The sequence below is a fragment of the Euleptes europaea genome, chromosome 3 (assembly GCF_029931775.1).
Source record: "Euleptes europaea isolate rEulEur1 chromosome 3, rEulEur1.hap1, whole genome shotgun sequence".
NCBI lineage: Eukaryota > Metazoa > Chordata > Lepidosauria > Squamata > Sphaerodactylidae > Euleptes > Euleptes europaea.
The window spans coordinates 10,021,409-10,091,931 of NC_079314.1; the positions used below are offsets into that span (position 1 = coordinate 10,021,409).

The 70,523-nt window shown below is 48.6% G+C and overlaps 2 protein-coding genes across 4 annotated transcripts; one reads left to right on the top strand and one right to left on the bottom strand.

Moving 5' to 3' along the window:
* Window positions 1-5,227: 5,227 nt before the first annotated feature.
* On the bottom strand, window positions 5,228-19,009 carry LOC130474270 (cytochrome P450 2G1-like). Of its 3 annotated transcripts, none has more exons than XM_056845814.1 (9): window positions 18,860-19,009; window positions 16,925-17,132; window positions 15,781-15,930; window positions 14,579-14,739; window positions 13,006-13,182; window positions 11,538-11,679; window positions 8,405-8,592; window positions 7,020-7,161; window positions 5,228-5,409 (listed from the first exon to the last, which is right to left on the bottom strand). In XM_056845814.1, the coding sequence occupies exons 1-9, from the start codon at window positions 19,007-19,009 to the stop codon at window positions 5,228-5,230; spliced, it is 1,500 nt and encodes a 499-aa protein (XP_056701792.1). The 3 variants fall into 3 exon arrangements, with proteins under 3 accessions (XP_056701792.1, XP_056701793.1, XP_056701794.1); XM_056845815.1 differs by having other exon boundaries at window positions 16,925-17,087; window positions 18,830-19,009; XM_056845816.1 differs by lacking the exon at window positions 16,925-17,132 and having other exon boundaries at window positions 15,781-15,932; window positions 18,822-19,009.
* Window positions 19,010-30,842: 11,833 nt separating this feature from the next.
* Window positions 30,843-47,787, top strand: LOC130474277 (cytochrome P450 2G1-like). The gene is made up of 9 exons (XM_056845823.1): window positions 30,843-31,028; window positions 33,793-33,955; window positions 34,041-34,190; window positions 40,045-40,205; window positions 40,838-41,014; window positions 42,051-42,192; window positions 43,288-43,475; window positions 45,843-45,984; window positions 47,606-47,787. Exons 1-9 carry the CDS (start codon window positions 30,858-30,860, stop codon window positions 47,785-47,787), a joined length of 1,476 nt encoding a protein of 491 aa, XP_056701801.1. The 5' UTR covers window positions 30,843-30,857.
* Window positions 47,788-70,523: the final 22,736 nt, after the last annotated feature.

Sequence of the window (70,523 nt, forward strand, 5' to 3'; positions counted from 1 at the left end):
GAAGAGAATTGAGTTTTTCACCATGAGGCATAGCTGAACTTATGGCAAAGTGAACCTAGGTTAGATGACCCATGACTCCCAATCAGAGTTGTTACCTGGGAGAAGTCTCTGGATGGTTTAAACTGGTGTAGGTCAGAACAAGATTCTCAGGAGCAAGGAGTGAGATCATTCCCCCCTACCATCTTCCCACAGATGAGTCGAATAGCCCAATTAAGCTGGTATGCAGCACTGCCCTTGAACGCACATAACTTGCTGGGGTAGCGAGCTGCAGGTGTTGCTTGTCAGCTATGAGCTCTGCCAGGCCTCTTGTGAACTACAAAGCAAATTCTATGCATACAAAATGGAGAATATACTGATGTCAAGCTAAAGTCAAGAACAAAATGGTTCTCCTGTCTTCACACCATGGCATCTGATCTCTGCCGCCTGCAGATCAGTTGTAATAGTGGGAGATCTCCAGCCACCACCTAGAGGTTGGAAAGGAAACCGTACTCAACTCTATATGCAAAAATATCAAAAGTGTATTACAATACAGTGAATATGACAGTGGAGTACAATTGAATTTCAATGGCTTCTCTGTGCAATCTGACAAAATAGTTGGTAGAATGGTCCAGTATTTCAGTGTCCTGGAATAAGACCCTGTGTCCTGTTTGGGTCAGTCCATGTTCAGCCACTGCTGATTTCTCAGGTTGGCCAAGTCTGCAGTATCTTACCTGAGAAATCAGCAGTGGCTGAACATGGACTGACCCAAACAGGACACAGGGTCTTATTCCAAGACACTGAAATAGTGGACCATTCTACCAACTATTTTGTCAGATTGCACAGAGAAGCCATTGAAATTCATAAACATCAGCACAACTTTAACAGAAAAGAAGAGAGTTTAAGAATGAATAAGGCTTGGCTTCCTGTCCTGAAAACCTCCAGACTAACAAAGTCTACAGTCTACAATACCCATGAGGATTAGCTTTGGATTCCACATGTTAACAGGATACAGTGGTTCCACATTAACATACCACACCCTCATTAGCACATTATCTTGATACTTACAGGACAATGATTAGCACATTACCTTTAATACTTTGCAGGACAATGACTCAGCTCAAACCCAACCTCCTTCTGACTATATATTACTCTTCGTACACACTTGACACTGAGAGACACTGTCCTTCAGTGTTACACAGCTGCTGGCGAAACGTCAGGAAAGAAAATACCAAGATCACGGTCACACAGCCCGGATAACCTACAAGAACCGATGAACTCTGACCCTGAAAGCCTTCGACAACAATTGTGTAGTTCATATAAGCTTATAATTATGTATCTTCAGGCTGAAGAAGCATTATATGCGAAAAACGTTTCTAAAAATTCTGGAAGGCGTTTTCCATCTTTAACTACCTTCAACAAGGAATCAAGATATCACTTGATCTTTGGAAAATTTAGCATCAAGATACATGCAAGTTACAATAGACTATAAATGAGATTTTATATCCTCTAGAAGTCATTTGGACTCAATTGATGAACTTCATGTCTTAAGTTTATGTTTATTTTTGTTTTGGTTGTTTATAAGCTTTTGTTTGCACTCCACTGTCATAGTCACTGTATTGTAATACACTTTTGATATTTTTGCATGTAGAGTTGAGTACTGTTTCCTTTCCAACTTATTACCGTACAGTACAGGTGATTTTTTGTATTAGACCACCTAGAGGCTGGCACCCCTATCAATCAAGGAAGCCAGGGCCCTCAGTTTGCATGACCTGAGCAAGGCTGTTAATGAGAGGATGTTTTGGAGGTCATTGATTCATAAGTCAGAAGCGACATGATGGCACATAACGCATGTGAACAGACCCTCCGTTCTTGTCCCCCCCAATTTCCCAAGGTGTAAAATCAGGCTCTTTGGGAAGACCAGGCCTATCAGATGAGGGGGCAGGTCTACTCGTGGCCTTTGGCAAAGCCAAGCATAACACAGATCCCAGTTTTAAAACCGGGGGGTGGGGAAGCAAAGAGCCCATCCTCTTCCTCTGCGCCCCATTCGACTCCAGGCTGCTCCAGGGATTGCAGCGCCTTAGCAAAGCATAGGGTTACCAGGTCCCTCTTCGCCACCAGCGGGAGCTTTTTGGGGTGGAGTCTGAGGAGGGTGGGGTTTGGGGAGGGGAGGGACTTGAATGCCATAGAGTCCAATTGCCAAAGTGGCCCTTTTCACCAGGGGAACTGATCCCTATCATCTGGAGATCAGTTGTAATAGCAGGAGATCCCCAGCTAGTACCTGGAGGTTGGCAACCCTAGCAAAGCATAAGGCGGGGGGCGGCGGGGGGAAAGGGGCACATCAGGCATTCTAAACCGTTAACCAGCCCCCAAAACTCTTCTCCCCCTGTGAGTGTTGAGGACACACCCTAAGCCACCCACCAGAAGTCTCATGTGCACCTCTGCTCTTCCACCTGCAGGACCTTCCAATTTCTTGTCTCTCCCCGTCCCCTTTCAAGGAATTTATGTTAACAGTGGCCATGGTAGGCTAAACATACCCAGCTCCTTCAACCTTTCCTCATAGGACTTGGTCTCCAGACCCCTCACCATCTTCATTGCCATCCTCTGGACACGTTCCAGTTTGTCTACATCTTTTTAAAATTGCGTTGCCCAGAACTGAACACAATACCCTACGTGAGGTCTAACCAGAGCAGAGTAAAGCGATACCATCATTTCACATGATCTGGACACTATACTTCTGTTGATAACAGCCAAAAATCACATTTGCCTTTCAGCTACCGCATCACACTGCTGACTCATGTTCAGATTTTGGTCTACTAAGACCCCAATATCCTTTTCGCACATTCTACTGCCTAGACAAATCTCCCCCATCCTATAATTATGCATTTGATTTTTCCTACCTAAATGCAGAACTTTACATTTATCTCTGTTGAAATTCATTTTATTAATTGTAGCCCAGTTTTCCAGCCTGTCAAGACCATCCTGTATCCTGGCTCTGTCTTGTACCATATTTGCTGCCCCTCCCAATTTAGTATCATTTGCAAATTTAATAAGCATCCCCTCTATTCCTTCCTCCATCAATCCCTTTTCCCCACCCGCTCCAGGATGCAGAGTACACGCCGCCTCCTTGCTTGCAAAGCTCTCCACTGTGAAATAGACCCTCCTGTCTGTGCCTTCTCTCCCCCAGCCCCACCATCCCGAGCCACACCAAGGTCTCTCCTGCCCTCGCCTCAAATGCTCCCCCAGTTTTAGCAAAAAGGCAGGAGCATGGATGGAGCGACAGAGACCACCTGTATTCTAACCACAAACTTCCCAATCGAGTGCCTGCATAAGACATAAGCAGGAAATATTACTTTGCAAATTAAAACCCCCCCCCATCTTGATGAGGCCTGAGCATGCTCTTGGAGGCCAGAATAATGAGGGCAGGTAGGGTTGCAAACCGCCAGGTACTAGCTGGAGATCTCCAGCTATTACAACTGATCTCCAGCTGACAGAGATCAGTTCACCTGGAGAAAATGGCTGCTTTGGCAATTGGACTCTATGGCATTGAAGTCCCTCCCCAAACCATGCCCTCCTCAGGCTCCGCCCCCAAAAACTCCCACCGGTTGTGAAGAGGCAACCCTAAGGGCAGGTGTGATAGAGGTGTAAAATCTTAATATGTATGGCTTTTATTAGGTATTACAATAATTATGAGTAGTGTAAACACATAGACTAGAATCTATTAAGCTTAAGTAAGAATCACATTTTAAAAGGCACGTAGGCTGACAAACTTGGTCTGTAGGAAGAAAAAGATTGTTATTGAACTGAAATATGCTTGGAAGGTAACATTTGGAGGAAGGTGTGTGCAATCTATAATTGGTTATACAGGCCAGAAGAGATCAGTCTTTCCTAACACATAAAAAAGTATATTTTAAACCCAAGGACAAACAGATAAAGCAGGAATTTTGTTTTGCTAGGATTACAGACGCCAGAACCCAAAGGGAGGGGGTATGGACATCATGGGGCATATACAATCTACGTAAAAATGAAACTTGAGAAGACAAAGAGCTCGGAAGTGTATAAAAACTGAGATGGGAGGTGTGACATTTTGGGAAGAGTTAATTTTTATTTTTATTTTTGTCAAGAGACAGAACTCTTCCTGTCGGCAAAATAAATTACCTCTTGCTTCTAAAATAAGAACCTGAGTCGTCTCTATTCCTGGTAAATCTGGCCAGTGAACAGGGGATTGGCAATTGCATCTAACAGGTGGGCCTCAGTTAAAGTGGGGGAAAGAAGTAAAGCAGAAGGGGGTGGGAAATTAGCCTGTTCAGGACCCAGGGAAGATTTCCACAGTGACTTATCCTCCTCCCTTGACTCCTCAGGGATCCCCAGCTTGTAATCAATGAATAATAATGATGTTCCCTTTGAAACCAATGGAAGGGGATACCGATGTTGTGACTTCGCTTTCAGGTAGGCCCTTGGCTGTGATGAGCGTTGTCTGGATCATGCCCTGACCATAGGCAGGAGCAAACAACAGTAGAGCAAAAAGTAATTTATTTATTTTCTTAATTCATTTATCATTAATTAATTAATTAATTAATTATTAACCACCTTTTCTTGTGGTTCAAGTCGATCGATGATCAGTAGATTCAGGACAGACAAACAGAAATACTTCTTTACACACTGAGTGACTAAAAAGTGGGATTCCCTGCCAGAAGGTGTAGTGATGGCCACAGGCATAGACGGCTTTAAAAGGGGATTAGACAGATTCATGGAGGAGAGGTCCGTCAGTGGCTACTAGCCATGAGGACCAAAGGAAACCTCCACATTCAGAGGCAGTCAACCTCTGAATCCCAGGGCCAGGAAGCAACGTTGGGGAAGGCCTTGGCATCCTGTTGTTGGTTCTCCAGTGGAACTGGTTGGCCACAGTGTGAGACAGGATGCTGGACTGGATGGATCCTCACTGGTCTGATCCAGCAGGGCTCTTCTGATGTTCTTATGACTTAACACATCGCACTGCAGGGTCAGATAGATTAGCCATCGGGTCTTCCATCTTAGAGACTTGCATTGCCATCTTAGAGACTTGCATTGCCTTAAATATATACGCCACTAATAACATTCCATTTATCGCTAGCTAATTCAGCCACTGGATCTCTGACACCTGGCAGGTTCTCCCAACACTCTCCCCACCAATATCTAGTGCTTCCCAGAAGTACCAATCAGTTTTGACCTTTCTTTCCCTCGGCCCCCTCCCTCCTTGCCCAGTCCGTCCTCAGCGTGGAAGGGCACAGAGCTGGTAGGTGGGTGGAATGTTTGCGAATCCGCTCACGGGCGGAGTGAGGTCGAGGTCCTTGGGGTCTACAGGAGATGTGAGGGTGAAATTTTGCAGCAGAGATGTCAGGAAGATGAAGAGCTCCATGCGGGCCAGGCCGGCCCCGGCACAGATCCGTTTCCCTGCAGAGAGAGGGAAAAGTAAGGAAGTTAACATGGTGGCAACAGCGGGCACCCGTCCACACTGCATTAGATTACACAAAATTAACCAGGGAGAAGACGAAGAAGAGTTGGTTTTTATATGCCGACTTTCTCTACCTTTTTTTTAAAGGAGAATCAAACTGGCTTACAATCACTTTTCCTTCCCCTCCCACAATAAACACCCTGTGAGGTAGGTGGGGCTGAGAGAGCTCTAAGAGAGCTGTGACTAGCCCAAGGTCACCCAGCTGGCTTCATGTAGAGGAGTGGGGAAACAAACCCAGTTCACCAGGTTAGTATCCGCCACTCATGTGGAGGAGTGGGGAATCAAACCAGGTTCTCCAGATCAGAGTCCACCGCTCTTTACCGCTACACCACACTGGCTCTCACAGAATTAATCCCCTGCTGTTCACCAACATTTGGCTAGACAGAGCTGCAGGATCATGGCCACATTCCTCTCTTGGCGAGACCGTCACTTCCGGGGGGAGGAATGCAAAATCAACCAACAGAAACATTCAAAAGCTTCTGGCCATGCCCATGTCTTCACATGTATTATGCCTATGAACTGTCAGCATAGGAAGCCTATAAAGTGGACCGAGAACAGCAATTTTTAAATTCAAATGCTTTTTGCTAATAATGAACACCTGCCCAAACTGATCACTTTCTAAAGTTCTGTCTCACCCACCCCCACCCCCAAGTCTCCTGAGATGTTTCCAATAATTGTAGCCAGGGGGAGACTGTTTCAGGATCCTTTAAGCTTAAAGTGGGATGGGTGGGGGTGGGGTGGGGACCCTCCACTTGGAAAATTCGCCCTGAGCCACAGAGAGTCTTGGGTGGGCAGAGATGGGCAGAGTAGGTGGGTGGAGTTTGGAGCACCGAGTCTCATGCCAGTGGCCACGGATATTTTTAGAATCAGAAGTGTTCCTATTCCAAAAACAACCTCTTGCTACTTATACAGAAATGTGTCAGATTTAAAAGCCTGGTATGGGGTGACTCAGTGCTCCCATCCTGTCAGGACCTCCACTAGCACCACTCTGGATACAGCCCTGCTGAGGCCTCACGCTTTTTTGGCAGGAGGAGGTTAGGTAAAAAATCAATGGGTAATGCTGTTCCCATCATGCCAGCAAAAGCTTCCCTTTGATGTTCTGCTGCTCGTGAGCAACTGAAGGCACACAAGCTGCACCCAGAAAAAAAAAGCAAACCTACACATAACAAGGTTTCCTTGGATTTCCGATCAACAAAGACTGGCATAGTTTGAAAATTTTCCCCAAGACTTTAAATTCCTTCTCTTGCTCTTGTAATCCCTCAAATGGCCACGAGAGGGCATCAGGCTCTTCCTTCTGCAAGGGCCAGGCTGGAAGCTCACAGCCCGTGCACAGTCCAGACCCAGACAGGGAAGGGAGGGGAGCACACAGGAGAAAAGTGCCAATCTACACGTCATAGGAGGATCTCTCTCTCTCTCTCTCTCTCTCTCTCTCTGTGTGTGTGTGTGTGTGTGTGTGTGTGTGTGTGTGTTGGGGGGTAGCACTTCTACCCCACCAGAGCAATTTCTATATGCCACTGTAGGGCTTCCTTCCCTGTGCTGATTTGGGTACCTGCGGAGAAGGGCATGAAGGCATCGTTCTTCTTGAAGCTCCCTTCTTTGTCCAAGAAATGACCCGGGTTGAATTTCTCTGGGTCACTGAAGCTATCGGGGTCTCTCAGCACAGAGGTCAGCAAGGGGAAGACCTCTGTTCCCTGCACATTTTGGGGGAGGGGGGGAGAAGAGGGTACACAGATGGTCAGAACATGTATGCCCACCCAAGAGAGGCTTCGCAGAATCAAAAATGAGCCAGAAGACCTGCGTCTAGTAGTTTTGCATTGGCGCTGGAGACCATGTGGGGAGCCTTCACGATTTTAGGCCCAGGACAAGTTGCCCCTGACTGACCCCACCCCTCCCTCTTCAGGGCCTGAGAAAAGGCTAAAGATGACTAGCAGGGGACGAAGAAGAAAAAGAAGAGTTGGTTTTTATATGCCAACTTTCTCTACCACTTAAGGGAGAATCAAACTGGCTTCCAATCACCTTCCCCTCCCCACAACAGACACCCTGTGAAATAGGTGGGGCTGAGAGAGCTCTAAGAGAGCTGTGACTAGCCCAAGGTCACCCAGCTGGCTTCATGTGTAGGAGTGGGGAAACCAACCCAGTTCACCAGATTAGAAGAAGAAGAAGAGTTGGTTTTTATATGCCGACTTTCTCTACCACTTAAGGGAGACTCAAACCGGCTTACAATCACCTTCCCTTCCCCTCCCCACAACAGACACCCTGTGAGGTAGGTGAAGCTGAGAGAATGTGACTTGCTCAAGGCCACCCAGCTGGCTTCGTGCGTAGGAGTGGGGAAACAAATCCAGTTCACCAGATTAGAGTTCACCACTTCAAACCACTGCTTTTAACCACTACACCACGCTAGTACGTGAGGGAGGTTCCCAAAATTATGCCTGCGGTGGAGAAAAGGGAGGGAGAGAAACTGCCTGGAATACCAGAACCCGGGGGCACCCAGTGAGATTGATGGGCGGCAGATTCGGGATGGACGAAAGACTGTGCTGCTTTACTCAGCAAGCCATCCAGCTGTGGGATTTGCTGCCAGGGGATGTAGCTAGTGGCCTCTGACACATAAAGGGGACCAGACAAGAGTCACAAAAGAGCGGCCCGTCAGCAGCTACTAGCCATAGTGACTAAAGGGAACCTCCACATCCAGAGGCAGTCAACCTCTGAACACTAATGCTAGGGGGCAACACCAAAGGAAGGCCTCTATGGCCTGTTTCTTGGTCCTGCGGGGCAACTGGTTGGGCCCTGACTGCCACGGGATGCGGGACTGGATGGAGCCCCATGGTGGGTCTGATTCAGCAGGGCTGTTTGGCCGTTCTTCTTTGCTGACCTGGGTGCTCCATGGACCATTTAGTGCTGAGAAACCAGCAACCTTCTCAAGTCTGCCTGCCTCACCTTGGGCAAGGTGTAGCCCCTGAATTTGGTTGCCTTGGTCAGGGCATGAGGGAGGTTCATAGGAATGACGTCGCTAAACCGCTGGATCTCGTGGATCACGGCATCTGTGTATGGCATCTGAGCCCGGTCCGCCACAGCTGGTGCGCGGCTCCTCCCGATCATGTCATCAATTTCTTGGAACACTTTAGCTGTAGAGATAACCAGAGGACACAGTTGGGTACATCTATACTAGGAGTGGAGGAGAATGTTTGTGGTGTGTGTGTGTGTGGGGGGTAGTTCACGGTTTGTGTAACCTGCCGAACTGTAGTTTATGAGTATGGTTGTGCATATCGATAAACCCGAACTGGAAATAAACCCGAAATTAGCTGTTTCTGTAATTTTCGGGATTCTGGTTTACTGGATACCAAAACCTGGGGATAAAGCCGAAGCCAAATAGGCAATTCCCAAAAAAGCCGAATAGGTCTTCAGCTTTTCGGGTTCGCCTTTGCTCAGAGGCACAGCTCTGTGCTTTCTCCCCTTTTTCTTTCTTTTTGACTGGTTTTGTTGGTGGCCATCTAAGGAGAGTCCTTTGCAGCTACACTGCAAATTTGGGGACTCTTATCTCCAAAAATGCCCCACCAGGAGCTTTGAAAAATCCCCATAGATGATAATGGGCCTGAATTTTTCAGTGAACCTGAAAATTAGCCAAATACCAAAATTACCGGTATGGGTATTCGACTTATTTTGGGTTTACCTAAAAAATAGGGCCCAATAAAGCTGAACTCGAAATTTACCACATTTTTATTTGCCAAACCCTATTTATGAGGATACTGAGAATTACAGATCTCCAGCCCCTTAGGGAATTACAATTCCCAGGGTTCCTGCAGATATAAATCATGTTTAAATTTGTAGTGGCCACAAATGACCCAGGTTTTTTGGAAAATTTTCATGGATAATTTATCTGCCCCAAACCTTTCTCAGTCTGGCTTCAGGCCAGGCTATGGGACAGAGACGGCTCTGCTAGCTTTAGTTGACAATCTCCATCTGAGTGTAGTCAAAGGCCAAGCCTCTCTGTTGCTCTTATTGGATTTATCTGCCGCCTTCGATACAGTGGGTCATATGCCATCTTGTTGAGGTGCCTGGAGGCAGAAGCAGGTATCAGGGGATGTGTGTTGAACTGGTTCAGATCATTCCTCATGGATCGGGCTCAAAGGGTTGCTATTGGAAGCCAGTTGTCATCTGTGTGGGTCCTATCTTGTGGGATTCCACAGGGTGCAGTTCTCTCCCCCATGCTTTTCAGTCTCTATATAAGTCCTTAGGGCAAATCATTTGTAGCTTTGGGGTTGTCATCGCTATGCTGATGATACTCAGCTGTATATATCCTTCTCCAAATCTCCTGGTGATGCAGCAGAGGTCCTAAATCGCTGCCTGGCTGCTGTAGTTAGAAAGCTAAGTGAACAAACTGAAACGAAATCCTAAGAAGACAGAGGTGATGCTGGCTGGGAAGATGGAGGCCTTGAAGGACGTTGCTCTCCCCACTGGTGATGGAGTTCAGCTGACCCTTCCTGCCTCAGTCTAAAGCCTTGGGGAGGGGTTCATACTGTATCCAGCTTTATTACTGGAGAAGCAAGGGAACGCAGCTGCCAAAAAGGCTTTCTTCCAATTCAGCCTAGCCCGTAGGATGGATGGCTCTGGCCTTGAGACGGCTGACCTGGCTACCTAAATCTACACTGCAGTAACATCGAGACTAGACTACTGCAATGCTCTGTACATTGGCCTCCCCTCAAAATCCACTCAGAAACTCCAGCTGGTCCAGAATGCCGCTGCTCGGCTACTAAAGGGAGCTACATGGAGCATGCCTGTTACTCTCCTTCTGCAGATGCTCCATTGGCTGCCCATCTGTTACCGGGCTCAGTTTAAGATATCGACTGTCACATACAAAGCCCACCATGGCCTTGGCCCCTTTTATTTGTGGGACCACCTCTCTCCCTATGTCCCGCCACGACAACTTCGCTCAAGTCAGCAGGGGCTTCTGCAGGTGCCAACCTGCAAATGGGCAAATCAACAACTGCCCACACAGCTGCTATCTCCGTTGTGGCTCCCAACTTGAGAAACGGCCCTGCCAGAGGAAGTCAAGAAGGCTCCCACTCTCCTGGCCTTCCACAAACTATGTAAAACCGAACTATTCAAGCAGGCTTTTCTGTGCTGGGAATCGGGTTGCACTGCCCAAAATGGCATTACAAACTTCCTTGGATCAATGATTGGCAGGACTGTGGTCTCTCTGTGTACACCTTCTTGTAAGTAGGATCCTATTTCTGTACCGCTTGTGTCACGTGAATACTTTTGCCATGCTTCATGTTCTTTCTGGTGATTCCAAATTTCTAAACTCCTAACGCATTGGTTATTGAAGGTCTCATTTTTGTGACTGTACTGACTCATTATGTGTATTCTGCTTTGAGTCCCTGTGAGAAAGTTGGACTATTCACAAACAAACAAACAAATGATGTGAGCTGCCCTTAACAGTTCCTGTTTATCTGATACACTTCAGTTTCTCTACATGTGAATTAGAAGAAGCGCCATAAAACTGATATTTAAAAGTATGATTTTGGAAATTCCACATTGACTCTTTTGTGGCAGAAAACAACACGAGTTTAACACTCAATGGACATAAAATGTTATTCTTCTGGTTTCATAAGTTTCTTTGTAGCAACTCAGGCAAAATCAATAATCCAGATAAACAACTGTTGGTATCTTCTTGACTGGCCCTCCCAAAGTACCCAGCATTGAAGGACTATTTGCAAGTTCTTCCAGGAGGGCATGAAGACATGAAACAGCATTGTTCCCACTCAGGGCTCATACTTTCCATTCCAGTCAGGGTTGCCAGCCTCCAGGTAATAGCTGGAGATCTCCTGCTATTATAACTGATCTCCAGCCGATAGCAATCAGTTCACCAGGAGAAAATGGCCGCTTTGGCAATTGGACTCTATAGCATTGAAGTCCCTCCTTTCCCCAAACCCCACCCTCCTCAGTCTCCGCCCCCAAAACCTCCTGCTGGTGGCAAAGAGGGACCTGGCAACCCAGTTGAGCCTCAGGACCTCTCTGGATAGGACCCGTCTCCCACCCCCTTGGCTTATTCTCATCCCTCCTCAATTACCTTGTACCTCTGGATACTTCATGAGAATCAGGAATCCAAACCGGAGGGTGGAGCTCACTGTCTCAGTCCCAGCAATAAAGAGGTTGAGGACCGTCATGATCATCGTCTTGAGGTGAAACTCGCTTGATGGGTTTTTGCTTTCCTTTAACAAAATAGAGAACCAAACCCACATTCTCAACAGAACCAGCTCTTGCTTGAAGTAAACAAGAGACTTGGCATTCAACGCGACAGGACAAAAATAATGTATGTTCCTCCGCAAACACTGTTGACGCTGGAAGTGTTTGTCTTCAAAAACCTGTCAGGGACCATTCTGAAATCCCCCTCCTCCCAGTTTCTCTCCAGGCATTGGAGTTCCCAGTGACCTACTCTTATTTCTGAATGGAATTGGTGCATTCTTTATTGATATCCCCTACGTTTTACTCTTCATTTCCTTATGCGTGTTCCTATCTTGTTAATTTTTGTCTGCTTCTCCCCCCTCCCCCAGGTATGGTATTAAGTTGGAAAGAGGCAGCCGTAGTAACAGCTCTCCCTGCAGGGAAGTACACTGGTGCCATTGAAACAGGACGAATTCGTAAATCCAGCGTTGTTTAAAATGCTTTAACTTATTGTATTGTTGAATATTTCAAAATGCATTTAAGTATGATGTTGGCAGCTCTGAGCCTAGCTTTGCCGTGGGAGGGTGGGATATAAATAAAAGATGATGATGATGATGATGATGAAGATGATGATTATCTCTAGCCTGTTGTCCCATTTGGCTTGCTTTTCAGTGCCCACATTTGTACAGAGAGCAGTGTACCCTTTCGGCTTGCTGGGTGCTGCTCTCGGTTTCTGTGCCTCTCTTTTGGCTTCCTCTGCATTACCGGAGTGCTGTCACATCCTGGGGCAGACCCTGCAAGAGTCCCCTCAATTTGTCCAGATCCTTCCCATGGGGGGGCTTGTCCAGTGCAGTGCGGGGCCTGTGCCCATCCTGACACAATCCTACATCCCAGTTGCTCTTTTGCAGCATTTTATCCTTTTACCTTGAATATGTCTCAAGTACAAGCGGGAGAAGCTGCCAGCAGAGACTTCAGGGCTGTTCTGTGGCTTCCCAGTGTGGAGGCACCGGAAAAGCACAAACCACGCTTAGTAACCCAATTCTGAAATTAGTTTGAGAAATCCTTCCAGCTAAACTAAATTTAAGGAAGAATGGAATGTAGAGCAAGAAATCTGGAAAGAAAAGGAAGCCATGCCTAGAAATGGCTGAACCCGACCTCCTCTTTGCTGGAGGGAAAATTCCCTTTCACCACCACTGAGAATCAATAGGCCTCACAAGTGTGTTTTGAGCACTTCCAATAGATTCTTGCATTAAACTTCACAATATCCTAACAGGGCAGGCCAGGATTATCACCCAGATATAACAGTAGCCTTGTACACTTATGACCCTTCCGCCCCATGGTGCCGTCCCTCTCCCAATTCAGAAGAAGGGTACCTTTTCCATTTGGATCAGGAAACAATCAATGAAGTCTCGGGGATGGTCATGGTCGAGAGACGCCTCGTTCACCTTGATCCTCTCCGCCACAAAATCGCAGATGTCATTGAGGTTCCGGAATAACTGCTGGTGGGGGCCTGGCAGGAACTTCATAATCCACGAAAACATCTCATACAGCTACAGGTAAGGTTAGAAAATTCAAGATCTGTCATGTTCCACACGCTAGCCCTGCATGTAATTTCTGTCACCAGGAATGGGGCTCTGCAATCTTCGCTACCCGATGGTGGAACGTTCTTCTCTGAGACTGAACGCAGCAATCTAGTTTGTATTGTGGACAGAGGGCGACCATTGCTTTGCCCTCTCCTGTGGTGTCCCTGATGACCAGCTCCACCCGCCCCAAAGAGATTCTCCACCACCTGTGCCTGATCTTCAGCCATTTTCCTCAGTCACTCTTGATAGCCAGTTTCAGGTGGGCAGTACTGTTAGGCTGTAGTAGGAGAACAAAGTTTGAGTCCTGTAGCACCTTATAGACCGACAAATTTTTCCAGGATATAAGCTTTCATGAATCAAAGCACACTTGGTCAGATACTCATGAAAGCTTAAGAACATAAGAAAAATCATGCTGGATCAGACCAAGGCCCATTGAGTCCAGCAGTCTGTCCACACAGTGGCCAACCAGGTGCCTCTAGGAAGCCCACAAGCAAGACGGCTGCAGCAGCACCATCCTGCCTGTGTTCCACAGCACCCTAGAAAATTTTGTCAGTCTATAAGGTGCCAGTGGGCTTGAATTCTGTGGGCTTGATATCTAGAACTCTCCCCTAAGATGCCCAGATAGTGGTACTTCTCATCCATCTTCACCAAAGTTTTTTCTTTTAGCTCTGTCAACATCTCAGTTCTCAGCATCCTTTAGCGGACTGGCCACACATGCAGAGCCTTCCAGAACAGCTGGACAGCCAAAGCAAGTCACGTGACTGACCACACCCTCTGTCAGCAGAACCACAGAACTCCTATCCCTTTGCCTGGCCGCTGGGAAACATTACAGGGCCAGATTTTTGCTGCAGGGGTCAGAGACCAGTCAGACACCCTATTGCCATTGGTTCCCAATGTGGTGCCCATGGGTGCCAGGGCACCCACTGACACATTTCCTGGCACCTGTCAAGTATTTTTTATAAAGTGGGCAGGGCGAGGTGGGGCTGCTGGCTACTGGAGAGTTGATTGGCTGTACAGAATTTTTAAAATGTTGCTTTGGCAGCAGCTCCCACCACAGCACAAGGATCTTTGATGTGTGACTGAAAATAAGCCATGGCAGCCATTTTGTGGCTGGCCCCGCCTCCTGAAGCAGCCATTTTGTGGGGGTTATTTTGTGGCTGTGCCCACCACCCTATGTCAGAATTCCAAAGGTGCCCTCAGGCTCAAAAAGGTTAGGGACCACTGCCCTACGCTGAGAGTTCACAGTGTCGGAGCAGTGTGCAACCCAGGCCTTCTTCTGATTACTTTTATGGAAAAGGGAGCAGCGCACTGGAAGGAAGGAAGCATATTTGGTGGGTCTTTGTCTCTTGACCTCCCTTCATACCTGACCACCGGTGGCACTCATCCCCACAAAGTTCTCGTTTATCTTGGCCAGCAAGGTCAGGAAGTCTTTGTCCTTGTAGTCAAAGCGTTGGCCAAACACGATGGAGCAGATGATGTTGGAGACAGAGCGGCTGAGGAAGAACGTGGGGTCGAAGGGCGAACCTAGAGCAAGGAGCCAGGCGTGAGGAGAAGCCAGGCAGCCCCTCCTGCCAGGCTCCGCAGGCCCTTCTCCCATTCTCCCACGCCCGGCACATTTGCTACTCTGGTGGTACAGCAGACTTAGCATGTCACGCTTCCGAGTGAACACATGACAAAGGACGAGCTGAAATGGCGGGCTAATACACATGACCCCCAGGAAGAATAAACTAAAGGCTAGCCCAATCTTGTCAGATCTCAGAAGCTAAGCAGGGTTGGCCCAGTTTGGTACTTGGATAGGAGACTTCTGAGGAAGTCCAGAGTTGCTACGCAGAGGCAGGCAATGGCAAACTACCTCTTTTCATCTCTTTGCCTTGAAAATCCTACGAGATCACTATAAGTCAGCGGCAACTTGACAGTACTTTCCACCACCACCTTGGGAGGTGGACAGAGAGAACAAGGACTGTCTGAGGGAAGAGCAGAGGTATAGGGAGCCATTGTGTTGGTCACCCCATAAGGAAACTGTAGGAAAGGCTTACAATAAGAATGTTTTGTAAGCAAATTCTCTATTTAGAAGAAGAAGAAGAGTTGGTTTTTATATGCCAACTTTCTCTGCCTCTTAAGGAAGAATCAGACTGGCCTACAATCACCTTCCCTTCCCCTCCCCATAACAGACACTCTGTGAGGCAGGTGGGGCTGAGAGAGCCAAAGGTACACAATTGGCTTCATGTGGACGAGTGAGGAAACCAACCCAATTCACCAGATTAGCCTCTGCCACATGTGGAGGAATGGAGAATCAACCCCGGTTCTCCAGATCACTGCTCCAAACCACCACTCCTAACCACTACACCACATTGGCTATCAGCGAAGAATATCTGTTTTATGTAATGACAGGAGGTTTTGGTCGATATTTCCTGGAAGATCCAGTGGTAAGGTGCTGCTGAGTTCCCCTTTGGGGCAGGTATCACAGCCCTCCTACCCTCAGAGAAGTCCAAAACATCAAGGGATCCTACAAACAGCACCCCCTCCCAATATCCCAATCAAGGAAGCTGGCAAAATATGCCCAACCATTGGTTTTCCGGAATTCCTCCACTAGGAAGCATGCCTCCTCCTGGATCCGCTCCTCAATGGAACGACTCCCCATCCCAAAATTGCGCAAGGTGCTGAGGGTGAACCGGCGGAGCTGTCTCCATCGCTCCCCGTTGGCAAAAGCAATCCCTGGAAGCATAAATTAGAAAAATGTCAACAGCTGGGGAGAGCAAGAAAAGGAAGATGGGACCAACTCCACCCTTAAAGGTGAGTATCCCATAATGATGCACTTTATTGTTCTATCAGGTTTAAGTAATCAGTGGGGGGGAACTCTTTAAAAACTCAGAACACAAATGTTAACAACAGGTAAAGAGGACAGACTTTGCTTGGCACATAAAGATGGTTCCTGGAAGACCTTGCATGGGTTGCCAACTTCGAATTAGGGAATTCCTGGAGATTTCAGGGTGGACACTGGAATGGGCAGAGTTTAAGGAGGGGAGGAAGCTCAATAGGAATGTGATGTTATTGAGTTTGCTCTCTGAAGCTGCTATTTCCTCCAGGGGAACTAATCTCTGTAGTGTCGAGATCATTTGTAATTCCAGGAGAATTCCAGGCCCACCTGGAGGTTGGCAACCCTACGAGTTGGCAAGTAGCCCCATGTGGAAGCCCCCAGCTCAAGCAGCTCTTGCGTAGCCTCCCAAGGAAATTGATGCAGGAAAGGGATTCAGACAATGATCCCAAGGGATAGCAACATTCACAGGGGAAAAACCTACCTGTCTCACATTGTTTAGGGCATTAAATGTTAGAATTGTGCCTGGAAATGAGCGAGAGCTGTCGTTAAGAAGACTTGCAAATCAGGCTCAGAAGGGGCCTTAAGATTCTAGGGCAACCTAAAATCTCCTTGGTGAACTACAGTGTATACTCAAATGAAAGACTCATTTCCCCCACAGTGTGCCATCAAAAAAAGTGAGGAAGGGCATCTTACATTTGCATACAAGTTATGGTGATCTCCAGAAATAATATTTTTGTGTGTATAATATTTTACAGTCAGGTTCATCTTCCTTTTGAGTAAACATGGAACCTTTGACTGGATCACTGGTATCATAGGGGGTGATACCGACTCTCATCTGGAAGGCTGGTTGTGTGATGCCTGTGGATTTTTGTGCCTTTCTTTGGAACTCACCGTAACCCTGGACGAAGTCATCCACCGTGGCCAAGTGACCCCTCCCACTGAACTCTTCACTGTGATCCACCAGGGCTTCCTTGACCGCCTCATACCCATAGAGGACGACCACCCGCCGAGGGCCCAGGTGGACGGTGAATACAGGCCCGTATTGGTCTCTCAGCTGCAACAAGAACCACAGAAAGTACGTCACTGGGCAGTGTCTCTCCTTTGGTGGGTTTGGCATCTCCAGGTGCCTTATAGTCATGCAGCTTTGGGGCCCTCCAAGTCCTCCACCTAGGGTTGCCAACCTCCAGGTACTAGCTGGAGATCTCCTGCTATTACAACTGATCTTCAGCCGATAGAGATCAGTTCACCTGGAGAAAATGGCGGCTTTGGCAATTGGACTCTATGGCATTGAAGCCCCTCCCCTCCCCAAGCCCCACCCTCCTCAGGCTCCACTCCCAAAACCTCCCGCCAGTGGCAAAGAGGGACCTGGCAACCCTATCTCCACCCCAACAGGCCGCGATCATGGCAGAGCTTGTGCCAACAGAGCATTACAAGGAGCCGGTCAGCCTCGGCACGTTGGTTTTCTCTGCAGAAACAACACGGCTGAAGCAAGTGCCCCAGCTTGGTTCAAGAAAGCCCCACGTGCTGTGAGTTCCTGCAGCATATCCCTGTTTTTCCTCCCCTCCCCGCAAGCAACCCAACCCAAAAGGCCAACTTCTGCCAGTCCCCAGAAAGGTCCACACCCAACCATTACCCACCAGGACATGCACACACTCCTTCGGAGTGGTAACCTGATCCCCTTTCAAAGCTCTGCACCCCTGGGAATAGGTGTGCCCAGGTAATTCAATCCCCACTTCACCTGTGCTCACCCCAAGCACATGTCCCTGTAGCTAGAGGAGGGAATTAATCTAAATGTATTGCTGTTAGTTTGTGGCCCAGTTCCATTTAATTTCACAGGTTCCAACATTTCCTGGTGGGAATTGTTTGCCTGTTTATTTGGTTAGTTGCTTTTCTCTCACCCTTTCCCAAAGGATAAGAACTTCGCAAAAGGAAGAAACAAATTCTTGAGCGAAATGGGGGGGGGAGCGGGGAGAGGACAAAGTGGCCTCAAAGGCAAAAGGAGCAAAAAGGAGTTGAGTTGAAAAATGTTTCTGAAAAAGGAAAATGCAGCAGCAGAGATCTTTGTGGCTGCAGGGTAGGGTTGCCAGGTCCCTCTCTGCCACTAGCGGGGAGGTTTTTGGAGCGGAGCTTGAGAAGTGCAGGGTTAGGGAGGGGAGGGACTTCAATGCCATAGAGTCCAATGGCCAAAGCAGCCATTTTCTCCAGGGGAACTGATCTCTATCGGCTGGAGAATAGTTGTAATAGCAGGAGATCTTCAGCAAGTACCTGGAGGTTGGCAACTCTACCGCAGGGCCAGCGACACACAGGATGCGGAAGAGGATGGGGTGAAGGCACGAGACAAGAGGGGCAGGTGGTGAAAGGGCCCAGAATGGACAACCCTTCCTTCCTTCCTGGGTGGGCTGGATCCCCTGTAGGGATACCAGCCCCAACAGGGGACCTGGGGATCCCCCAGAATTACAGCTTATCTCCAGACCACAGAGATCAGTTCCCCTGGAGAAAATGGCTGCTTTGGAGGGTGGACTCTATGGCATTGCACCCCACGGAGCTCCCTGTCCTCCCCAGGCTCCATCCCCAAATCTCCAGGAGTTTCCCAACCTGGAGCTGGCAAACCTAACCCAACCCATCCCCCACTGGTGGCCAGGAGGGACCTGGCACCCCTAACCCCCTGTCTGTCTTCTGGAGGACCCAGCTGTCCTTAGCAAAGGAATGCAAATTTGCAGCCATCCTGATCCCACACTGGAGTTTGTTCCCATCCTGTTTCTGGCAGAAGGAGATGTGAGGCGAGGCCCTGCTTACCTCCTTGAAGGACTTCAGGATGTCGTGGGCCTTCAGTTCCAGCAAGTTGCCCAGGATGGGGAGGGGTGCCGGGCCTGGGGGCAGCTGCTGCCGCTGAGCCATTTGGCTCCATGCTGAGATGAGAACCGAGGCTGAAATGCAAACTACCAGCAAAAGCAAGAGACTTTCGCCCAGCTCCATCGTGCCTGGGAAACCTGGCTTCTGCTTTGGAAATAACAGAGTCACACTCCACCTAACATGGGACCTATATCATAAACGAGGGATTGGCGGAAAACCAGGAAATCTGACTTATCTCCTTGACATACACCATTTGTGCCCAACCCAGGAACTGGGTGATAATTTGCTTATAGCTGCCAACGACTGTCTTGTAAACTTTCTTTGGCATACAAGATCCGTCTCCTCCTGGCCCAAGCATTGGTCTTTTGGGGTGGGAATGCTCTTCTTCTCCTGAGCGGGGTATGGTGACGTTTCTTTCCCACAGGGCTCAGCCACAGGCTGCCCAAGGTCGGCAAGGGTAGTTTTATAACTCTGAGATTAACTCCCCCAAGGGCAATCCCTCATGTGACAGCAAACATCCTGACTCTGCTTTTCGTCAAGGATCCCCAACCTTTTTGAGCCTACGGCTCCTTTGGAATTCTGACCTAGTGTGGTGGGCACAGCCTAGGGTTGCCAAACTCCAGGTGGTCTGGCTGGCTTGGAGAAAGAAAGGCTCAGTGCTGTATGGATAATGGAAAGAATCCAGACAGCACTCACACAATATATATTAAAGTACTAGTTTATAAAGGTGAAGGAAGGTGCAAAAGTGAACAATATATACAACAGGATCATAACCAGATACACATATAGATATCAATAGCAGTCCAGCAGAAAAAAAGTTCAATGTATAAATATCCTGGGAGTCAGGTAAGTCAATGTCAATTCCTGAGTGTCCTGAGTAACAGGTAAGTCAATTTTTATACTCAAATATAGACTTCTTTAGGTGTTGTAAATTGCTGGAAAGCGGAGTCCCAGGCAGGAGCCACGGAGGGAAGCTGTCAGGACGTGTTGTCTAGATCCAAATCACGTTTCGCTCATGGCTTCATCAGTTGGAGGTTGAGAGTTCAAAGCAGTTTGTTTATTAGGCCCAATATACACACCGGGTGAGAACTGCCCCAAATGCGCAGGACAATTCACACACCAGAACAAAGGATTGCAACAACGTTTATAACTTCTGGTCAGGGGTGTTACAAATATGTCATATAGTGCGTAGAAACACAAAGACCCAATAATGGATACATTTGCATTAGCATACCTATCAGTGTGGTTTTGAGGCGTGGATTTAGGGGGCTACATGATCTGTAATGGAGAAACGAAACTTAACATTCTTATCTGACACCCTTAAATCACCGCCTTGGGCCTCATAAGGGCAGCTAGCTGTACCAGACCTGCAAGGATGATCTCACTGGCACCTGATTCATAATGGCTGCTAGTTTATGCTAACTCAGTGATCACACAGGAGTGAATAGGAACCAAAGAATAATACTTGACCCCTTATACATGGGGTATTGCCATTATATATGTGTGCAGAATATGGTATTGTGCTAGATGCTAACCCTTATACCCCGGGCTTAGCATCTTTTTAAGTGTGAGTATGCGGACTGAGTGTAAAAGCATACATTTCCAATAATAATGAAGATTATAGGCATTACACGCTATGTTGGCAGCTGCTGCTAAAGCAATGTTCTTAAAAATCTACCCGGTCAATCAAATCAGTGGCCATTCAAAACCCTTGCTGGGCAAAAGCCCCACGTACTTCCTAAAACACTTGGTGGGCACCAGGAAAGGGGTCCGTGGCGCCACGGCACCACATTGGCTTCTCCTGGTCTGGACTGTTTGTCCTCCTGGGCTGAGCTGTCTAAATCCCATTGCTGGCAACCACAGCCACCTGCCCAAGGGTTGCTTTTGCTAGTCAAAGCAAAATATTTAGCCAAACAACTAGGGTCGCCTGCCCTGAGGAGGGCGGGGTTTGGGGAGGGGAGAGAGGGTTGCCAGCTCTCCCGACACCACCGGCGGGAGCTTTGTTGAGTCACTGGGATGCTCTAGCGCATTCCTCCAAAAACTCTATGGATAAACCCAAAAGTGACAGCACGGCTATGTGCAAGGATCACCCCCCCCCCAACTGGCCTACTTCTTTCCACCAGCCAGCTGAGGTGGGGCGGGCAGCCTGGGGAGAATTTCACCGGGCAGTTGGGAACCCTAGAGGGACTCTATAGCATTATACCGCACTGGAGTCCACCATGCCAAGCAGCCATTTTCTCCATGTGAACTGATCTTTGTCACCTGGGGATCAGCTGCAATAGCAGATCTCCCGCCGCCACCTGGAGGTTGGCAACCCTACCGACAGCTCGGCTCTTTTGCCAAAACAGCTTTGCAATCAGAGCCCCTCACTAGTTCTGCAAGCAAGTTGGGATCAGCGCCCAAGAAGAAGCAGACCTTAAATCTAACATTCAGCTTTAAAGCATGAACTTTTGGTCCTGTTCACAGAAAAAGAGAACACCGCAGGCCTTTTCAAGAATGGGCTTAAAGAAGGCCGTGGGCCACGGCTCCCTGCATTCTTTCAACAGGTCCTGTATTCTTTCAAACACGGTTACCTTCTGCCCTCATTCAAGTGTTCTACCGTTTCAATTTTCTGTGTTTAAAAATCATGCTTTGTCATCGCCCCAGTTTATAATGGAGGGATCATAAAAGTTCAGCCCGTGTTTGCTCTCTGGATTTGGTGAAGAGAACGTGATAGCAGAGGCCTTGAGAAGGGCAGTGGACCGGAGAGGGAGAGAGAGAGCAAACACCGGCCCCTTCACGTTTGGCTGGTGGCAAAAGCCAGGGAGAGGCAAGCAGAAACAGCCCCTCCTTGGGCTCTCTGGCACAAGAAGGGGCCCTTCCATCTCTGGAGGAGATGAACTCCGCAGCAGAGGCGGCCTCCAGGAATGCGGCCAGTAGAGCAGAGAAGGGAAGATCCACTGACGTTTCAAATGCTTATGGTTTAGCCAGGCAACATTTCAGAGCAGGGGACAGTTTTAGTTCAAAGTGCATAACTGGAAGACGTTAGAGTTTTTGGCATTTTGTGATTTTTTTAAATATGGGCAGAGATAAAGTTTTATTTATTATTTGAAATATTAATATATTGCACTCTTTTAAAAGTATTTACACAAACTCATAGAGACCAGCAACATAAAATCAACATGAACAGCCATTTTAGCCTATCAAACAGCACACAATAGAAAACCCATAAAAGGTAAAGAAGAAGAGTTGGTTTTTATATGCCGACTTTCTCCACCACTTAAGGAAGAATCAAACCAGCATACAATCACCTTCCCTTCCCCTCCACAACAGACACCTTGTCAGGTAGGTGTAGGGTTGCCAGGTCCCTCTTCGTCACCAGTGGGAGGTTTTTGGGGTGGAGCCTGAGGAGGGCAGGGTTTGGGGAGGGGAGAGACTTCAATGCCATAGAGTCCAATTGCCAAAGCTGCCATTTTCCCTAGGGGAACGGATCTCTCTCGCCTGGAGGTCAGTTGTAATAGCAGGATATCTCCAGCTAGTACCTGGAGGTTGGCAACCATAGGTAGTTGGGGCTGAAAGAGCTCGAAGACAGCTATGACTAGCCCAAAGTCACCCAGCTGGCTTCACGTGTAGGAGCGGTAGAAATCAACCCAGGTCAGCAGATTAGTGTCCACCGCTCATGTAGAGGAGTAGGGAATCAAACCCATCTTCCAGATTAGAGTCCACCTCTCCAAACCACTGCTCTTAACCTCTACACCACGCTGGTAAGAGCAACAATATTCAATTTGAAACCATCAATAAATAACCAACTCAGTAGAAAGAAAATAATGCTTCACTGGTTACAATAAATAAATAAAAAAAAAGAATCAGCAGTTTTGGAGGAATGAGGCAGGAGAGCACATTTTAAAAGGCTGGGGAACATAACAGCACTTTTTTCTCAGCTCCTGAAAGACATACCAGTGGCACCAGGAGAACCTCCGGGAGGAGGGAGCTCCAGAGCCCTGGGGCCATAACCAAGGAGGCACTGCCCTTGCTGGCTTGCGTTGGCCATGGGGGCCATGCTGAGTAAGGCCTTAGTAGAAAATCTTAGCCAGTAGTCAGGTCCCATTGGGAGAAAGTGATCCTTCAAGTACTTGGTCACAGACCCTACAGGGCTTGAGAGGTAGCAACCAGGAACATTAAAATACCAGCTGTTTGGTTCAGTGGTGTTTTGGTGCATGCACAGTGTTGGATAAAAAAACCCAGTGCACTTTCGGCAGGCACTCAAGCCATTTGGTGCCAACCCAAACAGCCCGTGATTGGCTCGTCCCTGATTGCCGAAGTCGTACACTGCAAGTCCATCTGTTGAAGGTGGCTAATGCAACATTAAAGGCATCCCTGGAAGCACTTTGAATTGTGTCTTGAAATGAAGAGGCAGATGAAGGGGGAGCATCTCTGATCCATCACAAGATACACTCCCCTTAGGGTTGCCAACCTCCAGGTACTAGCTGGAGATCTCCTGCTATTACAACAGATCTCCATCCGATAGAGATCCATTCACCTGGAGAAAATGGCCACTTTGGCCATTGGACTCTATGGCATTGAAGTCCCTCCCCTCCCCAAATCCTGCCCTCCTTTGGCTCTGCCTCCAAAATCTCCAGGTATTTCCCAGCCTGGAGCTGGCAACCCTAACTCCCCTGCAGTTCATGGCCTGCAAACAATGTCTCCGCCATTCTCTGGACCAATCACAACTTCTGGATGTTCTTCAAAGGTCTTAGTTTCAAATATGAAATACAATAACATTTAGCATTTCTGAACCTCTTTCAGGGTTCAAAGCACTTTATGTATCTTATCACAATAATCATTACAACACCCCTCTAAGGTAAGGACGGTATTTGCAGATGTAATAAGAACTTGTGGGTGTAATGTCTGAGCCTCTGTCCATTATATTTGAGAATTCTTGGAGAACAGGTGAGGTGCCAGAAGACTAGAGGTGGGCAAATGTTGTCCCCATCTTCAAGAAGGGGGAAAAGGAGGATCCAGGTAACTACCGACCCATCAGCTTGACTTCTATACCTGGAATTTTTTTAGAACAAATCATCAAACATTCAGCCCTTGAGCGTTTAGAAAGGATGGCTGTGATTACTAAGAGCCAGAATGGATTTCTCATGAACAAGTCATGTCAGACTCATCTCCTTTTTTAAGAAAGTTACTACCTTGCTGGATCAGGGGAATGCTGTGGACATTGTTTATCTTGATTTCAGTAAGGCTTCTGATAAGGTTCCACATTTATTATTTGAAATATTTATATCTTGCACTTTTAAAAAAGTATTTACACAAAATCATAGAAACCAGCAACATAAAATCAACACAATATTCTTGTTGACAAGCTGGTAAAATGTGGTCTAGATCCTATTACTGTTAGGTGGAACTGTAACTGGTTGACAGATCGCACCCAAAGAGTGCTTGTTAATGGTTCACTCTCTTGCAGAGGAGAGACAAGTGGAGTGCCTCAGGGATCTGCCCTGGAATCTATGTTGTTCAACATCTTTATAATTGATTTGGATGAAGGAATAGAGGGGATGCTTATTAAATTTACAGATTATACTACATTGGGAGGGGTAGCAAGTATGGTAGAAAACAGAGCCAGGATTCAGGATGATCCTGACAGACTGGAAAACTGGGCTAAAGCTAATAAAATGAATTTCAACAGAGATAAATGTAAAGTTCTGCATTTGGGTAGGAAAAATCAAATGCATAATTACAGGATGGGGGAGACTTGTCTTGGGAGCAGTATGTGCGAAAAGGATCTCGGGTTCTTAGTAGACCACACGCTGAACATGAGTCAGCAGTGTGATGCGGTAGCTAAAAAGGCAAATGCGATCTTGGGCTGTATTAACAGAGGTATAATGTCCAGATCACGTGAAGTGATGTATCACTTTACTTTGCTCTGGTTAAACCTCACCTAGAGTATTGTGTTCAGTTTTGGGCACCACAATTTAAGAAGGATATAGACAAGCTGGAACGTGTCCAGAGGAGGGCTACAAAGATGGTGAGGGGTCTGAAGATCAAGTCCTATGAGGAAAAGTTGAAGGAGCTGAGTATGTTTAGCCTGAAGAGGAGAAGACTGAGAGGTGATATGATAACCATCTTCAAGTACTGGAAGGGCTGTCATATAGAGGATTGGTGCGAAGTAGTTTTCTGTTGCCCCAGAAGGTTCGACCAGAACCAACAGATTGAAATTAAATAAAAGAGTTTTTGAATAAACATTAGGAAGAATTTCCTGACTGCTAGAGCAGTTCTTAGTGGAACAGGCTTTCCCGGAAGGTGGTGTGAGGTGGTGGTGAGGTTTTTAAGCTGAGGCTATATGGCTGTCAGCAATGCTGATTCTGTGAACTAAGGCAGATCTTGAGAGGGAGGGCAGGAAGGGTTGCGTTAGTGTTTGGCTCGCGTGGCCCTTTCTTGCATGCCCAGGGTAAAGCCAATTACAACTTTAGGGTCAGGAAGCAATTTTCCTCCTGGACAGAATGGCCAGGTTATCCTGGAGGTTTTTTTTTTTTTTTTTTTTGGCCATCTTCTGGGTGTGGAGTAGGCATCACTGGGGGTGTGGGAGGGAGTGAGTTGTGAATTTCCTGCATTGTGCAGGGGGTTGGACAAGATTACCCTGGTTGTCCCTTCCAATTCTAGGATTCTAGGATTCTGTCCCCATGACAACTTATACAAAACTTGGAAGTACGTCAGTATTTTAGGGAGAAAAATAAAGCTGTGAGAATCTGCAGATTTTGCTGTATTTTGCATTTCTCCATGGATTAATCTGTGGAAGGCTGACATCAGCTGGCTTCAGATCGAGCCAACCTATAAGCCCCCACCCCACCGCGGATCAGTCCAAGGCTAACAAACACTGAGTACCACTGCATGTCACGTAAAATGCTCTCTGACAATGAATATGATTGCGTGCACCCCAGTGATCACATGCAGTAGATCCCTGAAAGGGATCCTTAAGTCACCTGCAGTTCTCCTGCTTATGTATCATTCCCTTGAAATATCCCCTCTTCCCGAGCTTGATCTTGGCCATAATTTTTGCAGATAGGAAACTGAGGCTGAGAGGGAGCAGCTTACCCAGATCCTTGCACTGAGTTCATACACAAGCAGGGATTGCCAGGTCAGCTCAGTTCAGGTTTCTTTTTGCCATTGATTAACTCATGACGGGTTCACACCATGAGCATGTTGACCAGTAGTGGAAGAAAGGTGAAGAGCATGTTGCAAGAAGCAAGCAAAGAGGGGTGGAGAGCCAGGTCCCTGCAGGACAAGTGAAGAGAGTGTGAAAAGCCAACTTAGTTTGCATGCAAAGGCCAGGAGGGCCAGATTTGCAGAGCAGCCAAGGAAACACAGAGGCTTGTGGCAACTGAAGGACTCGCACGTTTGTGATGGGGTCAGCGTTCGTGAGTCAGACCTCAATGTCACAAGACTGCATGTTTTTGTGGCTGCAGCAGGGCCTCAGGAAGCTCGTGCTGTCTTTGAAGTTTCTGTTTGTTTTCAGATCTCTGTTGTACTGTTCATAGGTTTGCCAGCTCCAGATTGGGAAATACCTGGAGATTCTGGGGGCGGAGCCTGAAGAGGGTGGGGTTTGGGGAGGAGAGGGACTTCAATGCCAAAGAGTCCAATTGCCAAAGCGGCCATTTTCTCCAGGGGAACTGATTTCTGTCACCTGGAGATCAGCTGTAATAGCGGGAGATCTCCAGCTACCACCTAGAGCAGGGGTGGGGAACGTCAGGCCCGGGGGCCGTTTAAGGCTTGCGAAATCATTTGGTCTGGCCCTTCATGGGTCCTGGCAGATCTCTAGCTCAGAAGGATCTAAGACTGGTGATTCGCCCCCTCCCGGGGACAGGAATAGCCTCTATTCAAGGCGGATGTGAGTTTGTTTTGCCGAGAAAAGGAACCTTTTCCCCCTTTGCAGAAAAGTCGTTAGCTATGGAGCTGCTAGAACTGCCCAAGAAACTGTATTAACCTTTTCCCACCTGGGCTGTGGAGAAACGTATTCCCTCTGTACTACAAGAGGGCTGGGGACGCAAGTGGCAACAATGGAGGGGTTAAAGGGGGCAGGGCCAGAATGCACGGTGTGTGTATGTGAGTTCTTAGCCAGTGTGTCCTCATTTCATCCCTGCAGGCAGAGGTAGCAGGAGCCGGCTGAAGTATCCGGCCCCGACCATGTGGAGCAGGAGCAACTCCGGCGTGTGGCTGGACGGCTACACTGGCTGGTGCAACAGACCATACTGTGCCACCAGGTGGACAAGTGTGCCACCAGTTGGATGCCTGCCTGCTTGCCCGCTCTGGGGGGGGGTCATCTGGGGCAGCTGCCTGCTTGGGGCTTGGTTGGCCCCAATTTTTAAAAAGTTTTTTTAAGTTGATAATTTTTAAGTTGATTATTTTGTATGGTCTGCGAATGATGTTATAAATATCCAAATGGCCCTTGGTGGAAAAAAAGGTTCCCCACCCCGACCTAGAGATTGGCAACCCTAACTGTTCATTGGATTCCCCCCTCCTGTTGGTTGCACTTGACTTACACTAGGTAATCTGCCTTGAGTCTCAGCAAGAAAGGCGGACTATAAGTAGGGTTGCCAGATCCCTCTTTGCCACCGGCGGAAGATTTTTGGAGTGTAGGGTTGCCAACCTCCAGGTACTAGCTGGAAATCTCCTGCTATTGCAAATGATCTCCACCCGATAGAGATCAGTTCACCTGGAGAAAATGGCCGCTTTGGCAATTGGACTCTATGGCATTGAAGTCCCTTCCCTCCCCAAACCCCGCCCTCCTCAGGCTCTGCCCCCAAACCCTCCCACCAGTGGCAAAGAGGGACCTGGCAACCCTATCCCTAAGTAAAAAAACAGCTGGGCCTACCAGCAGTGACTTAAAGGTCAACTCCAATGGCCAATGTAAGTCATAAGGAGGCGGCAGGTGTGTACGAGAGAGTCAGGAGAAAGCATGCAGGGAATGGAGAGCGCTTTTTATCCCAGCCATGCTCTGCAGAACCGGCACGTGGGCTTTGGCCCTTTGCTTCTGCATTATGGCGGCCTGGCCTGTGAGTTGCTTGGTTTCTCCACAAGTGGCTCAGGGAGGGATCTCTTGTGGCTTCTGCCTTTCTTTCTCAGTTCAGCTCAACTCCGTTGCTTGCCTGCCTTATGCCTAGGACTCAATGCAGGCTGCCATTAAAAACCAGAAAAATATAAAATACCCTAGAAAACCCTTTGAGAAACTTAACAATTTTTATCACCTTATTTTGTGTGAGGCAAAGGCCTGAATCAGGCAATGTGGCAGGTGACGTGTCGATAGGGTTGCCAACCTCCAGGTGGTAAACCAGAAAAAAGCAAGGCTCTGTGCTGTAAGTAAGTAATCAAAATGAGAGACAGCACAATAGACAAACTGTGCTAGTGAATATAATAGTGTCAAAACATGCAAAAATACAATTTACAAACACATAAACCATAGACAATATATACATTACATTAATCAAATGCACAATGTAGCCAAAGGTAGCAGCTAATAATTAATGATGAAATTGACATGAAATAAAAATGTCCATTCAAAAGGGTAAGCAAAAGTTGACAAAAAGTCATAAAGGTATGGACATATATTTTCGTTTTCCCATAGGAAATGACCGAAGAACTGAAAACAGAACTCCGATCAATCCACAGCTGCAACAGCAGTTCAAGGGATGTGTCGTCTAGATCATGTGACCACGTTTTGCTATGGGCTTCATCAGCTGTACAACCTGTGCATAATAAAGTGTAATAAATACAATAACAATATATGGTATTCATTGAAGTCCTATATAGCCATCCTAAATACCAAAAAGTATAAAAATTCTTACCATAAAAGACAATTCAAAAAAACCCAATGGGTGTTATCTTGCACTAGACCCAAAGGTTCCTTTCAAAGATCTCATCAAGCAGGATGAGAGAATCAATCCTTTACTAGAATAAGACTAGAATTGCAGGTGTTGGCAATAAGCATGAAAAGCAAAGCACTAGGTATCTTAAAGAGACAGGAATCATTTCCAAAAAACATGAATAATTAATTTTGGTATTTAGACCATCAGGTGTAAGAGATTTGAATAAAAAGATAAACTTGGTTTCCATTTGAAACAGAATTTTTTTAACATTCTGGAGGTCGTGTGGACGTTCCCGATATTGCCATAAGACACAAAATGTCATATCATTTTCATGATGTCCTTTTTCCAAAAAATGGGAAGTTAAGGGCGCCTCCATAACGCGAGCCCATATCCTAGAGCGATGTTCGCATATGCGAGTTCTAATGGCCCTAATTGTGCTTCCCACGTATATCACATTACATTTGCACATAATGCAATAAACAACTTGTTTAGATGAACAATTAGAAAAGTGTCTTAATGTAAATTTAAATCCAGTGTTAATAGAAGTGATCTCCTTAACGGGAAGGCAAAGACTACAGACCGAGCAGGAGCCGCATCGGTGGTGTCCGACAGCAGGCTGAAGCAAAGAAACCTCGGACTGATAAGGAAAGTATCAGTATGTGTTATTTCCGAACCTAGAGCTGGAAACCCTACATGCAGACATCTGCTTCCATCCCTTCCTTGTGCCTGTTGGAAACATTCCATCAAGGCTGGGTTGCCAGCTCTGGGCTGGGAAATACTCGGAGAGATTGGGGGTGGAGCCTGAGGAGGGCAGGGTTTGGGGAAGGGCTTCAATGGGGTATAATATTGAGTCCACCCTCCAAAGCAACCATTTCCTCCAGGGGAACTGATTCTGCTGTCTGGAGATCAGTTGTAATTCTGGCAGATCTTCGAGCCCCACCTGGAGGTTGGCAACCCTGCATCAAGGATGATGTGTGACAGGCTGCCAGAGGGCATGAGGGAACTCCTGGGGGGGGCATAAGCAGAAGGGCCTCTGAGGCAGTTCGTGTGTAGGGATTATGAGGGAAGCAGGAAGAACTGGGAGAGCAAGGAGGGGAAATCTTTCATGGCAGGGGCTTCCCTTCCAAATCTGTCCACCTAATCTCACCCTCTGATTGGAAACAAGGGCCAGTTTGCACAACCAGAAGGGTGTGCTTGAGTGCATCAGGTGAACCAAAAAACAAAGGGTCTCTTGACACCGTGGGTGAGTTGGTTGGTACCAACTTGCAGAAGGATTCTCTCAGTGCAAATTGTCTGCCTGGGTGGTAGTGGGGTTTCTTTTTCACTGTTGAGCCTTCTTGGAATTGCACTCAGCTATTGAGAGACACTGGAAACACGGTCAGCTCCCCAGCTTCTCCAGGATATCTGTCTCCTCCAGTTTCACAGTTCACTTGCTGAGCTTTGGACTTCCAAGAAAAGGAGCCTGGAGCCTGGATCAAAACAAAGCAATCATCAGAAGAGCCCAGAAAGCCAGCTTCATTGAAGCCCTGACCACCTGCGCTGCTTCAGTGCCAGATCTGAGAAATAGGACTGATTTTAAAAGACTGCGTAACATTCTGAGAAGAACAGACAATCAAAACGGCTAAGATATTCCTTTGGAATCCACCTAACCAGCGAGTGAACATGTCCTTCCCTGGACTAGAAAAGAGACTAGAAAAGAAGAAAGGAGCTGTGGCTCATGAAAGCGCCTACCCTGCCAGAAAGTTTGTTGTCTTTAAGGTGCTACTGGACTCTTTGCTCTTTTCTGCTGCTACTGACAGACTAACACGGCTACCCATCGTGATCTATGTCCCTGGACTAAATATTCAGAGTCAGCATGATGTAGTGGTTAAGAGGGTTCTTTAAAAAGGTTGAGAAAATCGGGGTATAAAAACCAACTCTTCTTTACAGCACTGATTAACTAGGAAGGAGTCTATTAAATTTGGCATGAGTTTATGAGATTAATACGCAACATGTTTGCCTGGTGTTCTTACGTAATGCAGAAGGCGGTGCCAAACAGATGCCTGAATAAATACATGGAACCTGGGCAAAAGGAGCCAGGCCATCACGTTGGGGAGAGACGGAGCAGAACCATTGGGGAGTCTGCCATGGAGCTGGTTGGTGCGCTCACCATCTTCCTGGCCATTTGCCTGGTGGTCTTAACAGCCAAGAGGAAAATGTCTTCCCACGGGAGGTTGCCCCCTGGACCCATGCCCTTGCCTCTGATAGGGAATTTCCTGCAGATCACAGCTTCACAGACCTTCAACTCTCTGGTCAAGGTGAGCAGGGAATCTTGGGAAGGGACACGTGGGCATGGCTGGTTTTGTTGCACTTAGAGAAAATTGCCAGGATTTGTGCTGAGGAACATGGTAGAGGTTTACAAAATTATGCACGGGGTAGAGAGAGTGGGCAGAGAGAACTTCTCCCTCGAGGGCATGCAATGAAGATGATGGGAAGTAAATTCAGGACAGACAAAAGGGAATATTTCTGTAGACACAATGATTAAAATGCGGAATTTGCCACCAGAGGATGTGGTGCAGGCCACATGCATAGATGGCTTTAAAAGGGGATTTGACAGATTCATAGAGAAGAGATCTATCAGTGACCATCAGCCATGATGACTAAAAGGAACTTCCACATTCAGAGGCAGTCAACCTCTGAATCCCAGTGCTAGGAGGCAACATCAGGAGAAGGAACTGGTGTGAGACAGGATGCTGTGTGAGATGCTGTGAGACAGGATGCTGGACTAGATCTCCTATGGAATCCTAAGGATGCTGGACTAGATGGACCTTCACTGGGCTCTCCTTTTGTTCTGATGTTTTTATCTGGCTGCCACTTTCCCTTCTCCCTATGCTCTGCCTTCCTTCATCATCCCCTCTCCAAAGATTTGTCCGTCCCTTTACAGACGCCTCCAATAACAGCGCGCACGTGTGTGTACCTTCCTCTGATTGCCTTGGTCTCCCTCCAGCCCAAGGGTTCTTGCTCTCCCTGTGCCTGCATCCCTTCTGTCTCTTCTTTTGTTTTACGTCCATCACAAAGGGCAGGAAAAGGTCCGGCAGTTCTCTCTCCGTGGAGCAATTTCACTTGGCTTAGGTCTCCTACGTGAGTTTCCCAGGCTTGCGGGCCTCTTGAGCTTGGCATTCTGGGAACCCCAAATGTTTGCTTGGTCTGATGCCAGTGGAAGTCAGGCAAATGACAGTTTAAACTTTTAGATTTGCTGTCCTGAATATTTGTATTGGCCAGCTTTACCGACTGGCTGCTGGGAAGAAAAAGAAAGCCTGCAGTCTGCTTGCCAACTGGTGGTCGCAGCAGAACCCACCAGTTACAGTAGCATTAAAACTAACTGCTTGCTTTGCGCGGTTGTTGTAAGGATCATTGAAATTTCGTGCCTCTAAGGTGGTCTCTCACCCATGAAAGCTGCTTGAATGAATCTGTAAGTCTTCAAGATGTCCTGATTGTCTCAGGTAATGTAAAGCCTGTCAAACACTCAAAAATGCCAGAAAGATTGGGAGACGCAGGGTAGAAATCCTCTCCTAAACAGGCATACATGCGAAGTGTGGTCACTGTTTGTTTCACTTCCAAATGCTCTGACAAACAAGGGCGTTCTTTCATGACAGTCCCTTTTAAGTTGCTGACCTTTTGCAAGTATTATGGTGGAGATCTGTCATGTGGCTGGAGTTTTGTTTCCTGGCAAACACTTTCCCACCTTTCTAGTTTGTTGCCTTTCTTCCTTCTCTGCAATCAACTTCTCCGGTCACTCAAATGTGCAATGCACACGCACACACACCCCGCACCGGTTTCTATCATTTGCAAGGGTCAGTTCCTGAAATCTCTTCTTTACTGTTGGTCTCCTTGGAGGCATCTGTTCTGGGAAGACCTTGGCTTGGGGAAAGAGTGAAATACAATCTCCCTGTCAGATTCAATGTCTGTGTTTCTTTGGTAACAAAACTGCTGTATGTCAACACAGAAGAGATTTGTCCAGAAATTCTGCTGGTATTTTTGTAGGTGTCTGTCCATTTGGTTTCTGCCTCAACCACAAATTATTGTGTAAGACTTTCTAATCAAAGCTGCAGACCTCTCTTGGGAGAGCATCTGCACCAGGAAAACTCCCGGTTTGTGTTGGCAGGATCAACATTTACACTCCTGGAAATGAAAGTTATTTGTGTCCATATAATTTGTACAGTGTCTGATTAAGAAAAATTGGAGGGCATCTGATAGGGTTGCAGCTCTGGGTTGGGAAATACTTGGAGATTTGGGTGGTGGTGCCTGAGGAGGGCGGGGTTTGGGGAGGGGAGGGATGGAGTATAATGCTGGAAGAGTTATAATGCCCTAGAATCCAATTGCCAAAACAGCCATTTTCTCCAGGCGAAGGGATCTCTGTTGCCTGGAAATCAATTGTAATAGCAGGAGATTTCCAGCCACCACCCTAGCCTCTGATCATATCTCAGTTTACTGATAAGGACTTCCAAGGTGCAGATCACAGAGTTCGAAGCAAGCTTGAACGGAGGCATTTCTGCTGGGCCGAAGATAAACACCTGAGAAGAGAATAACGCACTCCCATGGGTCATACCAAAGGTCCACCTTGATAAGGGGCCTGTCTCCAACAGTGAACCTTGCAAAGCTCTCAAGACAGGCAAGAGGAAGATATGGTTCCAGTTCGCTGTGGCTATGGCGAGTAGCCACCAAATGGCCACCTGGCCTTCCTCCCGCCTCCAAAAGGCATTGGTGGCGGCGGCGGCCCTTGCAGGCAATGAATTGTGTGTGTTAGTCGGTTCTTGTAGGTTATCCGGGCTGTGTGACCATGGTCTTGGTATTTTCTTTCCTGACGTTTCGCCAGCAGCTGCTGGCGAAACGTCAGGAAAGAAAATACCAAGACCACGGTCACACAGCCCGGATAACCTACAAGAACCGATGAACTCTGACCGTGAAAGCCTTCGACAATATTTTGTGTGTGTTAGGTTTGCAGTGTAAGAAGAAAAAGAGTAACAGGAGGAAGAGGTGGTTCCATTTAAAAAAAAATATTTGTTCTTGTTTCTTATGTAGCTACATGAAAAATATGGCCCGGTGTTCACTGTCTACTTCGGAACTCGCCCGGTGGTTGTTTTGTGTGGGCACGATGCCGTGAAGGAGGCCCTGGTAGACAAGGCGGAGGAATTCAGCGGAAGGAAGACCATGCCCACCTTGGAAAGGACCTTCCATGAACACGGTGAGGCACCCTTCTCAGCCTCCCCCCAAGAGCACCCCTTGGCTTCCATCCTGGTTGCCCTGACATCTGGGCCCCCTTTCCCTAGGTGTGGTGTTTTCCAACGGGGAGCGCTGGAAGCAGCTGCGCCGGTTCTCCCTCACTGTCTTGAGGAATTTCGGGATGGGGAAGAAAAGCATCGAGCAGAGGATCCAGGAAGAAGCTCAGTTCCTGCTGGAGGAATTCCGCAAGGCCAACGGTGAGAGTGCTGTTAGCCACACCCCACGGAGTGAGGAGGGTAGCACTTGCCCAGATGGGTTCCCTTTAGGGTTTCTGGCTCTGGGTTGGGAAAAACCTGCTGGAGATTTTGGGGGCAGGGTTTGGGGAGGGGAGGGACTTCAATCCCATAGAGTCTAACTGCCAAAGCGGCCATTTTCTCCAGGGGAACGGATCTCCATCGGCTGGAGATCAGTTGTAACAGTGAGAGATCGCCAGCTACTACTTGGAGGTTGGCAACCCTCCTCCCTTGGAGGAGAGAACAGTGGAGACTTGGGACACCTTTGTTGGGTTTACATTATTTGCAGGTGGAGCTCCGGTGGAGGCACAGAGGCACTCCTATGGGGGCAGCCGATCCTCCCACTCCCCATCAGATGTCCAGAGAGAGAGAGAGAGAGAGACAGGCAGACAGAGACAGAGAGATCCTGTACACATAGGGCTGCCAACCTCCAGGTACTAGCTGGAGATCTCCTGCTTTTACAACTAATCTCCAGCTCATAGAGATCAGTTCCCCTGGAGAAAATGGCCGCTTTGGCAATTGGACTCTATGGCACTGAAGTCCCTCCCCTTCCCTCCCCAAACCCCGCCCTCCTCAGGCACCACCCCAAAAACTTCCCGCTGGTGGTCAAGAGGGACCTGGCAACCCTAGGTATACATGCATTCATGCGCCCACACACACACACACATCTGCAGGTGCTTCGGCCAACTTACAGCAAAGTTTGTCTGCTTCTCTCTGTCTCTCAACATCTAAATGCTTCGCTTTCTTTTCACACTGGTGTCCCCAAGTTTTGGCCAGGGCTGTGCCTTCCAAAGCATTAGCTTGATCTCCCAGGAGCGAAAAGCTTCGTTTGCTGCTGCTTCATGCAGATCACGCTGTTGTCAAAGGCATGATAGAAGCCAGGCAAATGGGGTAGCAGATTTTTCCCTGTCTGTTATTTTCGGCTGCAGTACCAACCCAGGAGGATGCTGCAAGGCCCCGGGGGGAGGCGGATGCAGTGCCCTCCTGGATAGTTCTGGCCGTTCTGCAGCTGCCACCACTTCGCACTGTTTCCTGGCATCTCAGCAATCTCAAAGAGCCTGAAGCAGAAGCTGCCGTCACAGCTGCAGAATGGTCACAACCATACTTACCCAACACCACCCCAGGGGCTGTGTTTTTACCCATTCCTTGCATCAATGAGGTGGAGCATGCAGGCTATTTTCTTTCTACAAGGAAGGCCCCCAGTCTCCTGGCTTCCCGCAAACTATGCAAAACTGAATTGTGCAAGAGGGGCAATAGACCCTCATTATTTATCCAGGTAACTTTGTGAATCATTTTGTACAGTGCAACTTTATTGCCTGCACAGGGAAGCCCCTCGCACAATTCAGTTTTGCATAGTCTGTGGGAAACCAGGAGAGTGGGGCACCTTCCTTGTAGACAGGAAATAGCTTGCTTGTGTGCCCTCACCTGGATAACCCAGGCTAGCCTGAACTCATCAGATCTCAGAAGCTATGCAGGGTTGGGCCTGGTTAGTACTTGGATGGGAGACCACCAAGGAAGTCCAGGGTTGCCATACAGAAGCATGCAATGACAAACTACCTCTGAACATCTCTTGCCTTGAAAACCCCACCAGGGTTTGGCCATAAGTCAGATGTGACTTGATGGTAAAAAATAAAATAAAAAAAACACCAAAGAACTATTGTGTAATGTGTATAGCTTGCTGTTAAGTAGGATGCCACTATGTAATTTTGCATCATTTGAAGTCCCTCCCAAACCCCGCCCTCCTCAGGCTCTGCCCCAAAAACCTCCCACTGGTGGTGAAGAGGGACCTGGCAACCCTATTCTTCATAAGGTGTCTGTTGTGGTGAGGGGAGGGAAAGGCAAGGTGATTGTAAGCCGGTTTGATTTTCCTTAAAAGATGGAGAAAGTCGGCATATAAAAACCTGCTCCTCCTCCTCCTCCTCTTCTTCTTCTTCTTCCTCGTCCTCCTCCTCCACTACTACTAATACTAATACTACTCATGCTTTGCTTCAGTTCTGTTTTTAGATTCTGGTTGGTTCTGCAACCTTAATCCTATTGCATTGTTCACTGGATGTCCCATCCTGTTGTTTCATTCTGTGTAATCCGCCTTGAGTCCCAGTGAGAAAGCAGGACTATAAATAATGTTAAAACAACAACAACAACAGCCCTCCTCCTCCTCCCGTGCCGGGAGGAAATGGAGCTGCGGGTGCAGAATACTCCTGGGGCTGAGACTGGAGTCTTTATGTTCCAGTCCAACGCTTCCAACCTCAACAATAAGTGTTTTCATGCATCGTCTGCTCTGCTCAGGTAGGTCTAGTGAATTACGAGGCAGTTTCACTAAGGCATTCACCTCCCACCACATGGAAGAATCCCAAGGATTTCCCAACAATGGCATCACAGCTGGATTGAAATTGGGATGGTTCTTATTAAATTTAATTATTTCTGTGCATTGAAATATGATTTTATGCCCATTTTATACTGACTTTCTAACTAAAGTGTGGCTCAGTGGTAGGTAAAAGGTAAAGGCAAGCACCGGGTCATTCCTGACCTATGGGGTGATGTCACATCCCGACGTTTACTAGGCAGACTTTGTTTATGGGGTGGTTTGCCAGTGCCTTCCCAGAGCAGGGTTTACTCAGATGTGCAGAATAAACTACACATTTTGTGCAGTAGGAAAATAAAATGTGTAATAGGAAATCATTTTTTGTGCAGTTGGCAATATGGATTTTAAAAAGGAACAAGGTTATTTTTAAAGACTGATGGATGAGAATAGAAGATAAAAGAAATAGAAAATTAAGATGATTACTGTTGTCTCAGTCTTCATAACCAGATATTAATAGTATATTATTGGGGCCAACTACTTGAGACTAGTCAAGAGTATTAATTAACTCATATAGATTCATCAGTGTCTTGATGAGGCTAGTTGGTGATGTACACTATCTTATAAGTTATTACACTTTTGGTTATTTAAAAAAAAAGCTGGGCAATTTTCTGCTGTTATTCATTTCAACACACATTACAGCAGGCTGACCAATTGTTGTTGCCATAACCAGGCTCAGGGCAGGTAACAACCGTAAAATCACAAATACATACACGCACACACGCACATACACACCAGTAAAAACATCTAAAACAATAAAATATCGACTCACAAATTATTAAAAACAGATGGCGCACAAACAGATTACTTGACTCTTCACACATAGTTGGCTTGGACATATTGCTTTCAGCATCTCTAGGGCTGCCAGGTCCCTCTTCGCCACCAGCGGGAGGTTTTCGGGGCAGAGCCCGAGGAGGGGACGGTATGGGGAGGGGAGGGGCTTCAATGCCATAGAGCCCGATTGCCAAAGTGGCCATTTTCTCCAGGGACTGGAGATCAATTGTAATAGCAGGAGATCTCCAGCTACTACCTGGAGGTTCCAAACAATCTAAAGAGGGGAGTGGTACCTAGGACTAAATGACTTGGAAAAAGTACCACTATGCAAACATAAAGCTGTTTTGTATGTGTTCATTAATGGTCTATTCTTTCATTTATGAACTTTTATACAAAAATGGTAACATAAATCTTGAGCTAGTGCACAAATGATATAATTTAGATAACATTAGACAAGACAACGTTTTGCAATTTCTCCTTGTTTCACTGCTGCTTCTTCAGAAGTCTCTTTACATTTCACTGATGAATCTTAGATGCTTCCTTAGAATTCTAAGGAAGCAGCTAAGTAAGTTTTCTAAGGAAGCAGCTAAGATTTGCCTGTGAAATTTAAAGAGACTAATTCTGAAGAAGTGGCAGTGAAAAGGAGAAATCACGAAACGTTGTCTTGTCTAATGTTATCTGAATTATATCATTTGTGCACTAACTCAAAATTTATGTTACAATTTTTGTATAAAGTTCATACATGAAACATGACCTGGAGGTTGGCAACCCTAAGCGTCTCCAACAATAGTGCGAATGTCCCCAAATTTATTCCTAATTATTGGCAGATGAAGTATGAGAGCCTTCCTTGTGTAGCAGTGAGTGTCTTTGCATCAGCAAACGCACTAGAGGTTCATCAGCAGGTGCAGATGAGAGTGTCGTTGTGAGTGACCTGCCAGCAAGTGGTGCATGAGGTGTGTGAGCTGGCAAAGATGGCATAGGTGGTGATGACGCATTCTTGGGTGGTACAAGCCAGTGCTTCAGAGATTTTGGTTTTGCACTAGCACGCTTGGATCGATGTTTTTTCCCGTTCTGGTACAAAATAGCACAACTGGCACCAAAAAGAAATTTTAGGTAGGAAGGAGATGCTGTATCTTTTCTCAAGCCGAATAGGCTGCAGGTCTCTACTGTGTCATGCTACAATTCCCAGGCAGCCCCTTTACAGCATTGTTGTTCCTCTTGGTCATCAGGAGAGCCAGCGTGGTGTAATGGTTAATAGCGGAGGTTTGGAGCGGTGGACTCTGACCTGGAGAACCGGGTTTGATTCCCCACTCCTCCACATGAGTGATGGAGGCTAATCTGGTGAACTGGATTTGTTTCCCCACTCCTACACATGAAGCCATCTGGGTGACCTTGGGCTAGTTACAGCTCTCTTAGAGCTCTCTGAGCCTCACCTACCGCACAGGGTGTCTGTTGTGGGGAGGGGAAGGGAAGGTGATTGTAAGTTGCTTTAATTCTTCCTTAAGTGGTAGAGAAAGTCAGCATATAAAAAACAACTCTTCCTCCTCCTCCTCCTCCTCCTCTTGTTCTTGTTCTTCTTCTTCTTCAGAGGACTGGGGTTCCACATTTCTCAGAGAGACGGACTAGGCCTCCGGCCAGCCTTCAGACTGCCAGGCCTTCCAGACTGAGTGTGGCCAAAGAGAATACTGGAGACACAATGTACAGGGAGTTACAGAGATGTAAAAATGTTTAAGCATTTTGAGCATTGTCACTTCCCAGCCTTCTAACTCGGTCTCCTTCCATTCTGTAAAGTACATGATTTCTAAAAGGCTCTCCGCCAGTTCTGGTAGATTCATTCCCAAATGTTTCATCATGTGAGATAAAAAATTAGAATTTTTTCTTTTAAGGGCAGATCTGCTCTCCCTGTCGCACGGGAAAGAATCATAAGGTCAGAGAAGGACTCTCTGAGGTCATCTAGTCCAAGTTACCCACTGCCAATGCAGGCAGTCCCCAACGTCAATATACCCAATAGATGGTTTTCCAGCCTCTAACTATCGATAGGTCTGCTTAAACCGATTCCTTTGAAACCCTTGTGGCAGATATGTGGGTAAAGTAACTAGGGACAACACTGAGGAGCCATTTTGTGAGGACTATATTTTGTGACAGTTTCAGAATTTTCTGTCCCCAGCACACCATATAGAACTCACAGTATAATCAGGGAAGTGAGTTCTCTGTTTTATAGGGAGTCTCTGTGCTCAACAATCATTTATGGGATAAAGATGTTCTTTCTGTTTCTCCTCTTATTTTCCTATCCTTTTCTCCTTCCTGTCATTCTCTTTCTCTTAGTTCCTCTAATCATTCTCATTTCCCCTTCCCTCTTTCATATTATCCCTTTTTTCAGTTAGAACAAATTTGGGGAGCACTCACAGGATTGCGGATTCTTGTGCTAGCATGGGGTTTTTGTGCAAGAGGGATAAAAGCTTAGAATAAACCCTGTGGTAGAGTATCTGCTTTGCATGCAGGCTCAGTCTCCAGCATCTCAAGTCGAATGGACCAGGCAGTAGGTGATGTGAAAGACCTCCACCCAAGACCCCGGAGAGCTTCTGCCAGTCTGAGCAGACAATGCTGACTTCAGTGTACCGGGGTCTGATTCGGTGTAAGGCAGCGTCACGTGTTTATGTGTTCTCTTGCCTTGTCCTCTTCCAGAGAAGCCTTTTGAACCCACCTACTTCTTGAGCCGTGCCGTCTCCAACGTCATCTGCTCCATTGTCTTTGGCAACCGCTTTGACTACGAGGACAAGGAATTCCAGGCTTTGATGGAGATGATGAACAACAGCTTTCGGGAGATGAGCACTGCTTGGGCCCAGGTAGCGCCCCCCCACCAAAAAAAACAGCTGCCAACTAGTAGAAGGAATCTCCTGGCTGAGACAGGAGTTGGCCCTAGGGTTCCCAATTGCCCGGTTGTGGCGGGCAATTGTCCGCCAATCAACCAGGCTGCCTGCTGACCATCAGATGGTCAGCAGGCAGAAGCAGGAAAGGGACAGCGTTCCCCCCCCCAGTGCGCACGCTCCCGGCTCAATACTATTACTTTTGGGTTCCTAGCCCTGCTGTCTGTGCACTCCGTGGAGTCTGAGTATGCACAAGTAGGGCTAGGTGGAATGCCCCTGCCTCCCTCTCCAAGCTCATGGTTCCAATGTGGCTTGCAGCTTGGAGAGGGAGGCAGGAACGTTCCTCCTAGCCCGGCAGTGTGCACCCTCTGACTCCACGTGCAGACAGCGGGGCTAGGAACCCAGAAGTAACTGCTTCAGGTGTAAACCCTGTTGAGCCCCATCCTCCTCCATGCCAGCAGGAACTGGAGACCTCCTTGTCAGGGACATTATAGCACAAGTTTCTGCATTGGCAGGAGGTTGGACTAGATAACCCCGGTGGTCTCTTCCAGCTCTGAGATTAAATACATTTCACATCACATGCCTCTTGACCCTCCTCTCCGCTCCTGCAGATCTATGACATCTACGCCAGCATCCTGAAGTACTTCCCTGGCCCCCACACCAAGATCTACGACATTCTGGAAGACATGAGGCTCTTCATTGCGAAGAGAGTGAAGAAGAACCAGGAAACTTTAGACTTAAACTCCCCACGGGACTTCATAGACTGCTTCCTAATCCAGATGGAAAAGGTACCCCCACTCCCATAGGCACATGGAAGGGGGCTGCCTAGCTGAACCCACGGGGACTGGCAGAGATGTGGGCTCTCAGGCTGGCTAAGTGGCCGTCTGCAGACTCAGCAGCTTTGGCAGGTGGCTTTTGCAAAATAATTGGCATTCTTGGTTTGTAAAGATGTGCCAAGGAAGCAAAATGGCAGCACCTCCTTAAAAGAACAATGGCTTAAATCGAGATTGGGGCTTTGCTATCAGCCATGAAAATCTTTTCAGCCACTCCTGGCAATCTACTTTTAGAGGCTGTACAAATCCCTTCTGCAAACAGCCCACGATCAGGAGAGCAAATATTTTGGTTGACTCACTGGTAATCCAGCTTGCTGTGTGTACTTGTGTGTATGTTCTCCTCCCATTCTATCTGATTAAGAGTTCTGTGAAGCTTAGAAGGTTACCTATGCCCCTTGTGAAGTTAAGTTGGCCTGATGTCAGATGCCCTCCCTGTATCTCATAGCAAAATACTGGCCCCCACATGGACTACAAAGTTAGCCCAAGGGAGCCAAAGCCGAAGGTGGCACTGGGCTCTGCACATCTGGAGGAAGCGGAAAGCCTCAGGTATGGAGACATATCTGGCACTCCCCCATGTCCCTGCAGTGAAGAAAAGAAAGGTAAAGGAAAAATTCAGCCGGTGCATGCACATAGTATCCTCCTGCAAGAGATGGAGCGCCTTTCCCAAGTCCCAAGGCCATGTGTGGTGCTTTGGCAACATCATGGGAGGAGAGGCACTTCCTTCCTGACTAGCCACAGGGCCTGAGAGGACATGGGGAATCCTTCCCCCACCCCTGCATTGTAGGCCAACCCACTTATTTTACCTGTTTTGCACCCCTACAATAACTGAAAGGGAATCCAGTTCCTAATGGAATGATCTTGTGAGCGTGCCCCCTCTGTACCCTCAAAACATAGCTCACTCTTCCACTCCCACCATGAACTGTCATGAAGACATCTGGAGAACATCCTAATGTTTTGGGGTTTTTTAATCCCTGCTGCTGTTTACTTTCAGGAAAAAAACAACCCCACCAGTGAATTCAATGTCAAGAATTTGGAGCTCACCACTCTCAACTTGTTCTTTGCTGGGACAGAGACCGTCAGCTCTACCCTCAGATATGGGTTCCTGCTCTTGATGAAATACCCCCAAATTCAAGGTACAGCGGGGAGACTCAAGGGTATCCAACCTCCCCACCACTTGTAGTTCCCCTGGGCCAAGGAGAAACTGCCCTCAGGAGGGGATTGGAAGGGCTTAGCTCTGGGTCACCACTTTCCAGTTTAGAAATCAGCTCTAGAGAAGCTCTAGAGAAGCCGAGGCAAGCCTTCTCCAAAAGAATAGCTGCTTTTAGATCGGATCTAAAACATCCAGTTTCCAGCAGTGGCCAGTGAAATGGCTCTGGGAAGCCCATGAACAGGGCAAAAAGGCAAAAGCCGGCACCTGACATTCAGAGATAGACTGCCTCTGCGCATGGAGGTGCTGGTTAGCTATGCTAGCATTATAAACTGAGCATAGGGTTGCCACCCTCCAGGTACTAGCTGGAGATCTGCTATTGCAACTGATCTCCAGCCGATTGAGATCAGTTCCCCTGGAGAAAATGGCCCCTTTGGCAATTGGACTCTATAGCATTGGAGTCCCTCCCCTCCCCAAACCACACCCTCCTCAGGCTCTGCCCCAACAACCTCCCGCTGGTAGTGAAGAGGGACCTGTCAACCCTAACTGTGCATGGGGGGAGTGGAATCCATCACATTTCTATCACATTTTCTTCTAGGCTGAATTTGTTTTAGCCTCCTTTTTATCTTGTCCTCCCTCCCAGGATCTCAAGCAGTTCTCCCCCCCCCCCATTTCACCCTCACAACAACCTGATGAGGTAGGCTAGTGTAAGAGAGAGTTAGTGGTTCAAGGAGCTTCATGACTGAATGGGGATTTGAACCTGGCTGTGCCCAGTTCTAGGCTGATACTCTCTGTACCCACTACGCAACATCACCTCTGTAGCTGAATGTGTATTCCCTTAAGTCCTTGCAGTTTTTCCATTTTTAGTTTTAGAAGGCATATGAACTGCCTAATTTGACAAAGTAAGATGACTGCCTTGGTTTAAGGGGGGCTCCTCAACATAGAGTTTTAAACCCAGCATCTCAGTTTCAAATGCTTTCAGAACATCATCTGGTTTTTGTGCATTGTTTCATCCTTTGCCCTGGATCCAGGGGGGAGGGAAAGGGAGGAAGCTAAGGCGAGGAACAATATGTGTCCACAGCAAAGATGCACGAGGAAATAGACCGGGTGATCGGCCAGAACCGGGCCCCGAACATCGAAGACCGGAACCAGATGCCCTACACCGATGCTGTCATCCACGAAGTGCAGAGAGTGAGCGACCTCATTCCCATGGATGTGCCTCACATGGTGACCCGGGACACCGAGTTCAGAGGTTACATCATCCCCAAGGTCAGTCTAGGAGGTGTGGAAGAGCACGGTGTGTGTGTGTGTGTCTTGAAAAGGTTAGCAATATGTTTGGAATCTGTGCAGCCAAGAGATCTGTGTCCTCCACTTCATACACATTAACCTAAGAAAATCAGGGCAAAGCAAATGACAAAAGGAGGAATAACTGGATAGAGCTGAATGGGCGTACTTCAATTTTTAAACTTTTGTATTCCTTTTAATGATATTGTATACGTTAATTTGCTGATAAATTGTTTTAGATCTGTTGTTATATTGTTTTAGATTGTAATGGCCTATGGCCTTATACAATAAATTTGACTTTGACTTTAAACCTAAGGAATTTAGCCACTTTGTATCAGCAGAATGGGGGAATAAAAGTATTTTTTTTTAAAAAAATATTTTATTGGGTTTTTGGGTAATACATAAAGAAATGGAAAAGGGGGTAAGGAATAATTGTCTTCTTAGTGGGTTAGCATTCCGGACAGGTCTTCTCCATTCTTACTTTTTTCTTAACAATCCAAATATTTTAAATAAATAATGAAATGCATGGACAGAGGCTGGGATGCTGGCTATTGAGATCAGATGAGCTCGAGTCTGAAGTTCTAGTCAAGAGCCCCCGCTGTGTTTAGAGGCTGTGGATGGGAAAGGAGAAGGGTGTGCGAGCTTCTCTCCTGCCTTATTTGTGAATTTCTGGCACTGTCAATGAGCTGGCCGAGTTGGGGCTTTGCTGTCATAGGGTTGCCAATAAGGTTGCCAACCTCCAGGTATTCACCTTAAAAAGACGAACCTAGGTTGTTAGAATGATAGTGTTTTAGCAAAAACGACCTATTATAATCTTAAACAAGTTTCAAAATCTAAGTTGTAAGTTCTGTGGTTACTACCCTCCTGGATGAGAAAAGAGTGTTTGCCAATCTCAAGGGCTTCTCTGGACTGAAATTCTGTGGTTGCCAACCTTCAGGGCTAGTGTTCTAGCAAAAACAACCTATTATAATCTTTACCAGCCCAGAGAAGCCCTTGAGATTGGCAAACACTCTTTTCTCCAGGCAATTCCTGGAGGGTGGCAACAATGAATTTTTTCTTCAGGCCAGTCCTGGAGGTTGGGAACTGAGGTTTTTTCCTCCTCAGGTTTGTCCAGGAGGGTAGTAACCACAGAACTTACAGCTTAGATTTTGAAACCTCCAGGTACTAGCTGGAGATCTCTTGCTATTACAACTGATCTCCAGCCAATTGACATCAGTTCGCCTGGAGAAAATGGCCACTTGGCAATTGCTCTATGGCATTGAAGTTCCTCCCCTCCCCAAACCACACCCTCCTCAGGCTCTGCCCCAAAAACCTCCTTCCAGTGACAAAGAGGGGCCTGGCAACCCTAGTTGCCAACCTCCAGCTGGGGGCTGGAGATCTCCCAGAATTACAACTGATCTCCAGACTTCAGGGATCAGTTCACCTGGAGAAAATGGCTGCACTGGAGGGTGGACTCTATGGCATTATACCCCACTGAGGTCCCTCCCCAGGCTCCACCCCCAAATCTCCAGGAATTTCCCAACCCAGTGTTGGCAACTATAGATGATCCTTGCTGAGGGCACTCTCCTTGACCACAGCTCTTTCCTAGGCAGGTGTTGAGGGGCCCAGTTTCTCTGTTGGCACCTCCCTCCTTAGGTCTGACACCAGTCTGAGACTGTCATGTGAAGTTCCACTAACCAGTTGGTGGAGACACATGACTGGGAACCCTAGGAGTCAGCGGCCTTTGTGGTTGTATCATGACCACTGCAGAAATCCATAGTGGTAACAGGGAGGCGCCCTGATGTGGATTAGGGCTGCCAGGTCCCCCTCCGCCACTGGCAGGAGATTTGGGGCCAGAGCCTGAGGAGGGCAGGGTTTGGAGAGGGGAAGGACTTCAGTGCCATAAAGTCCAATGGCCAAAGCGGCGATTTTCTCCAGGGGAACTGATCTATGTTGGTTGGAGATCAGTTGCAATAGCAGGAGATCTCCAGCTATTACCTGGAAGTTTCCAACCTTACGTGGATGGCCCAGGATGGCCCGATCTCATCAGATCCCAGAAGATAACAGAGTTGGTCCTAGTTAGTACTTGGCACGGAGATCACCAAGGAAGGCCAGGGTCTCTACGCAGAGGCAGGCAATGGCAAACCGCCTCAGAACATCTCTGGCCTTGAAACCTCCATGAGGTGTTGCCATATGTTGGTTGCGGCTTGACGGCAAACACACACACACACACACACACAAAACAGGGAGGGGAGAGAAACTGTCTCCTGAGGAATGAGGGAGTGAAGTTCATCCCTCCATCTTGCTTGGTCTAATACTGAGTTCCTCCCTGAAACCTTGAAAACCTGGCTTCTGAAATTCTCTGTTTCCCAGGGGACTGAAGTCTATCCAATGCTCAGCACCGTCTTGAATGACCCCAGCAAATTTAAAAATCCAAGAACCTTCAACCCAGGAAATTTCCTGTACGACGATGGACGCTTCAAGAAGAACGACGCGTTCGTGCCCTTCTCCTCAGGTAAACCAAGTGCCCTCGTGCACATGAGGAAGATCACATGTGAAGGGAGACATCCTCATGAGCCTTCTCGGCTAACAGGACTAGCCTTCTTCTCTGACCCTTTTTTTACGCTGGGGCTTTAGTTAGTCACATTTATAAGCCTATTTTCCAGCACTAAGGTGCCCAAAGAGAAACATCCAGTAACATGTAATGCCAACTCAAAATTCCACTTTGAGGCCCAGAGGTTTGGCTTGGCCCTGTGTCGCTCTAAGTATATGTTCTGCATGCTGCCCCTGTCCCCGATTTTGGGAGATTCCTGCTCTGTCCCCTGGCCATGGGCCTGTGGGGTGCTGCAGGGCTCCACCTCTCCCCCCCGTGCTGTTTAATATCTGTGTGAAGCTGCTGGGAGACGTCACCAGGAGGTCTGGGCTGCTCTACCTTCCTTTCCCATCTAATTCCAAGGATGCTGTCGATGTTCTGAACCGCTGCTTGGAGTCAGTGGTGAGCTGGATGAGGTTGAACAAGCGGAAACAAGACAGAGGTTCTCTGGGTTAGTAAAAAGGCAGACCAGGGACTTGAGATCTCTCCTGCCTTGGATGGGGTTGTGCTCCCCTTGAAAAGTCAGGTAAGGTTAGCAGCTGAGGAGTATAGCTTGACACAGCGGTCACCTGAGAAAACCAGGTAGCTGCTGTGGTCCAGAGTGCATTTGCTCAGCTCCGGCTGAGCACATCAGCCGCACCTGTTCTTTGTCCGGTCAGATCTGGCCACACTGATCCATGCCTTAGTTACATCTAGACTGGACTATTGCAATTGTCTACTTGGGGCTACCCTTGAAGAGTGTTTGGAAGCTGCAGCTAATGCAGCAACCTGCAGACAGACTGCTGGTCGGGGCTGGCATGGGAGCACATGTCCCCAAGGCTACAGCAGCTGAACTGGCTACCAAGCCCAATTCAAGGTATTTTTGTCCTGCATGGCTTGGGACTGGGGGATCTGAAGGACCATCTTCTCCCACACATTCCTGCCTGGGAATTAAGATCACAGGGAGAGACCCTCCTGACTGTCCCACAAATTAAAGATGTTCATGTGTAGTGGGCACATGAGAGAGGACCTTTTCAGTGGCAGCCCTACAATTATTGAACAACCTCCCCACTGTCAGTCTTCAGGAGGCAGTTGAAGACAGTTTTATTTAGGATGCCATTCGACTGATTTAGCTTTTGTTATTGCCAGACCTAACTGAAGTTTTTAAACTGTGACTTTTATGGGTTTTCTAAGGGTTGTTTTTATTGTGCTTTTTAAAATAAGGTTTTATATATGTTGCAAGCTTCCATGGGCTCTGCATGGAAGAACGGCAGATAATAAATGTTTTAAATAAATGAATAAACTTGACACAGCAAAGTTCAGATAATTGCTTTCAGGTCGAGAAAGTCCCAAGTAAAATACTAACCCGCTCAGGCTGTGCTTCAAGTAAGGAATTGCACAAGCTGTTTGTGGTATTTCCAGGTACAAATCCAGTGAAAATCAGCCAGTGTGAATACACCTCTAGAAAGTTAACCAAGTATCTGGATCCAGGTATCTCTTTGAAAAAAAAGTTCTGGGCTCTTCTTTTCTGATCTCCCTGTGTTGGTTTTTCTCCTTGTTGCAGGGAAACGGATCTGCCTGGGCGAGGCCTTGGCCAGGATGGAGCTCTTCCTCTTCTTCACCACCATCCTTCAGAGCTTCCGGCTGAAGCCCGTGGTGCCCCCCGAGGTCATTGACACGACTCCCATGGAGAGCGGCTTCGCTAACATCGCCCCCATCTACCAGATGTGCATGGTCCCCCGCTGAGCTGAAATAAAGCATGCAGCATTCACTCCCCCCACGGCACTCTCCTTGGCTGCACCAGCAAGACTTCCATAGCATGGGGGCAGTGGGAGGTTGGGGTTTTTCTGGCCTTTGCCAGTTGCTAGCTCTGGAAATACCTGGATATTTTGGGGGTGGAGCCTGAGAACGGTGGCGATGGGGTTTGGGGTGGAGAGGGGCTTCAGTGCGGTATAATGCTATAGAGTCCACCTTCCAAATAGGGTTGCCAGGTCCCCTTGCTCCAGCAGCGGAAGCTTTGTGGGGGCATGGCTAGGGGCACGTGGCACGCACGCACACCTTGTGAGACGTGCATGCCTGCCCCGTACGACATGGCAACGTCACTTCTGGGTTTACCCGGAAATGTTGTGAGCCCTCTAGCAATCTCTGCAGAAGCTCTATGGTTTTTATAGAATTTCCATGGACGTTGCTAGAGCGTCCACGACACTCCCGGTAAACCCAGAAACAATGCCAGCGCATCCCGTGGGTCGTGTGCACACATTGCGCACCTCCCCCTCCCCTGCCTATCTTTTGCCCACTGACCCTCAGCTGGTCAGCGGGCAGCTCAGTGGATTGGTGGACTTTTGCCTGCCCCCACTGGGCAGGTGGCAAGCCTATTTCCAAAGCGGCCATTTTCTCCAGGTGAACTGATCTCTGTCGCCTGGAGATCAGTCGTAACAGTGGGAAATCTCCAGACTGGGGTCCCACCCTCCTTAGCAGTTCCCCTGTGTCCCATTCCACCTACCTCACAGGGTGTCTGTTGTGGGGAGGGGAAGGGAAGGTGTTTGTAATCCTTGACATCTATCTGTTTTTAAATTATGCATTTACTTTTGGTTGGTTACGATTACACCCTGGGCCCTCCCTTGCGATGTTATCCGTTTGTCTTCCCGAGCAAGGAGTGAGGCTCGTAGCTGATGGCGTAACAAACAACCCAACTGGTCAGCTGCAGCTGCTGCGCCAAGAAGCCCCCCGCCCAAGGCAGGGTGGCATGACCCAATCCTTACTTGGCCCCTCCTGATGCTGTCCCTGCCAAGGGCGAAATGTGATCCGTCTCGGTCAGCCCAGCCCGGCATGTCACTCAATGGCTTTGAGCCGGTCTCTGGAGAGGGAACAGCATCTACGTTTTTCCAATCGATAATAATAACAATGGTCCCCAAAGGCAGGGGAGGAGGGCTCTCCGCCCCTAAGCTCCTGCCAACCAGGGGATTGCCAGAGGCTCTTCTGCATCAGTTCTGCTGCACTCCCAAAGGGCAACCTCTTTATCCTAATTCCCCTCGTGCCAGAAATAACAACCCCCTGTGCACTGGCCACGCAATAAGCACGATGCTTCTCTGTCTTGAGTTAGCTGTTCACTCATCAGTCATCAGAGTTGGGAGGCATCCATTTTACATGGACTCTGGTGGTTGTAACAGATGGGGTGTGCTGTGAATTGGGCAATAAAGCTTCTACCTTGCTTTGAGCCAGACTGGAGTCAATATCTGAGCACCATGGTAAAGAGCTGGAGAAGGGCTGTTGTCTCTGAGAACTGGCACTTGCCCGTAGGGTTGCCAGCTCTGGGTTGGGAAATTCCTGGAGATTTTGAGGGTGGAGCCTGAGGAGGGCAGGGTTTGGGGAGGGGAGGGGCCTCAACGGTGTATAATGCCACAGAGTCCGCCTTCCGAAGCAGCCATTTTCTCCAGGTGAACTGATCTCTGTGATGCAATATTTATCAAGATAGCAGCCCGTCAGGGAGCTCCACTTTAATCCTAGGAATAGTAATATTAAGCCCTTTTGGCTGATGAAGCTACTTTTGCAGTGAAAACGCTGGAATACGTCCAGAGCCGCGTTACCATCTGCATCTCCGTTGCCAGAAGACACATTGAAATTGACTAAAAAATGACTCTATGTCTTATATGAATTTTTTTGCACTTATTATCAGCAACCCCAGCTGATTTTTTTTCTTGACGTCGTTATTTCCTTGCTTTGTAACCCTTGTTGCTTAGCTTTGTTTGTACATTTATTTTCTTTGTAATATAGTTACAGCCTCGGCTGTTTTGCTGCCTGCTATCCATTGCCTATTGCCTCATTCAATTTTGCCCACTACTGTTTCATTTGCATCATTACTATTTACAGTAGAGTGAGTTATTGGTATAACCACCTGGAACTTGGCAACCCAACTTGCTCAATATATTCACCTGAAATTGTTTGGTAGATATGGTTGTCACACTATGACTTTAATAGTCTTGTGTTGTACAGAAATTCTTTAGGGTAAGTAGGCTCCATTGCTGCTGTTCCAAGCTGCCCCTGTTGAATTCTGTGCTTCTCAGAGAGCGGTAAAAACACCGCAGCCTGTGCTAGAAAGAAAGGAAAGAATGTATGCTGAGTTTTAGTCAAGAAATACATGTAGGAGATCTGGATTCTTCCAAAAGATGGGCTTCCATGCTAATGCACTGTGGGATCTTTTTCTATCCAGGGTATTATTTGCATATCAAAATACTCTTAAAATGTCACATAAACACTAGTTGCAAAAGGGACAGTAGAATCCTTGCTAGGAGTTCCTGCAGTGCTATTGTGTGCATCTGTGGGTGTGAAGGGGGGTTATCCGTGAGCCCAGGAAGCAGGTGTGTGAAACCAAGGGCCTACCAACAATGCTTCGGGGGCCCTTCCACGTACTCCCACAAACTCCAGCCGATAGTGTAGATGCCTGCCTCCTTTTAACAAGCCAAACACACAGGAAAGGAAGCAAAAAGTTGCTTGAAAACTCACGTGTATATAATGTGGGGCAATCCAGAGCCATGTGGCTTCCAAGCATGCCCTAGAGCTGCATTCAAAACCCTGTTCGGTGTCAGCTGTCACCACAATATGTGTGTGTTTGGGGGGGGCATTTGGACACCTCAACATCCCCGCTACTCCGCCACCCCCCACTTCAAATCTGGCTAACAGTAGCACAAGCATGACTGCATGTTTAAGCATGCCAGCGTGGTATAGTGGTTAAGAGCGGTGGCTTGGAGCAGTGGACTCTAATCTGGAGAACTGGGTTTGATTCCCCACTCCTCCACATGAGTGGCAGATGCTAATCTGGTGAACTGGATTTGTTTCCCCACTCCTACACATGAAGCCAGCTGGGTGACCTTGGGCTAGTCACACTCTCTCAGCCCCCACCTCACAGGGTGTCTGTTGTGGGGAGGGGAAGGTGATTGTCAGCTGGTTTGATTCTCCCTTAAATGGTAGAGAAAGTCAGCATATAAAAACCAATTCTTCTTCTTCATCATCATGGTTGGTCCTGAAGGCTGTGCCCAAGGCACAATTGCCAGTTCAAAAGGAGACGGAAAGTGTGTTTTTAAAAAGGGACTAAGTATCACAAGGCATTGCCACATAACGGGAAAGAAGGTAGTTCAGGCTCTTGCTGAAAGGCAGGCTGCCTTGGTCTCAAGACGGTGAAAAGGGAGGAGATTAGCAGAGCGCTTAAGACACACGTGCACAGTGGGGCTGCCACTTAAGGAAATAAGGTTCACATGGAGCCTTTTTATTTTAATCAATTAATGTAGGTCCCTTATTGCAAGGAACGCCATTCTAGACAGGATAGAACAGAGACAGCATTTAAACCAGCCAGCTAAACTAGGATGGACGGAGATGCTGGAAGCACGTCCTACTCTCATGGTTGCAAGATGGAGAGAGAGAGAGAGAAAGAGAGAGAGAAGGTGCTAACCGGAAGGAAGATCCCTAAGGCCATTTATGCAAGGTCAATTTTGATGCTCGCTCAAAGCTCTTTTAAAAATGCAACCTTTAAAATGCTTATTCACTGTTCCAATGCAAAAGGAGAAATTCCACCCACCCACTCGCCTGCTCCTTTGTTCCTTCCATTAGCCAACCTCCGTTTGCATAGCTAATGCACGGTTGTCATTTTGCATGGTTCCTTGAGGGGATTCTTCGGTGTGGGGGCGGAGCAAACACAAAATGTCATGTTAATGGGGCTCTTAAGAAATGTGAAGTAGATATGCACCGGCTTCGCAGTCACTTCCTGAATGATGGTTCAGCGTGCATAAATGGCCTAAGCATATATAGCCTAAGAGTACCATCTAAACACCATCTAAACACCAAAGGGACAGCAGCAGAGCCAAAGAAAAGAAGGGATGTGTAGGTCCTGACCTGTCTATCATTCTAGTCCTGCTCTGGAGTCAGAGGCTAAGGGGCGACACAAAGTCCTTCGCTTCCAGCAAAAGGGACAACACTCCTCTGTACTCACCTTCGGGGAAGCCTTTGTTCATCCCTTTCTGATGGCTCCCACCTTGGTTAAGAAGGCTAACCACAACCCTCCCTCCATGATGCCCCGGGAGATGTTCATAGAGAGGATAAAAGAAACACACCCCATCGCAGCGAATCCCAGTTCAAGTGAGATCTACAGAAGTGGATCTTGCAGGGTGATATTCCACAAGTGACACTTTCGTCCTCAATCTAGCAATGGGGGATTGACCTTAAGAGAGGCGGCACAAGGGAAGGGTGGCAAACAGTCAAAGAGAGCTAGGGAAGTCCCACCTGGAGTAGGACGAATGGATTCCTCCTAGCAATAGGATGACAGTAGCATGATGATGGCCCCTAAACACCCATTGCAAACTTAGGAAGTTCTTCCAGAGCGTTTATAGGACATTCAAGGAGAACTGAGAAATTGATTGGAACTGGAGAGGAGAAAAGTTTGTGTTGATGGGCCCATGACAAAGTCAGGTTAATATGCCAAAGCCTCACTGCTTTCCTGGCTCCTCTGTGGCCTCTGGAATCCTGGCCAATGTAAAGATTGTGGTATACACTCTTTGCAACCTGAGGGGCTGTGGCTCAGTGGTAGATCCTCTGCTTGGCATGCAGAAGGTCCCAGGTACAATCCTCAGTATTTCCAGTTAAAGGGACTAGGCAAGTAGGTGATGTGAAAGACCTCTGCCTGAGACCCTGGAGAGCCGCTGATGGTCTGAGTAGACAATACTGACTTCGATGGACCAAGTGTCTGATTCAGTACTAGGCAGCTTCATGTGTTCAACTGTGATCTGGCTGGACAGAAGAACTTCCCTGCCTGATTTGGTAGTCAGGCAGCCTCTCAATCAAACTGGGCATGTGAAGGGGCTGTGTCTGCTGTGTCAGTGTGCCAATGTAACACTGGACCATTGCATGAGTAGTGGCTATGCGCCTGGCTTAAAAGAGACACTACCAAACACCGGCAAAGTTGCACGGTTCTGTTTTTCTGTTGAGCGCCAGTGTCATGTTTAAATCAGGCCTGTGTTGGGCGTTTCTGTTTGCCGATGGTTCAGCAGCCAGGCTTGGTAATGACAGCCATACCTGAACCTCTTTTCTGCTGGGAGTTGCTCTCTTCTTTATGGTGCCTCAATGAGGATTGAAAGGATGCAGGAGGAAGGGGCAGAGTTCCAGGCTCTTCGTCTTGTGCTATTAGGGGTGCTGTGAGGTCAGACAAGAACTGGTGCCTCATTGCCTCAAATCATGCTGCATACCTATTCTCTCTAGTATCAGAGGAGCATGCCTATTATTTTGGGTGCGGCGGAACACAGGCAGGATGGTGCTGCTGCACTCGTCTTGTTAGTGGCTTTCTAGAGGCACCTGGTTGGCCACTGTGTGAACAGACTGCTGGACTTGATGGGCCTTGGTCTGATCCAGCAGGGCCTTTCTTATGTTCTAACCAGTGTTTCCCAATCTGTGGGTCAGGACCCAAAAGTGGGTCACAAAGCCTCTGCGAGTGGGTCGGGGGCCAGCCGTTTTCTAATGGCCGCCCCCGCCATTTCCATTGCTCTCTTTTGTATTTTGGAAACCGATTTCTGACCCTGGAAGCAGCAGACTCTTCCATGTCATGCATTAGTTGGTATTTCTTCTTCACTGCATGTAGAATAATAAAATCATAGAGTTGGAAGGGTCCTTAGAGACCATCTAGTCCAACCCCCTGCTCAATGCAGGATCAGCCTAGAGCAGTGATGGCGAACCTTTTAGAGACTGAGTGCCCAAACTGCAACCCAAAACCCACTTATTTATCGCAAAGTGCCAACACGACAATTTAACCTGAATATAATAATAAGGAGGTAGCACATACCCATCAGGGTGTCAGCCCTTGGCCCACAGAACCAGAAATCACCACAAAGTCATATAGAGTCCAAACAGATGGCTTTTACTGATCAAATAGGCATACAGTGCAAACGAATAAAATGACAGCTATGAGAGGCTCACTAGCTGGGAGATATTATAAGGCAGGAAAGGCGGGAGATTACACGCATGAATACAGTTTCCCAGGAGCTGAGTTCCCAGGCCTAGGTATGCGACCTTGGGGGGCAGACAATACAGCACAGAGACAGAGGCAATAACGAAACCGAGATAGCAGCCTGACATTCTGCTCCCCTCAAGGCCCCCTCCCAGTTCGCAAGGGGGCTGGCCTGTCCGGGTAAGCAATGTGAAAGGCGTCGACGAGGTCGGGGGCGGAGACATCCCGTGCGCGCACCCATTCGTCATAGGCAGGGGGGAAATGTTTCCAACGAACTAGATATTGCAGATTGCCATGGTGAATACGGGAGTCAAGGATCTTGGAGACTTCGAAGTGTTCTTCCCCCCCCACCATGATGGGTTGCGCAGGCGGTGGGTCCGGATGCCACCGTGGAGAAGCAACATGGGGTTTGAGGAGGCTTATGTGGAAAACAGGATGCACACGCCTCAAGGATTTGGGGAGAGCCAGTTCCACTGTGACAGGGTTTATGACCCGAGTAATGGGGAAAGGGCCAATGAATTTGGCGCTGAGCTTATGGCACGGTTGGGTGGAACGGAGATTTTTGGTGGAAAGGTAAACCAAAGCACCCACTTGCAGATCACCCCCGGGGGAGCGATGTTTGTCAGCTTGCGCTTTGTATTTACGTTTGGCCCGGTCGAGGTTGCTAACGAGCCAGGGCCAAGTGGTACGGAGGGCGTGTGCCCAGGAGGCAATGTCGGGGTTCCCCTCCCCCTCTACATCATCTGTAGGAGCGATGGGACTGAAATCTTGTCCATACACAGCAAAAAACGGGCTAAAACCTGTGGATTGATGCATGGTATTATTGTAGGCATATTCTGCTAAAGGTAACAGTTCCACCCAGTTATCCTGGTGGTAGTTAACATAACAACGCAAATAACATTCAAGTACAGCATTGACACGTTCAGTTTGACCATCAGTTTGAGGATGGTATGCACTAGACAATCCCTGTTCCACCCCCACCAACTTGAGGAAAGCTTTCCAAAACTTAGAAACGAAACCACTTCCGCGGTCACAAATTATTTTACGCGGAAACGAATGTAAACGAAAGATATGCGTCACGAAGAGGCGGGCCAGTTTCTGAGCAGAGGGGATCCCTGCGCATGGAATCAAATGTATTTGCTTAGAAAACAAATCAGTAACAACCCACAACACAGTTTTACCCCCACTGAGAGGGAGATCAGTCATGAAGTCCATAGCAATCACTTCCCAAGGTCTGCTGGGCGTTTCAAGAGGTTGTAGCAGTCCCGGGGGTTTGCCCTGCGATCGTTTCGCAGCGGCACAAACGGGACAGCTGCGGATGAAGGAGTCAATGTCGGAACGCATTCCCCCCCACCAGAACTGTCTGCGCAATAAGTGAAGGGTCTTCAGAAACCCAAAGTGCCCAGCTGTTTTGGCTCCATGAGCTAAATGTAAAACGTCCTTCCGGAGAGCTTTGGGTACATACAATTTTGAGTCTTTGTACCAGGACCCCCCTTGTTCCAAAACACCAGGAGGTAGGGTATGAGCGGAACGTTCTAAAAGGCACTGGTCCCGAAGGACAGTTAAAAAGGATTCGGAGATGGGGATTTTGGAGGGAGCCCCCCCGTCGGTCATGGAGATCTGAGAAACAGTTATAGGGCTAGTGCTTACGTGCGGCGGCGCGCAGACTGCAGGCGGCTGAGCGGTTGGAGGGGTAGGAGGGGCGGGAACTCCGGTCTGTTGCGGTGGCGGCTGGGCAGCCGGTTGGGCTGGCGGAGCTTGCGAGTTAGGGAAGGTGTGCTGATGCTGGGAGCGGGTTTGCACAGCCAGCATAGGTAGGGCCCCACGTTGCATAGGGGTGAACAGAGAGTTGGTGGGTCTTTCGAGTTTTACCGGATATTGTGGTAAACGGGAGAGGGCATCCGCGAGAACGTTCTGCTTCCCAGGGACGTGCTTCAGGGTGAAACGGAACTGAGCAAAGAACTCCGCCCACCGTTGTTGTTTCGCCGATAGCTTATGGGACCCCGTGAGGGCAGCTAGATTTTTGTGATCGGTCCAAACTTCAAAGGGTACTTTAGACCCTTCCAAGAATTGCCGCCATAAAGTCAGTGCATGATGAACTGCAGAGGCCTCTTTCTCCCAGATGGGCCAGTTTAATTGAGCGTGCGCAAAAATTTTTGAAAAGTAAGCGCAAGGGTGAAGAAGACCGTCCGGTCCTTGCTGGAGGAGAGCCCCTCCCATGGCTACATCGGAAGCATCGACTTGCACAATGAACATTTGATTTGGGTCTGGGTGCCGTAGCACCGGCTCCGAAGTGAAGAGGCGTTTGAGGGCCAGAAAGGCGGCTTGGCATTGCTCAGTCCATAGGATTTTTGCGGAGGGCAAGGCAGCCGAGCTTACTTTTCCCTTAGTTTTCAGCAGGTCCATAATGGGTAGAGCCACTTGGGCGAAGTTAGGGATGAATCCCCGATAGAAGTTTGCAAATCCCAGAAATTGCTGTACTTGCTTACGGTTGGTGGGGGGAGTCCAATCGAGGACGGCTTGGACTTTGGCGGGGTCCATGCGAAGACCTTGGTGGGAGATGATGTATCCCAAAAACGTGAGTTTGCTTTGGTGAAATTCACACTTAGCTAGTTTAGCGAACAGTTGATGGTTACGCAGGCGTTGTAGAACTTCCCTGACCAGAGTCACATGCTCGTCCACAGTTTTCGAATAAATGAGAATGTCATCTAAGTAGACCACCACCCCACGATATAGAAGGTCATGTAGGATTTCATTGATGAGTTGCATGAAGACCCCCGGGGCCCCTTTTAATCCGAATGGCATTACAAGGAATTCATACATTCCGAAACAGCTAGAGAAGGCAGTGAGGTGTTCATCTCCTTCGCGGATACGGACTCGGTAGTAGGCTTCCACCAAGTCTAATTTAGAGAACACACGGCCTTCCTGTAATTGTCCCAAAATATCCGATATTAATGGGATAGGATAGGCGTTGGTCTGGGTAACCGCATTGAGCTTTCTGAAGTCAATGCACAGGCGAAGGTCGCCCTCTTTTTTCCGGACGAAAAACGCGGGGGCCGAGTTTGGGGCATTCGAAGGGCGAATGAACCCTCTGGCGAGGTTTTTGTCCAAAAAGTCCCGGAGGACAGTGCGCTCGGAAGCGCTCATAGGGTAAATCTTACTTTTGGTTAATGTGCAGTCCTTTACTACTTCAATCGCACAGTCTGAGGCCCGGTGGGGGGGTAAGGCATCACATTCCCTAAGGTCGAAGACATCTTCAAAGTCCCGGTATACAGCGGGTAGAGCCGGTGGTACTGGGGCAGTAGAGGTTAATGCTGGAACGGGCGGAAATGGCAGAGCAAAGTTTTGCCGATGCTGGTCGCAGGTGGGACTAGCGAAAGAGATAGTGTTTGTTTCCCAATCAATACTGGGACTATGTCCTTTAATCCAGTTAATTCCCAAGACCACTTCAAATCGGATAGGGGCTATAGTGAAGTCTATTTGTTCCCAGTGGGAACCAATTCCCATTGCCACCCCTATGGTGCGGTGATCAACTGGACCCCCCTGGAATTGGCTCCCGTCCATTTGAGCAAATTGGACGGGGGCGGATAAAGCCTCTGAGTCGGCTCTGAGTGCAGCAAACGTGGCTTCGCTTATGAGAGTGCGACAGCAACCGGAGTCAATTAGTGCTTTGACGGGGATTTGTGGACCTCCGTTAAGTTGTTGTAAAACTGCATCCACGTAGACGGTGGAGTCCACTTCTTTGATTTTGGTAGGAGCATTCGGTTTGATAGGAAGATCCTGAGAGGTCTGTGGAGATGCTCCATTCACCACAGACCGGAGCCGTTTTTTGACAAGTCGAGGGGAGATTCCAGGTTTAAGGCTGGAGAAATCCAAGGGTTTTCCTCATCCGAAGAGGGAAAGCTGTCCCCCAATGGGGCACTTGTAATCCGAGACCCGGCGGGGTCGTTGGAAGCAGGCAGGGAGGCTGGGTCCCCGGCATGGAGTGCAGAGGGTGTGGGCCTTCCCGGAGCTGCGCTGCGGGTGGCCGCGGTGCCTCTGCGTGGTGGACGACCTCGGGCGCGGGTTGTCGTGCTGGGACGAAATAATTCCTGGCGGCGTGGGCAAACGGCTGCAAAGTGGCCCATTTCTCCGCATGTAAGACAGGCACCCCTCTGAAATCGGGCTTCACGTTCCTGGAGCGGACGTGGGGGATTTCGTGGGACGAGCAGTGGTGCCTTGGGTTGAGGCTTTTGGGTGCCCTTCTCCTTGTGCTTTTGACGGACGAGAGAAATAAAGCGGCGGCGGCTTTCCACTTCCTCGGCTAATAGGATCCAGCCTTCGAGGGTATCGGGATCGCCCCGCATGTAAGACCAGTTCAGAATGTCAGGATGCAAGGCTTCCCTGAAATGATGGATTAGGGTGGTCTCGGGCCAACCTACAATTTTACTTGCCAGTCGCTGAAATTCATCGGCAAATTCCCGAACTGTAGCAGAGCCTTGTTTTAATTGTAAGAGTTCCGTTTTGGCTCTTTCCCCCAGGAAGGGGTCCTCAAACCTCCTTCTCAGGGCAGTCATGAAGTTGTTGAGGGAACGAATCGCACGAGAGCGGGTGTCAAACTGGAGGACCATCCAGTCAGCCGCTTTGCCTGTCAGGAGGGAAGCTACGTACCGCACCCGGCTATCTTCCGTGGGGAAAAGTTGACCTTGTTCTCGCATATAACTGTCCACTTGATGCAAGAAACAAGGCAAAGTCTCAAGAGATCCGTCATACGTAGTCCTCAATTTGAGTTGCTTCCAAGGGCCGGGCGCGGGTTGACCCGGTTGCACGGGTGGTCCGGGCGGAGGAGCAACAGGAGCTCCAGGAGGCAAGGGTGGAGCAGGCACATTAGCAGGTGGTTGCACGGGTGGTCCGGGCGGAGGAGCAACAGGAGCTCCAGGAGGTAAGGGTGGAGCAGGCACATTAGCGGGTGGTTGTACGGGTACCCCCTGACCCGGTATCGGAACGGGCTGTCTCTGAGCTATCAGGGTTTGTTGTAATTGCCTGTTCTCTTGAAGCATAAGTTCCATTACTTCCTGGAGTTGATCAACACGGTCGGAGAGCTCCCGATTCTGGGCTTGTAAAAGATGAACCTCCTCACTTGGGCCACCAGTAAGATGAGGCTTACTGGTTCGGAAGCTCGTGGCCCATTGAGAGCTATCCCCATATAAATCCTCGTCTTCAGACTCATCTGAGTCTCGACGTCGGTCAGCCAAACGGCGTGCGCGTTGGGTCGCACGCGACGGGACAAACGCCGGGGAAAAAGTTAGACCTGATAGTCCCAGTACATAGTCCTTGGGGCGCGTGTCCACGTTCGCCTGATTCCTAATCCTTGCTGCAGCCGCCCTGGCTGCTTCCGCCGCCTCTCTCTCTCTTGCGACCCTAGCCGCTTCGGCGGCTTGCTGATCCGCAAGAACTTTGGCGTTCTCAAGTCTTAGGGCAGTCTCTGCCGTAATGCGCGGCAAAAGTTCTGTCTCGAGGAGCAAGAGTATGGGGTCAGGTTCCCCGCCCAGCAGAGGTTGTACTCGAACCGCCAGTGCGGATGCCTCGGCTCCAAACGTCGGGGTCAAAACTTGAGCCAAGGTGGCTACCGGGGTGTCCTTTGTACATTCCACAAGGAGAAGAGCGGTGCTAATAGCGACTCGCTTGGCCTCAGCCTGGCAGCTGGCCGCATCCGGGATCAGGGAAAAACCCTCCGGCGGGGCTCCCGCCATGGTAGAAAGAGTTTGTCGAGAAATAAGATTATCCAAAAGTCCAGTTAATATTTGTAAATCCTCAGTCGCCAATCGGGCATCGTCCAGTAATTGATCCAAGTCCTGAAGATCTAAACGAGCATCAGTATCCTCCGATGTTAACATCCAGAGACGTCCTGTAAGAGATTGCCACTGCGCCTGTACCAGTCCCCTCAAGCGGCAAACCTCTCGGGTCGTCCGGAAAAGTTCAGCGATTAAGTCTTGTAACAGAGTAGGGTCCTCTGAGAAGGGCTCCAGGGTAGTAGATCACCTGGAGAGCTGCACAGCTCCCATCCAAGTGGCAGGCGAACCCCCCTGGGCTCCAGCCTGGCTAGGAGAACGGTGAAGATGAGAGATAGCTGTCCTAATGTCAGCCCTTGGCCCACAGAACCAGAAATCACCACAAAGTCATATAGAGTCCAAACAGATGGCTTTTACTGATCAAATAGGCATACAGTGCAAACGAATAAAATGACAGCTATGAGAGGCTCACTAGCTGGGAGATATTATAAGGCGGGAGATTACACGCATGAATACAGTTTCCCAGGAGCTGAGTTCCCAGGCCTAGGTATGCGACCTTGGGGGGCAGACAATACAGCACAGAGACAGAGGCAATAACGAAACCGAGATAGCAGCCTGACACAGGGCTAGTAACTCATGATGGACTTTTCCTCCAGAAATTTGTCCAATCCCCTCTTAAAGGCATCTAGGCTAGATGCCATCACCACATCCTGTGGCAAGGAGTTCCACAGGTTAATTACATGCTGGGTAAGTGGGTGTTCCTCTTTTAGTAGGGGATTTCACTGAAAGGTGGGAGGCGCCGCAAAGCCCGCGCTGTGGCCTGAGCGCTCTGCTCCCCTCCAGCTATGCCACGCTGTGAGCTATGCTCCCCTCCAACCTAGCTCCTCTCCAACCCCACCACGGGAATCACCTTCGCCACAGACTCAACAGGCCGTCCGCGCCGCACCCTCACGCCGCACGTGAGCCGCCCTGCTGCATGTGACAGGGGAGGGAGGAAGCGCTCCCATTGGGCTGCTGGGCAGAGGGGCAGGTGATGTGAGAAATGCCCTCAGGTGCGCGTGGAGAGGGGGAGGGAAGCAGCCCGGCCCCGCTGCCCTCTGGCTTTCTAGTAACGAACTCAGGCGAACTCTGTGCTGGGGCAACGGCGTGCGTGCCCACAAAGAGGGCTCTGAGTGCCCCCTCTGGCACGCGTGCCATAGGTTCGCCACCACTGGCCTAGAGCATCCCTGACAAGTGTCTGTCCAGCATCTGCTTAAAGACCGCCAGTGAGGGGGAGCTCACTACCTCCCCAGGTAGCTGATTCCAATGCTGAATAACTCTTACTGTGTAAACATTTTTTCCTAATATCCAGCCAGTACCTTTCCTTCTGCAATTTAAACCCATTCTTGTGAGTCCTATCCTCTGCTGCCAACAGGAACAGCTCCCTGCCCTCCTCTGACAGCCCCCCAAATACTTAAAGAGAGCAATCCTGTCCCCCCTCCACCTCCTCCTCTCCAGACTGGACATTCCCAAGTCCCTCAGCCTTTCCTCGCAGGGCTTGGTCTCCAGGACCCCTGATCATCCTCGTCACTCTCCTCTGCACCCACTCTGTTCTGTCCACATCCTTTTTGACGTGAGGCCTCCAGAACTGCACACAGTACTCCAGGTGCGGCCTGTACATGTCGATCAAGTAAAACATGTCCTGGTGACTATTAGAATGAGTTTCTTTGAATCTTAGGGGGGATTCGAGGGAGGAATGGAGAAGGAGGGTGTGTGTGTCAAAGGCTGGGTTCTAACCTCCATAGGCAAAGGCTGTGTTTGGCGGAATGCCTCTTGCTTGGGGTTCACAGTGGAGGCAGCTGCATCCTTTGTGCAATGTTTGTTGATTTCTCAAAAACCTCTGGCTAGCCACTGTAGAAACTGGAACGCTGAGTGGGATGGGTGCCCAGCTCATCATTTGCTGAGGGCTCCAAAAACGCTTGGCCCAGCCCTGGATCGGTCACCATAACAAGTAAAGAGGGACTTCTGGGTCACCATACCGAAAAAGCTGGGAACCGCTGGTCTAAACCTTTCACTCCCCTCCTGGCCCGGGCGTTCACTCTCCTGAGATTCAAACTTAGTCTTCGGTGACCTTGTAAACAAGGGAAGGGGAGTGGCCCTGACAGACTGGCCTTTCGCTGCCTCTTCACACCTGCGAGAGTTGGGTGGGGGTGTCCTTGCTAACATTTCCCTGTTTCCAACTCCTTAAAAAAATTAAGAGTTACAAATGGTTGCCCCCTTGTTTGAGGGGGAGGAAAGCAATTATGGAGGCCAAGGAGAAGCGTCCTTGATGGGCGTCTTGTGGAATCCCCCACTGCCCTGAGAGCCCAATCCCTCTCTTTGTCCACTGCGCCCCCCCCCCCGGGCTTAGAGTCCCGGTGGAGAAGTCACCCGAATATTTCAGTCATTGTGACTGACCTTGGGGGCAGCCACGGGGTCTTCTGACCTCCCAGGGACCAGGCCAAAGAAAGCGGGGGACCTGTGAGCCTGTTCCTTCACAGTCCTTTCTGGAGATCCAGCCGCGCCTGGCCTTACACCACCCTCTTGCCAGCCACCCGCGGACGGATGGTGGATCCGGACCATCCTTCCCACATTTCCCTGCCCTGGCTGTGGGGCAGTCCTGTCTTCCCACAGGTCCAACCGTAACCGAGGCATCCCAGCAGAGGCGGATCTACGGTGAAACTAATGAAGCTTAAGCTTCAGGGCCCCCAATCCTGGAGGGGCCCCCGAAGCAACTTTTTTTTAATGAGTGAATTTCTCTACAAAATCGATGGAGTTTTTTAGTGATAGAATCATAAGCCAATGGGTTGAAGTACTTAATATTGACTTTAGAATATGTTTTAACTAATACCCATTTCACATACCCCCCAAATGTCCCTGTAATAAGGGCCCCCTGGCCAGCCCCTCCCCGCTGGATCTCTTGGCTGGCGCGCACTTCCTGCGTGGCCACCGGAGGGCCCCCTGGCCAGCCCCTCTTCGCTGGATGTCCCAGCTGGGGCGTGCTTCCTGCGCAACAGCCGGAAAGCCCCCTGGCCAGCCCCTCCCCGCTGGATCTCCCGGCTGGCGCGCTTCAGTAAAGCATCTCCTTGGCAGGGGCTGTGGATCGGGGGAGAACATCTCCTTGGCAGGGGCTGTGGATCGGGGAGAGCATCTCCTTGGCAGGGGCTGTGGATCAGGGGGGAATCTCCGTGGATCAGGGGGAGAGCATCTGCTTGGCAGGGGCTGTGGATCAGGGGGAGAACATCTGCTTGGCAGGGGCTGTGGCTCAGGGGGAAAGCATCTGCTTGGCAGGGGCTGTGGATCGGGGGAGAGCATCTGCTTGGCAGGAGCTGTGGATCAGGGGGAGAGCATGTCCTTGACAGGGGCTGTGGCTCAGGGGGAGAGCATCTCCTTGGCAGGGGCTGTGGATTGGGGGAGAGCATCTCCTTGGCAGGGGTGTGGCTCAGGGGGAGAGCATCTGCTTGGCAGGGGCTGTGGATCGGGGGAGAGCATCTGCTTGGCAGGAGCTGTGGATCAGGGGGAGAGCATCTCCTTGACAGGGGCTGTGGCTCAGGGGGAGAGCATCTCCTTGGCAGGGGCTGTGGATCGGGGGAGAGCATCTGCTTGGCAGGGGTGTGGCTCAGGGGGAGAGCATCTGCTTGGCAGGGGCTGTGGATCGGGGGAGAGCATCTGCTTGGCAGGAGCTGTGGATCAGGGGGAGAGCATGTCCTTGACAGGGGCTGTGGCTCAGGGGGAGAGCATCTCCTTGGCAGGGGCTGTGGATTGGGGGAGAGCATCTCCTTGGCAGGGGTGTGGCTCAGGGGGAGAGCATCTGCTTGGCAGGGGCTGTGGATCGGGGGAGAGCATCTGCTTGGCAGGAGCTGTGGATCAGGGGGAGAGCATCTCCTTGACAGGGGCTGTGGCTCAGGGGGAGAGCATCTCTTGGCAGGGGCTGTGGCTCAGGGGGAGAGTATCTCCTTGGCAGGGGCTGTGGATCAGGGGGAGAGCATCTCTGTGGATCAGGGGGAGAGCATCTCCTTGGCAGGGGCTGTGGCTCAGGGGGAGAGCATCTCCTTGGCAGGGGCTGTGGATCAGGGGGAGAGAATCTCCATGGATCAGGGGGAGAGCATCTGCTTGGCAGGGGCTGTGGATCAGGGGGGAGAGCATCTCCTTGGCAGGGGCTATGGATCAGGGGGGAGAGCATCTCCTTGGCAGGGGCTATGGATCAGGGGGAGAGCATCTGCTTGGCAGGGGCTGTGGATCGGGGGACACCATCTGCTTTTCAGGGGCTGCAGATCAGGGGGGGAGCATCTCCGTGGATCAGGGGGAGAGCATCTCCTTGGCAGGGGCTGTGGCTCAGGGGGAGAGCATCTGCTTGGCAGGGGCTGTGGATCAGGGGGAGAGCATCTCCTTGGCAGGGGCTGTGGATCAGGGGGGAGAGGATCTCCTTGGCAGAAGCCGTGGATCAGGGGGGAGAGCATCTCCCTGGCAGGGGTTGTGGATCAGGGGGAGAGCATCTGCTTGGCAGGGGCTGTGGATCAGGGGGAGAGCATCTCCTTGGCAGGGGCTGTGGTTCAGGGGGGAGAGCTTCTGCTTGGCAGGGGCTGTGGCTCAGGGGGAGAGCATCTCCTTGGCAGGGGCTGTGGTTCATGGGGGAGAGCTTCTGCTTGGCAGGGGCTGTGGCTCAGGGGGAGAGCATCTCCGTGGATCAGGGGGAGAGCATCTCCTTGGCAGGGGCTGTGGCTCGGGGAGAGCATCTCCTTGGCAGGGGCTGTGGATCAGGGGAAGAGCATCTGCTTGGCAGGGGCTGTGGCTCAGGGGGAGAGCATCTGCTTGGCAGGGGCTGTGGATCAGGGGGAGAGCATCTGCATGGATCAGGGGGAGAGCATCTCCTTGGCAGGGGCTGTGGCTCGGGGAGAGCATCTCCTTGGCAGGGGCTGTGGATCAGGGGGAGAACATCTGCTTGGCAGGTGCTGTAAATCGGGGGAGAGCAACTCCTTGGCAGGGGCTGTGGCTCAGGGGGAGAGCATCTGCTTGGCAGGGGCTGTGGCTCAGGGGGAGAGCATCTCCTTGGCAGGGGCTGTGGATCAGAGGGAGAGCATCTGCTTGTCAGGGGCTATGGATCAGGGGGAGAGCCTCTGCTTGGCATGCAGAAGGTCCCAGGTGTAGGATAGACTACCAAATGTGCAGCATCTCTCTCTGTGTACTCTGTGCCCCTCCCCAATCCATGGCATTGCTTGCTCGGGCAAGTAAGGAACAGAGGTGGGTTGCCATTAACTTTCTCTGCATAACGACTCCGGCAATCCTTGGTGGTCTCATATCCAAGTACTAACCAGGGCCAACCTTGCTTAGCTTTTGAGATCTGATGAGATCAGGCTGGGCCGGGCCGTCCAAGTCAAGTTCCAGGCAGCATGTAAAATTTCTCAATAAACAAAATGTACTTCATAGTTTCTCTGGGCCAAAATGGGTAGGTTGCCAATAGGTTAAGATCCTAGACATCTGCAGGACAAATCTACTGACACTTTTCAATGAGTAAACTCCGCTGACTGGACTTGAGTAGGATTTAGAGTAGACCTGCATAAGATTGCACTGCTGATCACTTTTTGTTTTATATATATAATTTTTTATATATATAAATTTTGTATGGCCCCCGAATAATGTCCAAGATATCCAAATGGCCCTTGGCCAAAAAAAAGGTTCCCCACCCCTGTTGTAATTGATCAAAATTCAGAATTTTCTTGGGGGCTTGCAATGCTCGAGCCCCCAGCTGTAAGGGCTCATTGAGCTCACCAGAATCTATTCATAGCCTACATTTTGACAGCTGGATCCTCAAACCCTTCATTGGTGCACGGCTTAATAATTCTATAGCTCAGCCCTTAGGCTAGAGCCAATCAGAACCATAAAAAGACATATGAATTCTTGAAGTGCCTATAAACTTCATTTATGGGAAAACATATATATATATATATATATATATATATATATATATATATATATATATATATAAAAGGGTTTTTTATTTATATATTTGGGAGGGTACAGAAAGGAAAAAAAAGGGAAAGGTAAAACGTTATATATATAAAAACAATACAATATAGCATTTTTCATTGGATAATAGTTAGATAGAGCTAGAATTTTAATCAGTTATCATACTTTGTAATACATTCTCTAAATTAAGAAATGATTGTAATATGGCGTTCGGTTAGTCTACTTATGCCACGTTGGTATTCTATCATGTAGAAATCTAAAAATTACTTAGCATTTAGTTGAAACATATTAAATAATACATAGCCTATTATAGATGTTCAAGCCAGCGTACTTCATTCAATTAGCTACAATTCATATAAGTATAAAATGCCCACTTTTCATCAAATTGCTCTATAGACTCATTAGGCTTTAAATTTAGCTCAAAGGTCATTTTAGCCATACTAGCATATTCCAACAGTTTTTCTTTCCAGTCTTCTATTTCAGATATATGGGTTTGCTTCCAAGTTCTTGCCAGAACCGTTCTGGCTGCAGTTGTAGCATATTTAAAAACGTCATGGAATTTCGAAGACAAGTTTGGTGGCACCATACTGAGTAATATTTAGGGTCAAATGTTATCTTTGTATTTAGTATCAACTGAAGTTCTCGGTGGATTCTTTTCCAGTATATTTGTAATTTTGGACATGTCCACCAAATATGAAAATAGCAACCATCCGTGTCTTGGCATTTCCAGCAGGCGCCTCTTTTTCCGGGAGAAGTCATCTGGGAAAGGATATTGGGGGTCAAGTACCATCTATAAAATGTTTTATACCAATTTTCTTTCACTTCTTGGCACATAGTGTATTTCATTTCAGAAGTGCAAAGTTGGAAAACATATATTCTTTCACCTGTATGAACACTCACAGAATTATAAGGTGCTATGCTCAGGTATGAGAGCATCAGCATCAGGCACATATCTATTCTGCACACATATGTAAAGGCATTGCCCCATGTATAAGGGACAACAGAACTAATCTGTGGTTCATATTCACTAGTGTGTGAATATGAGTTAGCATAAGATGGCAGACATTGCGAATCAGGTGTCAGTGAGCTCATCCTGCAGGCCTGGTACAGCCAGGCTCCTTAACAAGGCCTAAGAACCAGTGACTGAAGACACCAGAAGTGTCAGAAAGGAATGTAAGGTTTTTGGTTCTTCATTAAGGGATCATATGGCCACCTAAAGTGAACGCCTTAAGACCACTCTAATTGGACATGCAAATGCTTGTGTATACGACTCTAATATGTATTGGTTCTAATGTTCTACGCAATTGTAATTATCGCTGTCAATCCTGACGTCTATAAAACACTATGTATTCCTTTGTTCGGGGTGGGAAATGCTCTGACGCTTTAAAGGGCATTCTCCACGCACGCCGTTCTTTTATTGGCCTAATGAAAGAATCGTTTATCCCTGATAACCTCTCCTGAATTACTTTGTTTGGGCAATTGAAGTAACTGAGGCATTTCATTCTCAATTCAGACTGCATTCAATTCACTTGTGCATTTTGACAGCAAAAGATCAGATTGTTGCCTCTTTATCCCTCTGATGACCCCCTCCCTATTATTATTATTTATTAGTTAAATTTGTAGCCCACCCTCATTCCCGGTCAAAGCCGGGCTCAGGGCGGGTGTCATGATCCTAGGCCTCAAGTGCGGCCTACAGGCCCTTGGGAGGCCTATATTAAAGTAGTTACCAGGCCTACATCGCCCAGGTACCCTCTGGGCCTTGTGATTGGTGGAAGAGGATTTGGAGGGAAGGCTAGGGCCAATCAGGGGTAAGGTGCCTGGGCAGAAGGAATAAAAGGCTTTGCCTGAAAAGGGAAGGGGTTCACTCATAGGGAGCAGGACTAGGAAGAGGCTGCTGCAGACGGAGGAATCCCTCCTCCAGGAAGGGGTGAATTAGCCTGAAGCCCAGTGCCAGGAGAGGGCTAGGGACAGTAAAGATAGATCTGCTTGGGTTTTTATTTGTTTGATTGCCTGCCTTTACTGGTTTTGTCGTCCAATTGTGGCTTGAGTTATCATTATTATTAGACCTTTTTAATAAACTGTTTGTTAACTCTGCCCTGGGTCCTCATGCCTCATTTGGCCACCTAGAAAGTATACCCTGTTGGGAAAAGAAGCAGCCAGGGGCAGGCAGGGTGCTCTGGGCCTTCTTGAGTTAGGCTCACACCAGAGTGGTGGGAGCTACTGAAGATAAAAATCATAATAAAATCATATATATCTATATAATTACAGGGCCATTGGAGGCCCGGCCAAGCAGCCAAATCCTCATATCAGAAGCCCCGAGGGAGAGGAGAGGGAGGCCAGTAACGATGACAACCTGTGGTTGCCCTCAGTTGTAGGCCTGGTGGAATAGCTCTGTTTTACAGGCCCTGCAGAACTTCTGAAGGTCCCATAGGGCCCTGATGTTACTTGGAAGAACAGTCCATCAGGCTGGGGCCAGGGCCTTGTTGGATGTTGCCCTATTGTTGCTGGTTGCGAAGGGGCCCCCATAACAGTTCAAGCTTCAGGGCCCCAAAAATGTAGATCCGCCACTGCATCCCAGTGCCAGCCTTCAAGCCATTTGGCCCAAACAGCCCTTGGGCCTTCCCTCCCCACTTTCCGCATTCACACACGCTCCTCTTCCTCTTGGCTCCACGTGACTAAGGTAGACATCACAACCCAAGAAGTACTCCGTGTCCCTGGGGAGGAATGTGCTGTTATGTAATCCGATTAAACCTCCTTTCAACAGCACAATTGAGAGTCGGTTTGGACCACCTTTGTAAGAGGTTTCAGGTTTCCTGCTATTCAACAGCACTAATCCAGCCTTTTCACCGCCTTTTTGTTCCTGGGAGCCTCTCTGGTTTCTTCACTCTGGCAGCAGAGATAGTGAGCGGCTTCTCATGAATCCTTGGCAGGCTTTGCACCGTCTGTCTAATAAACAAAGGAGGCCTTTGGCCTTTGAGAACTCTGGTGGCAATTCAACACTCCCCACCCTCAATGATGCTGGTGTTCCACCTGTGGAATTTTACAGAATGGCAGAGAAGACAAAACATACCAGTAGTCAGCAACGAAGGTTTCCAAGAGGCACTGATACAATTTGTTTGGGGATTGTGCGTGTGTATAAAATATTATCTTTATTTTTGCCATTTAGTTGCAGCTGACTTATGGCAACCCGGTAGGGTTTTTAAGGCAAGAGACGTTCAGAGGTGGTTTGCCATTGCCTGCCTCTGTGCAGCAACTCTGGACTTCCCTGGAGGTCTCCCATCCAAGGACTAACCAGCACTAACCCTGCTTATCTTCCGAGATGGGATCAGGCTAGCCTGGGCCAGCCAGGTCAGTGCAAAATGGTGGTGGAAAGTGCTGTCAAAGCACAACTGACTGAGGGTGATTCCATAGAGTTTTCAATACAACTAGAAGACTAGAAGACTGTGGAAAGGACCCCAGGTTAGTCAGATGGATAAGGAACTGGTTGGAGAACCGCACTCAGAGTAGTTGTCAATGGCATTTCATATGAATGGAGGGAGGTTTCCAGTGGGGGTGCCACAGGGTTCGGTTCTGGATACTTTTCAGTATTTTTATAAATGATCTGGATGAGGGTGTGGAGGGATTACTCATTAGATTTGCAGATTACACCAAAATGGGAGGAGCAGCGAACACACCAGAAGGCAGAGATACAATTCAACGAGATCTGAACACACTGGAAAAGTGGGCAGATGTGGGACTTCCTGTAGAGCGTTTGGTCCGAGCGCCATTGTTTCCTGGGGGCTCCCAGGAAACACCAAGAGTCGTTTAGATTTGGAGTGCAAAAAGCACTCCAACTCGGTCCTAAATAGTGGATCGGGAAGCAGGAAATTCCCCTGCAGCCTTCAAGAGCGGTTTGGACTCCCATATTCTCTGAGAGAGCTTTTTTAAGCCTCCCGTAGAGTTGGAAGTTGTCCCCGCCGGCATAGGGGCTACCATTGCCACGGACGACTCTTTGGATTATAGGCTTTGACCTCCTCTATACATTAACATCAAATAATCTATGAAAAGAACAAGAAGCCTCACCTTTGGAAGTCAGAGTGAGTAAAAAGACACTTTTTGCCTTTATCTTGATTGAGAAGACCTGAATGACGATAAAAACACCTACGAAAACAGGCGACTCCCTGCCCAGCGTAACGAGACTTTTAAAATAAACAAATGCCATTAAATGAACTGACTAAGACCTTATCAACTTGATCAGTGAGTAGACACAATAAAAGGGACTTTTGAATGACTTTACAACTACCAATTAAATGCTTTGAGGGGAGGGAGGGAGACGAAAACCTTCCCCCCCCACTTCCGGCTTCTTTGATTCAATGTCCAGCCACGTCGCCTCTTAAGACCGGAAGATAACAAGAAGGGCTTTGTTACCATCGAAAAGACAGGGCAGATTGGAAGACTTGAAGTGAATCTCCCCGGTGTAACCATCAAATCGTTCCTACTACTTAACCACCGAGAGGAGACGACGTAGGGTCTATGATACTGCAGTTTCCTGTCTACTTTCTTTTCTTTATCTGTGCTGCTTTGAAGCATAATTGAGGATATCTTGAAAATTACAAAGCCTGCTTCTATATAAGAATACAAGCAGATATGTCAAACAAGAGGATGGAAGAGATGTTACTCAAACAAATGGACATGTTTGCAGTGCAACAAGATTTAGTCTTTGAAAAACAACAAGCGCTCTCACATCAAGCATTTCAACT

What these genes read in the sequence shown, in the direction of transcription:
- LOC130474277 (XM_056845823.1), top strand. Translation starts at nt 30,858, where the DNA reads ATGGAGCTGGTTGGTGCGCTCACCATCTTCCTGGCCATTTGCCTGGTG. An exon ending in GAGGTTACATCATCCCCAAG is followed by an intron (nt 43,476 to 45,842) that starts GTCAGTCTAGGA and finishes TCTGTTTCCCAG; the next exon opens with GGGACTGAAGTCTATCCAAT. An exon ending in GTTCGTGCCCTTCTCCTCAG is followed by an intron (nt 45,985 to 47,605) that starts GTAAACCAAGTG and finishes TCCTTGTTGCAG; the next exon opens with GGAAACGGATCTGCCTGGGC.
- LOC130474270 (XM_056845814.1), bottom strand. Translation starts at nt 19,009, where the DNA reads ATGGAGCTGGGCGAAAGTCTCTTGCTTTTGCTGGTAGTTTGCATTTCA. An exon ending in GAAGTATCCAGAGGTACAAG is followed by an intron (nt 8,593 to 11,537) that starts GTAATTGAGGAG and finishes TTATCTCTACAG; the next exon opens with CTAAAGTGTTCCAAGAAATT. An exon ending in CTTCATGCCCTTCTCCGCAG is followed by an intron (nt 5,410 to 7,019) that starts GTACCCAAATCA and finishes CTCTCTCTGCAG; the next exon opens with GGAAACGGATCTGTGCCGGG.